This window comes from Mytilus trossulus, chromosome 14, assembly GCF_036588685.1.
Source record: "Mytilus trossulus isolate FHL-02 chromosome 14, PNRI_Mtr1.1.1.hap1, whole genome shotgun sequence".
NCBI lineage: Eukaryota > Metazoa > Mollusca > Bivalvia > Mytilida > Mytilidae > Mytilus > Mytilus trossulus.
The window spans coordinates 34,948,531-35,020,619 of NC_086386.1; the positions used below are offsets into that span (position 1 = coordinate 34,948,531).

Genomic DNA, 72,089 nt, shown 5'->3' on the forward strand with positions numbered 1-72,089 from the left:
AACAAGTGGACTAAATACTCATAAGAAATTTTGTTTATTTCATCGATGTCTGATCAGGTATGCTTCTTTCATATTATTACATTTAAATACATATGTACATTAACACTTTCGTTTTAAACTTTACTAAGGTTTCTTATTATTTGAGGACACTTTTTATCTGCACTTAGTATTGTGCATTTCTGAACACAAACGGGCAACATATCATTGGTTTTTATTTGGGATTAGTTTATTTTCCAGAAGAAATATCAATTATGATATCAACAACAACAAAGAATTGGAGAACATGATAATAAAACCTAATTAAAACGAAAATACCTCAAAGCTTTCTTCATTATATTAAATATAAATAATCATTGTTATCATGCAGCTGTTTTTTTCTTAAAACATTTTTATTTTCTAAGATAAATCTGTATAAATAACAAAATGTGTGTTAATACTGTTAAGTCATTTAATAGAGATTATTGCATTACAAACACCACTTGTTTCTTCCGGAAGCTACATAAGTGTGATATAATAGGTAAACGAAAGGAACAAATATATTGCAAAGAAAACCAGAATGGCGCAGGTATAGTTTTATCGTCAGGTCAAAACCGTTATTATGTAACTTTTAGGATGAAAACATAACATAACATTTCCCCCCTTTGAAGATTTTTTTTTATGTAAATATAACCAGGCGCTATTGACTATACTCAATATATATACATAAATATATAATTATAAATAATAATCAATTAGATATTCTGGATTTTTTTCTTATACAGTATGCGATTCCATATATATCGTTTCAAATTCAAAGTCTTACAGATGTTTCAGATATTTAAATTAAAATCATATTTTTTATTGCGTAGAGCAAAATTTAAATGGCTGCCGGGTGAATATTGTTCTTATGATTGTGTTGAATCATATAAATAGTTTCTTTTGTGTAATATTTACAAAAGGTACAGATTTGTTTCCTATTTAATGCATGTAATATGAGGCTTTAGGATTCACAAGTGTTTTTTTGTTATGTAATGTGAAGGACACACTGTTTGTCTAAATAGAAAAAAAACTGCGTTTTACGGGAAAAAAATAGTAACATGTATATCTTTAAGTGTATTATTGAAAAATACCATTTTGCATTTTTCTGCATACCAAAACATTGCAAATATATTATTGTCTGTCTTCTACGGTATGATCTGGAAATTAACACTACGTTTAAACGTATGCATTAGAAAATTTCCCTTCTTATATTAACTGTAAATAAAATTACGACATGCTTGATCAGTAATTAGTTTTACAAGTCTTACAAATTGTTGCGTTATGAAATATGACATAGAACTGAAATATAATCATATATTACGGATTACAAATGTGTAGAGGTTTGTGACTGGATAACAACACAGAGATGTCAGTATTTATTCAGGAAACTGCCGGGGTGTATACGACGTTTTTATTCCCAGTTGGAACCTCAAAAATGTCATCACTACACCGGTTACTATGTGAAGTAGTCAGAAGCTATACAGAACACTATGGAATGTCAGAAGCTCATAGAGGGAAAATAAAGACGTGCTTCAGTCAATAATACAATTTTGATACAAAATCACGCAACTAACACTCTTAACACTTAAATTTAATCTTCAAAGTGTTATTATGAATTATCAATTATTACATACACGATAAAATAAAAAAAAATCCTTCACGTATGCCGAACATATTAGGTTGGGTTTTTCAATATATGTGTTGTAAAAAACAAAGCCACACACACAACAAATGATATCTAAAAACTTAATTGAAACGGAAAAAAATTGTCAAGATAAAAAAGTTGCATTTAACAATGTTTAAATGGATTACTCAAAATATTTAAGAGACAATAAACATGCATGTAATGAATATACAAACTGCGTTGTGAATGTTCTACAAATACCTGCACTGGAAAATAACATTTTAGTTAGGGGTAATCCGTAATATATGTGTAATTCAGGTCCAAGACAGGGTATATACTGTGACATTCCCGGCTTAGGGCTTATATCCCCTTCGCCTTCGGCTCAGGGGATATAAACTCTAACACGGGAATGTCACAGTATATACCCTGTTAGGCGAGTGACTTTAACCATAAAATTAAATTTTTAATGCACCTAACTAACACACGGCTAAATTATATAAGTGCATATTTTTGAAGATTTCAGCCTGATTGCATTATATGACTTTTATATACTTAATTCACATATGCAAACAATTTAAACTTTTAGCAGAGCGATTAACAGTCATTATTCAAATGCATTTTTTTAAAATTTAAAGCGTGTTTTTGACAGAGAGCACATGTTTCCTGAAATTCGAGTAAAAGTTAACAAAATATGTGAAAACCCAAATTTTTCTTTCTGGTGAAACTGCTAATCACTTTAAACTAAGTAATACCATGTAATGACTATCAAAGAAGTTTTTGACATCATAACATTTCCTAAAAGTATGCTTACTTCTAATCAAACAGCAATTCATAACAACTCATACAGTTGCCCAAAATACCGCCATCTGCGAAAACACTGCTTTTAAGAATTTCTTCCTATTTAAACATTGTATGTGGTCAATATAAGATGTAATAAACAAATTCTTAAGAATCTAAAAAAAATGTTACGACCGGGCAAAACAGAAAGTACATGATAAAGATTTGGTTCTATATATATATCACGGTGAGCAAATTAAGTTACTGATATTTGTCGTATTGAGTTTATCTTCTTCACTTTACTTTTAGGTGATTTTTGGCCGATTTTCATTACTGCAACTTAATGTCTTTAAAGTAAAAAAAAATACCAAAGGGACAATCAACATCTTAAACCATGAATCAAATAAAGTTAATTAAAACCATGAACAAAATAAAATTAAAGTGATAGAGACGAACAACAGTCCACAAAACACAGCATACCATGAAAACGATCACTCCTAAAACAGAGAATGGTCTTATAAGGTCAGGAAGGGTATTTAACTTTGTCATTTTGTTATTATACATTGCTTATAGTGTTTTACATTCACAATGACATGCTTTTGTATATTAAAAGCTTATGTAGAAATTTCTCAAAGCATCTTTTATTCAAATAATTAAAGCGATTAAACTTCTAAACACATTTAATATGATTTAAAATAACACGATTTTAAACTAAATAAGAAACAGCCGCATTTTATTTAGTTCGTTTACATCCTGCTCTAGACAACCAAGTGTTTCTAACAAAGGTTACTTATTTCAATGTTGCCTACGATTTAGTAACAAAGTCATGTTTGCATTTAAACATTATTACAAAAAGTAAAAAAGTATGACTTAGTAGAAAACAGTTTAACCTCAATTACCTCGCATATTTATGTTCTAACTTTAAATGTCCCTTCTTTTATTATGAAATCTCATTCTCCTCCCTGATATTCACAATAAGCGATGTGCTATTCTAACATAAATTAACAAAATGATCGCTATTTGGAGATGGTAGATTTTTGGGCAACTGCAAACACTTCAATAGAAGGCTGTTCCATGAACAAAAATAAATAATAACATCTTAAAATTACAAAACAAATATTGCTTGACCTACAACATATACATTTATCTATTTTTAGCATACAAATATCGATTCCCTAAGCTATATTTTGCTTTTAAAAAAAAACAACATTTTTTTAGGATTTGTGATAAATTTCATTTTTTGGGATTTTTTGCGCTTCAAATTTCTTATTTTTTGTTTGATTTGGAAATTATGTATCATGTTCCATGAAGTTCATATGATCTTTTGAAAAAATTTATGGTACAAGAATTGGAAAATAGCGTTTTATTTAATAATCGCAAAAATTGGATTTTTTTTCATGACCTTTGACCTTGATTTAACAAAAAATGCACCGTACGATTTTTTTACGACCGGGCAAAACAGAAAGTACAGATTATCAGCTTTCGAATGATATATAATACAGCCGTGTGTTAGGTGGGTGCATTAAAGTCGTTAACTAAGCGTCTTTTTGAAATAAGTCACTCGCCTATGTCTGAGACCTGAATAACATATAATTTACAGATATCGTTCAGAGTCCAAAAAGGAGAAATATGATTTAACACTATACATCAAAATCATTTTATATAGATTATAAAGAAATAGATAAACATTTATACGGTTATATTTCATTCAAATATCTATTCAATTACATCCAGGTGCCTTTGCAAAAAGGTCTGACACACATCAATTACATTGTTATTATGTCACCCGATCGACAATGTCGGGTGACATATTGCTTTTCCTCTGTTTCTTTTTCTGTATTATTATTATTATTATACTTCCACCTATTTTGTCCGGCATGTTTTTTGGAGTAAAATGGAATCAATCTTAATGATAGTTAACTATAAGGTGGAACACAAAATTTCGGGTTGCTGTAGGGTCTAAGACCATAAAAAATGGCTGCCGTTTCCATGGAAACAGAACAATTGTGAAAAATTCCAATTTTTGGTTTTGGTGAATATTTTGGAGATGCTTGAACTCGGATTCATAATATTTTAATACAATGTAGGTGCCGGCCATATACTGGTTTTGGATGATTTTGGCAATCATTGGAACAACTATGTTGCCATGGAAACCACACCAAAAATTGCAAAAATATCAAAATGCTCCAATTTTTTGGAAACTGTAGCATAACCATGAGCAACTTTGGTTAAAGTGGAATTTGGCGTTGGAATTTCCAAAATGTTTTCCGTTTCCATGGAAACAATGCAAATAGGTCAAAATGCTTCAAAAACATCCGGGTTTGGTGAATAACTTTGGTATGCTTGAACTTAAAATCATCAAATTTCTATACAATATAGTTGTCCCCTATATACAGGTTTTGAATGATTTTGACAATCATTGGAACTACTATGTTACCATGGATACAGGATCAAATATTTCAAAAATTTCAAAATGCTCCAAAATTGATGAAACTTAATATGATTGTTAACTGGCAAGTGTGGATGAGACTTTTGACCTTGGAATTTCCAAAATGGCCACCGTTGCCATGGAAACTGCAAAAAAGTAAAAATTCTCAAAATGCTTTGAACTTAATGAAACTTGGTATTATTGTTCACTGGCTAGTAAATATGAGACGTTTGACTTTGAAATTTCCAAAATGGCTGCCGTTACCATGGAAACAGGAGAAATGTGAATTTTTTTAAATGCTCTGTATGTACTGAACATTTACAGAAAGATGTATTGCCATGTGCATATGTGCATTTACTGTTAAACAATTTTGAAATGGCTGCCGCTTATTGGCAATTTGGGGAAGGGTGACATCCGCTATTGCTTGCAATGGCAATTCTAGTTATAATTGCATTCTTTTTTGAAGGCATTACTCAGGATGTTGCTTTATTCTTATCGTTTACCTTTTTACTGTTAGTGGCAAACGTTGTTAGAAAAATAATGAAAATATTCAGGTCAAAATTGGTCAAACTATATAACCTTATTCCTATTTTGTTATTGAATAGTATGGAAGTATTAAAATTATTAAAAAAAAACAAATGAATTATAATATAAAACATCTTCATCAAAGAACACTAATGCATCGTTTTTATTTTTGCTTCAGGAAACGCACAATAGTCATCATGGAAATATGAGCAATAATGGTAGCAGAAGTGATGAGTAACTATCTTAGCATATCACGGTTTACTCATTATTAATATATTGCCTATTGTATCCTATTCTGAATCGGATGTTTGCAATCACATTCAAATGTCGAACATGGCATCCTGATCTGTGAATTGTGTATTCATTTATTCGTTTGAAATCAGTTTACATCTAAGTTCCCTTCCTCTCTTCAAATTAGATTGTATCTCCTTATTCAGGATGGTCCTTTAAATGAAAATATTAAAATGAGCAAAGAGATATTCAAATACTTATTTAGTTTATGTTAAAACATTAAAAAAGTGTAAACATGAGACGATACCATGTATCAACAGAGAGAGACATAATATACAACAGGAATATATTGAGCATCCGTGGCCAATTGGACAAAATTATCGAACTACTATATCACTAAACTGTCAGCACTTTAGTTGAGTTCAAATCCCGCATGAATCAGGGGTACTCAACTGCTATCTTAATTGAGCAAAATTGTCGTTTATTCTACCGAAGGCCGCTGCTTTCCTCTTGACATTCTTGCTGCCTCCCCCTAATATCACAATAGTGCTGAGAGAGATAGTAACTATCAATAAACACATCAAAAGCATATTCAATCTCATAAATCAATGATAAGCTGACAATCAAAAAATATAAAACATTATTTAAAGAACAACAACAATCTCTGAGTTCAGTATTTTTGTGATTTTACTTTCTACAAAACACAACATAAAAAATAAGCACTTTACTACACAAAGTCAAAACAACAAAATCCTAGGATAATCACAGGTGCTCTCTAAGGGTACTCAGATAATGATATACATGTAACATCTGTAGTGTTGCTCACCGTATAAACTCTAAGATGTCTTATTTGGTGATTTCAAATTCATAATTCCACATTTAGGGATTTCCCCAAGTTAAAATGGTGAATCACTATTTAAATTGGTTATGACAAGTCAATTATTGGGATTTTTTAAATGGAAATTAAAGGTGATATCTTTTCCTTACTTGATTGGTGGCAAACTATTACATAATATACATAAAGCTACAACAAATAGAAAACAATAGTTGACAGTTGCATTCAAAATATACATGACATTAGGATAGTATACGATTTCACTACTAAATCGATGTTAATTTAAAACAGTCATTTCATTTCAAACAGCTTTTAAAAATTTGAACACTAAATTATCAGTAATTTTATGTTTTCATTCAATTTATATACTTATTAACTGCAGTTCGAATGAACTGTTTGAAGTCAATTATTACCAATGTTATTTCAACTGATCGGGCGGAGCTAGGTTTTAATTTACATAAGGACAGTCTATTTGAAGATGTGCCTGATAAGGATGATTGCCGTTATAATATTACTGATTTCTAATCATCTATCAGTGTCATGAAAGGAATTTACAAAAGGATTACTGTACACTTCATTGATCAGTTTATCCTAATACACCTATCTATAGATGGACTGGTTTATTGTGAGCGAACCGGTTACATTTTGTAAACTCCGCCCAGTCAAGTGAAATAAATTGAGTAATACGATCAGTTCACTCTATAATCTGACTGATAAGTAGTACTAAAATTGTTCACACCAACATCATACTGAATTGTTTTGAAAGCTATCAAACAGTAAATTTAACAATAAAATGCAATCTAATTGTGTGTACAATACTGGTCTTATCGCAATAAAAAAGCTGGAAGTTCACCACAAGACTTAAATTGACTGAACAAATTATTGGTCAGATTTGTAAGATGTTGTTAAGATGACAATGACCGCTAAAAACCACCCAACATTATTTCTTATTTTTCATGATTACAATGAGCTTTCTCTTGTCTTAAAAATATTCATTATCACATTCGAATATTTTTTTTAAAAAATTCACCGGTATTTATATCACTTGCGCAGTTCTAGTAGTGCTTAAAACACCAGTCGTCATATGCATCTTTCTATTATCATTAAAAAATTATAACTTTAGATGGGACAACTTGAAGCAATTTGAGAATGCATTTCAACGAGTACGAAGTGACCTCAGCAAACATTCAAATGAAATCAAAAGACTCGAGGAAGACAAAAGCCGTTTATCAATATTGTAAGTATCGTTAAATAAACAGAACTTATAGTTACTAGATGTATATTATCGTGAACATAGGTATATTATTGACAATGTTAATAATGTCAATACAGAACCGGTCAATTATTCAACAACTGCAAAGGTGTTAGTTTGTTGTGAGAAACAATATATTTCACAATGCATCCAACCTAGTTTCGAAACTCTACTGCCCACATGAAAGATTTTGAGGTAAGAATTCCATCTGTGAAGTTGAATTTATCAATCAAAACAATTTACGTAAAAATTGAATTCATTAGAAATCAGAATTTAGATTGATCGACTAGTACGGTATAAACCCTATCTTTAAAAAGATTACTATAATATTGAACAATATAAACAAAAATTAAAATCGGTGTTCTACATATTTAATTTTAATTATTTCAATACCAGTCAAATGGATCACCTTGCAGTCCTTCAAGATATTTTAAGATCAAGCTAATATCCGTTAAACAAATAAGCCACGCCCCCGTTAAACTAAATCAAACTGAAGTTAAGTTAAACTTTATTGTGCCAACCTTCTTTTAAGGCAAAATACCCAAGCAAAATAGTAACCTCGAAAAATATGTAATCAATCTTCAATCAATTTCATACGTTATCGATTTTTTTACGATACCTTCAACAGATGTTTAAAACTAAAATCATGAAGTCATAAACAATACATCAAAAAGTATCTTAAAATTTTTAATTTATTCACGCTAATTTTAGAATAGATTAAAAAAATGAAAGATTGATAATAGAATTTAAAATAAATGATATAGTTTAAATAAGCCCACATGCAGTACCTTTATATCTGTAAGAGACTTCATAACTGAAATGGAGAGTTATCTCAGTAGTAATGATCTCAAAAAAATAGTTACCAAAATATAAATAAAGGCAACAGTAGTATATCGCTGTTCAAAATTCATAAATCGATAGAGAAAAAATAAATCCGGATTACAAACAACTAAAACTGAGGGAAACGTATCAAATATAAAAGAACTGCGACACAACAGTGACACAACACCGAAATGTAATACACACAGACACGAACTATAATGTAACAATGGCCATTTTCCTGACTCGGTACAGGCGGATTATAAAAAAATGGTGGTTTTGTGGCATGCCAAACCTCCCGCTTTAATAGCAGTGAAAATAATATTAAAATAACATTAAAATGGGAACATGTCAAGACAGGGTTACAATAATTAAACAGATAAACGGGAACAAATGTAGGACAGAGAAACAAACGAATAATAGTCATCAAAAGGTAACAGGTTAAAAAAATATTTGTATACGCCAGATACGCGCTACGTCCACACAAAACTATGCTCAGATGTAAAAAGTTTGAAAGCCATAACAACTACAAAGTTTGCCGAGGACCAAAAGTTCCAAAAAAGGTGTTACGCAAGGATTATCCGCCAGGAACAAAAACATCATTATTATCAAGAATAATACATAGTTTTGCAAACAGTACATTTTATACAATGACTGTATAATAGATATACATGATTAAACTGATTAAACTGAAGTGGTGACTAGCTATAAAAAAAAAAAGGAATACATTAAAATAGAACAGCCCTGTCAGCCATAGTCAATGCAACGCCCAAACGAGAAACCAACTGAAAGGACAAAAATGAACTCATTGATGCCAGCCAAAGGCTTGTGAAAGATAATAAAACTTTGTTATTTTTTTTAAAACTTAGGTATATAAAACTGTTTCCCTTTGTCTGTATTCTTATCGTGTATTCCTTATTTAAATAGCAGAAAGACGGGCACATGTAAAAGGAACAGGATATATTAATTTTTTCTGAAATTTTTTTTAAAGAATGTTCATTGGAAATTAGTTTTGAAAAATAAAACCCTTGATCGTGAATATGTTGAAATTGTTGATTTGAACCGTAAACATTATAGTCTTGGTGAAGTTTAAGAAATAGGATAACAAATTAATCATCTTAATGTTATAATATCTTTCCCTACGGTAAAGGGTAAAGAAATAATAACGAACCTTAAAAAAGTTACTAGTAAAAGCGGTAATACTATCTTCTTTGGTACATTTTGTGCAATTTAGTCATCATCAAACCCTCAAACAGCGTACTGTGCGGTAATCCGCCAATTCCTTCATTTCCTTTTGACGACATTTTAACGTTACAGATTTAACCTATTTCTGTATTTTAATACAGGCAAAACTTCTTTTCTCAGTTCATTAATTTGTAAATATGTCTGAAACACCACTCAATATATATTTTATGTTATAAATACCAAATTAATAGTTACGCAATACTTTTTAAGGATATTAAAATTAGATATATAATTATGTAACATCGTTCTATAAGTCAACACAAATGTGAGTCATGATACCTAGTTCATATATTTCCCCTTTATTAATAATGCAGATATGAAAATGAAAAAGAAAACAGCAAAAGGACAATAAATGCATTAGAGGCAAAAGTAAAACAACTACTCAATGAACGAAATATTCAGGTTGAAGAATTGAAAAGAACAGCGCTAAAATTAGTTGAGGCTCAAAAAGAAAGAAACAAATATCATGAAAGGTTTGTACATAATAAGTAGGATAATAAAATAATTATAATACGGAGTGCCTATTTGTCCGGCTTGTGCTAGGGTTATTTGTGCGGCCATTATAATTCGCATGTCATTTTATGTGCGTACGGAAGTGAGTTTTAACGTTTTTGGAATATGACAAGGGAATACGATAGTATGAACTCAAAAGATGATCTTATTCTATAGAAGGAACTAAAAATAATTGAAATCATAAGCAAAAGGAGAAATAAAAGTTACTTGATCGAAAAATTATAACTCTACCAAATTATTCAACTCGCTTTAGCTGTATTAATGGTTAAAAAGATTATCAAAGCAAGAGTAATTGGGAAAGTCCTTAAACAAAAGCAAAGGCATTTCTTATTTTATAATATTGAATTATACTCCGAAAATGAATCTCGAAGTAGCCTGTGTATACAGTGGAGGGAATGACATAGCTTTTTGACAAAAAATAGGATGTGGGATATAGGATTATTAAAAATGGAGATATGAGATAGTGGACAATAAATGTAGGATCTAGTTAAAAAAAAAGATTTCCTTATTATTAATGATGTTTATAGTGTTGTTTACTTTTTGGAATGAAACATCATAGAAAAGTCTCCCACCCTTAACTCAAAATATGGATAACCTAAGGGGGTATATAACTCTAGTTGAAAGCTTCAGACATAATGATTTTGTACATTTTTCAACTAGACTCCTTAGTTGACTTCTTCTAACATGCATAAGTCTATCACGAGCCAAGTTTGTCTTAAAAGTAATTTCTTCTTTTGTCTTGCATTAATTGTAAACCAACAGATAAAGAAATAATATGGATTGTATATGATTTTTTTACCTTATAATACGTTCTCCATTTTTGTCTATATATGAAGAAAACAAAAAATTCAATCACCAGTAGCAATATTGGGGACTAACAACTTAAGATTGCAAAATATTTTTAGTAGTCCATATATATATAATTTGCTACTCCTTGTGCTGATGAATATAATATATCACTCATACAGACATGCACATTTTATTGGCCGAACAGATAATCATGGTATTATTCCTCCAGCTAATTGGACAGATTGCAACTGCCATAATAATACGATTGATGATAGATTTTTTGTTTGTACTACTAGTACCTATATGTTCAAGAAAATCATAATTAATAAATTATATCTAGATTAATAAACGATTACTATATGTTAAAACCTGGTAGTTTTTTTCCAATACATATAAGTTGGCATTGCTAGGCTCTTAATATGCTCTGGTGTTAACATATTGACGATGATTATATGTACAGTGGACAAATTACGAACATTTTAAGCTATTCCAACCAATTTCCTTACATAACCGCTTAACAATTATAGTCTGTAATCCTTCAGAATAGCTACAAACTCTGATTTTTTGAAGAGTCTTAAAAAAAACTGTCTTAGCTGATATTTTCTGTTTAAGAAAAAACCCAAAATGACGCAAGTCTTGTGATATTGAACTACTGTACTGATTAGTATTAATAGGTTATCGTAGAAACTTGAGTACAAGAACTGGTGTAAAATCTAAGCGGAGAGCGGTACCGGTGTAAAGACGAGATACAGTGGCATGAGGAAAATTCAAAGCCCGATAAATGTGGTCAGATGTGAGTTTTCGAAGGGAAACCATGTTGCTAAATGATTTTTTTGGGTTGAAATTAAATTACTTCTTTAATATGATCAGTTAAATTTTGTTATCTTAGCAATGAAAAACTGCGCAACTATAACAGTGAACTAGAAACACGTAACACATCACTTGAATCAAAGCATAAGGAACTTGACGAACAGCTGCGGAAGAGTGAAAGTGAGCTCAGACAGCTAGAAAAGGATCGAAAAGAGTTACAGCAAAAAGTCAACGAAACTGAAAAGAAAAAAAGAGATTTAACTTTGAAATTTCAAGAATATTTGGACTCAAACCAGGCGTATAAGGATCAAAACTCAAAACTTCTTATAGACATTGGGACTGCAAGGAAGGAAATAAAAGCACAAAACGAGAAAAGTAAGGTTGCCAAGGAAACTTATGAGAGAGAGAAAACTTGCAATGACGATGTGTAAGTACAAGATATTTGATAATTTCTTAAGCAGATAGTTCTGGTGTATATGACCATGTTTTACTTGGTTTGTTAACCTTACTATGGTAAATGCTTATATCCCTTGGTATATAAGCCCAAACAATGCTCTATCACTATCTTGAAAAGTAATTAATGGCTTCTTATAACTCGGTTCGTGGTCGTATGTTTGTTTGAGTGATTGTTAATCTTGCTAAAATAGTTTTATACGCCATACGCGCGTTTCTTTTACAGTGACTCATCAGTGACGCTCAGATCAAAACAGTTTAAAAGCCAAACAATAACAAAGTTGAAGAGCATTGAGGACCCAAAATTCCAAAAACGTTGGGCCAAATACGGCTAAGGTAATCTACCCCTGGGAAAGAACATTCTTAGTTTTCGAAAAATTCTAAGTTTTGTAAACAGGAAATTTATAAAAATGACCATATAATTGCTTAGTTATATAACAATGGATTGGGCAAATTGGAACTTCTTCTACTTAAATGTAACGCTTTTGCTACCAAACAAGTCAAGCCATGTATAAGCTTAAAATCATTATTTTTTTTAAAGAGTTTTGCTGTGCATATCGTTGTGTATGCGATTTTTTTAACATTTATTACAGGTTTAGGGAGAGTGTTGATATCTAACAAAACATGCTTAACCCTGTCGCATATTTTCGCCTGTCCAAAGTCAGGAGCATCTGGTATTTTTGTATTTTGTTTTTTGTTTCTTTTTCTGATTTCCTAGCTTTTCTGAAGACCAATCCGTGGCATATATCTTTGTTCTGCTCTTTGGTCGGTTTGTTGATTCATAACATATTCCCGATTTCCATTTTATTTATGCTTCGACAAAATTCGCCAACATGATGGGGTCAACACGGAATTAAACTTTCTCTCATTTCATGTCCTATTTTGTCTATTTAGATCTTCAACTGTGTCTGCATTTATACATCTTCGGCTTTGAAATTCATTTCTGATAAAGTTATATAAAAAAGCGCCTCGAAGCATAATATCAAAAAAGTGTTGTTTTTTTAAGAGTGTGTTTAGGTGTTCTCCAAATACTGCCATATAATCTCTTACCATTGCTAGAAGATATACACTGCATCTAGATATGGACCGTTTTAAATTCTACACACTTTGGAACTATCTCATAGCATGTTTATTTGCTGTAACTTATTTAAGCTTTATTCTGTAACGGGAAAGGACAGTATGGTAGATACATGTATTGGAAATGTGAAGATATGATAGAAGCTTTAAGTTTTCTCCTGGGAAACAGAACTTAAGGTTTCTGTGATAAATGGTATCAACAGGTAGTGAATATCCCTTGTCCCTTCAATATTAGACTTGTTTCTGCATTACTACGAATCACAGTTTGTGGCCAAACGCTGTATAGTTATCAAAGGTACCAAAATTATAATTTAGTACGCCAGATGCGCATTTCCTCTATATAAGACTCATCAGTGACGCTCATATCAAAATAGTTATAAAGCCTCATAAAGTACAAAGTTGAAGAGTATTGAGAAATCAAAATTCCCCATAGTTGTGCCAAATACGGCTAAGGTAATATCTGTCTGGGATAAGAAAATCCTTAGTTCTTTTGAAATTTTATTAGTTTGTAAACAGGAAATTTATAAAAAAAAAAATGACACACAATTGATATTCATGTCAACACCGAAGTGCTGACTACTTGGACGGTGATACTCTCGGGGACGAAACGTCCACCAGCTTTGGCATCGACCCAGTGGTGTAAATAGATACGTCATTGTTACATTTGGTTGACACATTCAACAATACCTACTGTTTTGTTGATGATGTTTTCTCCTTAAAATCAAGAGTTCTATAAATATACTACCAACATCTACCAAATGGAACATATTGCAAATAAATACAGGTTGAACAATAATAGTTGTCCACTTCTAGATTAAGACATTTCAATTTTTAAAGGGAAACTCCATACTAAAATATACGACAAAAGAGACATTTTTTATTACCTATTGTTTATTCACCTTTATTAGACGGCGATGTTTCTTTGGGTCGATACGGTGTGTATAACTCGTTCGTTTTGCCTGTGTATCATAAGTTTGTAGTAATGTCATATATTTTAATGAACAGATTATCATGACAGTAATTTTTCACCTTATTTCACTTCAAACTTATACAAATTTATAACATAGCTACACAGTTTTGATCAGTAAATTTGGCTTGATTACATTGGTACTAATATCGATTTTGTCATCAAAATATTAAAACATAACTAAAATAAAGTTGGTATTTTTTTCGAATTCTTTTGTGATGTATAAATACACATCCACGTTTATTTTCTATTTCTAAATTATTTCTTCTGTATATTTCATGATACAGATCTATTTGTAAGGGTAAATCATGACTATCCTACTGTCAATAGGTTAATTCATCAGATCTTCTTTGAATTTCCACTGCGTTTAAAATCTCAATCTGTGGGATGTGTCTAAATTGATTTTAATATCCGATGCTTGAATTTTTTTTATTAGTATTTGTTTTCATATTAAAACCAGATTTAGTAACTGCGTGTTGATTTGACCTGTTGACACAATTTGTATTGCATTTTTGTTATTCAATGTTTACTTATTTTGTGGTATTATTCATCTCACTATTATTAATGTACCACATTCACAAGTAATTAGTATGACAATAAATTTACACATTGGTACTTTTACTGTGAACACCAAATTTATTTATTTTCGAAAACATATATTCTTACTTTAATCAACAAAATTATCATTTTTCAGTTTACATGTGTACGTTATTTTAGTTAACTCATTTGTTCTAGGTTGAAGTTGTCTTTTTGATATTGTTTTACACTATTTTGTTAATAATTATTCATATTGTGTCATTGATCAGATCAGATTCATTAGTTCAGTGTTTGTTAACTTGTCTTATTTTTGTTTATAAGTCTTTTTGGTTGCGTTAAGCCATTACAATTGATGTGTTATTGTGCATCTTTTCATGTAAAATAAACTACTGATTAAGTTATGGGCCAGGGTTGGCGCCTGTATCAAATATCCAAACCCGCTGCATGTGAATGCACCTGTCCTAGGTCAGAAGCCTGTTGTTCCCTGGTTGTCGCTTGTTGATGTGGGTCATACGTGTTTCACTATTTCAATGGCGTTTTTATTTGATGTACATATTCAGTTTATTGTGGAAGCTCATGTCATTATGACTATTACATTATATTTTGAAATGAAGGTTACTTTCAGTATGACGCAAGATTGCATTTTGCCAATCAAATAACGTACCATAATGAAATATACATGTAATGAAATTATTGATGCATACATAAGACTTTTTTGATTATTTTTCAAAGATTATATTAACTTTACATGTTTGGAAGTCTACATGTATACGTAGGAAGCTTAACGACTAAAATCCTATGATTTAAAAGTGTATCACACATTTTAGCAATTGATGGATCGCGGAGGAACATTTGCTTAACGTTTATGTTAAGGTATGAAAGATGGTAAAATTGAAATAGACATAGTTTGTCTAATTCTTATATAAAAAAATAACTGGTCATAGAAAATGAACTGTTATGCTTAATGTGAATGAACAGCTTCTATCATGTATATTCTGTATATAAAATACATCACTTGTTAAACAAAATGTTGTATATTCTTTGACAGAATACACAAAAAGGAAGATATAATCTGTATCTTGAAAAGCGATATGCAAAGCCTGAAAGATATTAATCATGCACAGGAGAAGAAAATAGCAAAAATGAAGGAAATGTAAGTTTTTGTGTGTTTCAACTGTAAACAAACTACTTATTTTAAACAAGAAAGAGAGTTATTATTTATTCCTTGTATGTAGTGCAAAACATCAAACCAGCAAAACATTCATTAAGACAATGATGCACATTACTGGAGATAAAAATACTTCAAACATTTGGTGTGTCCAAAGCACTTGTATGAACTTATCTTCCTTAGACTCACTAAAAGATTTAGATTCGATTATGCAAGGGTAATATGCATAAAAGAGAATAACAAAATAGAAAGACCTTAATATCATTATATTGAAATTCAACAACTGGAGTGAATATTATACAATTATGGCCCGTTGAAAAGGTGAATATCCAAAATTGTCAACACGAGAAGGTTATTTCAATGAAGGCATAGCCCGAAGTGAAATACCTTTTTAATAAGGGTTGACAATTTTGAATATTCATCGATTCTACGGGGCCACAATTGTTTAACTAAAAGGTGAAGGGCCTTTTGAACACTTATCATATTTTTTACATGACTAACACAAGCTGACGTTTGAAAATAGCTCAAGAAAATACATTTGTCATGTTTGTGTTCAAGAATCTCCCGGATGTACAACAAAGCTAGAATATTTTTGTAAAATGTTTATGGCCCTACAAAGGACCTTTTGATAAGAGAAATCATCGTCGGACTCTGCAGGCACTCTATTCATTTCCAAAGCCTGATTTCCTCATCTCTCGATGGGCTGTCAGTGTAACGTGAACGCTGTCATCTTGTTTATTTACGTCTGTGACGTCATTTTCATGGGAGGTAATTCGAATGCAAATCTAGACACTAAAAAGGTTATTCACCGGTGAATAATAGGGTTATTCACCGCTGGTGTAAATTGTAAGGGTTATTCGTCCTCCCTTGCAATTAAATGAAAATTTACCGAATTATCCCATGTCACGTGAAAAGTTGTTATCCAAAAGAATTGGTTGTATTATATGTAAGGTATAATAACAAGCGATATCCCATTTTTACTCGCTATTAAACCTATAAAAAGTATTCCTCTGGGTTTGTTTTTTTGGAAGAATTGTTTTTCAGAAGTGAACTTACTGTAGTATTTACTTTTTAATTTTTCCTGATTCTAGCAAACAACATTTATAGATACAAGTGTTTCAACAATATACAACTCAGTATAATATAATTTAATCTGACACCCTCGATTGTACCTTTCAGTGAGATTGCGAAACATATTCAAATGGAGTCACAGATGGAAGATTTAGAAAAAAAGTAAGCCATTTTTGAGTTGTTTTTTTTTATTGTAAATGTATATATTTTTAATTTTGCATATTAATGCCATTTTAGAATCAACGCTCACCAAAGTTTAATAGTTATCAAAGAAACCGGGATTATAATTTAAAACGCAAGACGCGCGTTTCGTCTACAAAAGACTCATCAGTGACGCTCAGATCAAAATAGTTATAAAGCCAACGAAGTACAAAGTTGGAGACCATTAAGGGCTCATAATTCCAACAAGTTGGGCAAAATACGGCTAAGGTTATCTGTCTATGCCTGGGATAAAAAAAATCCTTAGTTTTTCGAAATATTCAATGTTTTGAAAGAGGTTATTAATTAAAATGACCATAACATTGATATTCGCCGCACTCTGTGTTGATCCGTCGTTTTTGTTTGTTTTAAACTTAACTTTTATATTATTATTATTATTGATTAGTTTCACCATTGGCTCAATTAATCGAAAGAACGAATATAACAGGGTAGCAGTTGAAATTAATAGCCCGCATTTCAACTAGTTTATTTTTCGATGTTTTGAGAAATATTATTTTCAATCAAACACGGATGTACGACCGGTACCCTTATATTTTGTATAAGAAACAAAAATTACCCTACCACTTTTGGGAAAATTATACAAAAAAGATCTGTTTTTTCTTCAAATATCAACACAAAAGCATTTTAAGTACAAACTTTAAAGTCGTCAAATATAAATTGAACCCGATAAAATTTAGAGAAATAATACTAATTATTATTTGATATCGAAAGTCGTAGACAGGTCTCATTCGTGTATGTTCATAAAAACCAAAACAGAAGAACGTTAAATATGTATACTGAAAGAAAACTCAAAACTTTTTTGATTTCCTTTCTTTTCAAATTATCTAATAGATTTGTTTACATTTCGATGCTTGAAAAAAAAATATTTAATGCATTGTTGTCTGACTTTGTTACTGTATTGATTGCCTATAAATAATATTATGATTTTAAAACTTACTTTTTTATTGATATAGACGTAAGTCATTAGTAGGCTTACAAAAAGAGAAGAAACGCCTATATAAAGCAAGAATGGAAGGTGTAGAATTAGATTTTGCGTTATTTAAGGAAAGGTATATTAACATTGAAGATGTTAAATGCAATTATAGACTTTTAAATTAAGCAATGCATTTAACAAATTAACAATTAATTAATCTCTTGTTTTATTCGTGACATTTCTCTAACCTTGAATTGGTTTTCATCAAACTAAGCAGATTTATCAATGTTGTGAAAAGAAGTGATCAAAACCAAAAGGACAAAAAAGAGATGATATGTGTTGAAGAGAAATCGACGAAAAAAATTGAGAAAAGAAATAGACAATGAAAAACAACACAATGTCAACAAAACACACAATTTAAGATCGAAACTAACGAATGAGCAACACGGATCCCCCTCCCCCCCAAAAAAAAAGGAATTAGTTTTTCTTCTTTGAGTGTCATGTTCGGGAGAGGTAAATTAATTCTCCAATAGTTGTAAATTATTTATATGTTACTGACCTTTTCTGTAAAATAAATGCCTGGAAGATAAAATTATGTTATGAAAAAAATTGTTCACAAAAGCTAAGCCATTTAACATATTAAACATAGTAGTATTCATCTAAGGTCAAAACTGTAAATAAAATTCATTGCTGAATTTTGTCATATTTTATGTCCAATTTATATTAACATAGAGTCAGTGGATCTAGAGAACATTTCAAAAGGGAGGAGGCAAAAAATTCAAGTTCTAAAATTAAACAACCAGCGTCTTCTGAACGATTGTCCCTGAGAAGCATGAATAAGACCTTGCGAAATAAACTAAAGAGAATGGAAGCTGAAAAACAAACCATTGAAGGAAGGTAATACAATTGTTCTTTTAACAAGTATTAAAGAAAACGCTAAAATGAGTTTGTGTATTACTTAGTGTCATTAGTTACTTTTATTGAAAGTAGCTATCAACAGTAGTATAACAGTGTTCAGATTTCCTTAATCGATTGCAAGAAAACAAATCTGGGCTACAGATTAAAACCGAGGGAAAGACATCAATTATAATAGACTACAAAGGACCATTAAAAGAATACGAAAATATCACAAACAATATTGTTCAAGTACACAAGCATATTAACCACAACACCAAAAACAGACCAACTATCAAAAGTAATATTAATAAAGACAAATAAACACGTATCACAATGATAACCAATGTCCGTACGCCAATCTATACTTTAAGAAAATCGTGTATTATTTGTGAAGTTGATTCGCAATATTAATGTACATGGTCTTGGGTCCTTCCGATGATTTATTTTAGAACCTTATTCGACAATTCTGCAGCTGCTTTTAATCAGATGGTGTTTTTTTTTCTTTTTTTTCATAAGATTACATGAGGCGCAAGAATCATTGCACGAATCGGAAAATGTAGTACAGAAATTAAAAATGGAGGAGGAGGCGTTTAAAAATTTGTGAGTAGATTTAAAATTAATTATTCGAACTGTGTTTGCAGTTATCTTTTAGCTTATGATTTCACACTTCTAAACAGTTATACAAAACCACATCAAAAGTGTTTCAATCTTTTCTTTACGTTTATCTTTTTTTTATTGAATACTCTTTAAATGACATATTAAGTTAAACCCACAAAACCTTTGGATCATTTACTGATTATATGATAATGTCCTGAAAATTTCATTTTTGTTTCAATAATGATAAGCACGACTCCATATACTAATTACATTAGATGTACGTTTCATTATAATACGTTATGTTGATTGGCTACACTGCAATCTCGCGTTATTCCTTAAGCAACTGCATTACACAATAAATGTAATCATTCATAATGACAAGAGGTTCATCATTTTGGCTAAAAAATGTAATTATAAGTATTGAATGCTTCTTTTTGTAACCTCATAGGGTTGTAAAAGCGTTTACCGTGCCGTGCTTACATTTGTAGAATGACACGCTTCCGCGCTTCATACAAAATGTACCTCGGTCAACGCTTTCACACACCAATGAAGTTCTCTTTTTAACTAACATTTGATTTGATCAAAACTTCGACTTTCGAAAATGAGGGAATTTGTCAACAAAGATTAAAGCAAACCAATACATTGCAAAAATAAGTTGGAAAACATAGTGTATGGCGATTCATTGATCATAAACCACAGATTATATATCTGAATATTGTCTTAAACTTACTAGATTTAAATCACAACTCACACCTTCTATGTTACGGAGTGTTTTATAGGTCAAGCATACAATACAGACAAAATAAACTGTCTAAGTGATCAAATTCATGAGAGTAAATGTGTATGTTTGTATAAACACACATGCACCTAATTGTTCCTGTTCTATACATTGAAATTATACACATAATTATACGGTCTGATAAAAAATCAGATATTTTGCTTTGTTCCTTTAAAATGTTGTTTTCTAGACGTGAAAAAGAGGCGGAAGATACCAAAAGTCGAAAAAAATATCAAATTAAAGACACATGTATACAAAATCTGTACACATGACTCGGGTTCTGACTTTAAAAGACTTATCTGTGGCGCTCGAATGAATAAAACCAAGGTCAAATGAAGAATGAACTGAAAAGCTTTTAGAACCCCCAAAATACTGAAGGTTTTGCTAAATATAGCTGACGATATGTATTCCTGGCTTATAGAAAGAGAAGATGTGGTATGATTGCCTATGAAACAACTCTACACAATAGACCAAAATAACAACTATAGGTCACCGTACCGCGTTCAACAATGACCAAGCCCATACCGCTAAGTCAGCTATATATAAAAGGCCCCGAAATTACAATGTAAAACAATTCAAACGAGAAAAACTAACGGCTTCATTCATGTTAAAAAACATGAACGAAAAACAAATATGTAACGCATAAACAAGCGACAATCACTGATTTACAGGCCCCTGACTTTGGAAAGGCACATACATACAGAATGTGGCGGGATTAAACATGTTAACGGGATCCAAACCCTCCCCTTACTTGGGACATTTGTATAACAGTACGACATCAGAACGAACTATAAAAATAAGTGAACCTTTGGATTTGCAGTTTGCAATTGTTTAGGGACTTTCCGTTTTTAATTTTCTCGGAGTTCAGTATTGTTGTGATTTTATGATTTTAAATTTTTCAAAAAATGTTTGATATTAATCTGGTGCTTACTTGGTTGGTTGTCTATTTGTAATTAACATTTTTATTTCAGCATTTCAGAGGAGAGACACAAGGAATCTAGACTTAAAGCACAATATGACGATGTAACAAGAGAACTTGAAAAAAATCGTTCTGAAAAGGAAGAAGCAAATTGCAGGTTAGTGAATGATTATATGTTGAGTGTAACGACAAAAGCAATGAATGATAGAGAAGAGGAAGTGTATGCAATATTTGTTTTTAAGGAAGTTGAGAAAATGGAAGTAAAGAGTAAACACTGCGAAAAGAGAGGCCCAAAGTTTAACATACGTTTTGTGATTGTTGCCTTGTCTGCATTTTGAACAAAACCTATAGCCCTCGACCGTTAATGCTGCTGTCTAGCTGATACAGTACTGACCTCGAAAAAGACGCTAGGTTAACGAGTTTCATGTTTCGGAATATAACACGGCTGAAAATTGTTTTAAATGAGAGAATGAAAACATATTTAAATATCCGTCTGATCGTAAAAAGTTTTATATAGTCAATTTTTTGTATTTTAGTCTTTTAATGAGGTACCCCTCGATTTACGGTTTTGGGTATTCACTTCAAAATCCAAAAACTAAATGTTTTTTGTTTAGTTTCTCGCTAGTTTCGTAAATATTTTCGATGCACATATCATCAAGGAACCTCGGAATGATGAAGACATAAATTAAATACCATTCCAGAGTACAACTTTAAAACTTAAAGATGGTTGTTTTTTTAGAAAGAAATTTAAAGCGTTTTTCTTTGAAAACGAGAAAACATATGATTGAAAAATAGTACAGTAATTTAAATTTGAGAGGAGAAAATATAATATTGCGATACTGCATGCACATTTTTTTTAGCAAATTCCGAACAATTGTGTCAAAAACTAAAATATAAATACATCATTTGTAATTTTTTTAATTACGGAAATTTCATATCCGTCAATCAGCTCCACCATTTATTTTTTCCTCAACAATGAATTTGATAGTTTCGATGTGATTATGTAAATTTTCTAGGATAATTTAATTTATTTTTGAGAGTTTTAAATATATAAAGTATTTTTTCGTGTATTTTCTGTAGGTAAGTTATATTTTAGTAAATGAAATTTTTACTTTTTATAAAAGTTAAGTATAAAATTTAATGAAAAAAATGACTTGTTGATATTGTGTGCAAAAAACCTTTATATGTCAATGTTAAATCTCAAGAACGTATTGAGGTTAACACCTGTGCAATCAGGTAAACAGTTACTGAAAAATTTGAATTTGAACTTGCTGTCAATTCATTGATAAAGATTGTTAGTGTTTCAGTTCATTGATACATATTGTAAGTGATAATCTGTTCTTTCATAAAAAGACCTTTTTCATGAAGCGCATCCTCGACATATACCGATACCCAAGATTGTCTCTGACTGCCAAACTCCAGAACAAGCTAACGAGATATAATGACACCTTACAATTCAGACACAGTGGGGCTGACTGATATCAAATATATAGTTTAGCTCTTATCTCAATAAAGGGGATGCCATATCTGTTGCAGGGAAATTGAAGTCTTTGTTAATACTTTCAAAATTTCGACAAAGTGTGTCTGAAGATAACAAGAATACATAGGAAAAAGAACAATAACTTCACTATACCGCCAGCGCTATGGAAACATTCCCGCATTGCTTCTGAAGTTGATTTGTTAGTTAATTTGTGGGGGAAAAAACACACACAAAGGCGCTTCTGAACTGTATATGTCCTAAATATAACACAAATGCGTTAATGTATGGCTATTCCAAATGAATCATTTCTGTAGCAACATTCGCCCTATTAAATATGGGCATAGCCGTGCAGTTATATCATGCATATGGGAATATGGGTCACGATCGCGAATATTGAAAGAAACTTTACACTCACATGGCCTTTGTGTTTTCTATGCAGAGGTAAGTCTATACCTGAAAGGCATTGCCATGCAGGTGTTTGAACGAAACAAGACGGTATGTATGCTCCAGATGGCATTGTTTCAAAACAACAAAGGGAGATGTTTGATTCCAATAGGTGCCGACGATATAGTCACCAACACGGAAACAATTGTTAAAAAGAAACTTAAATTCCATGGCACGAGTAGGTTTCGGGTTTCTCGCTACATTGACGACCTATCGGTAAACTTCGGTGCACTGTCGTCTGCTCCATGGTCGGGTTGTTGTCTCTTTGACACCTTCCCCATTTTCATACTCAATTTTATTATCAATCCACAATTGATCCCAGAATGCGTCAGATTAAAGTGAAGACTGGTCAAGATAATATTATTCAATTGACTGACAGCACATCATCAATGGCTGTTTCATTTTCCAAAAGCAAGAGAGGTCCTGTTCATGTTCCGAATTCTTTTAAAAAAAAATCGACCGGGAAGACAAAAATGGAAAAACCCAAACATTTTTCATTGGAAAAATGCCAACAGATGACTCCCAAGACTAACTTTGTACCTGCAGAGGTAAATATTTGTGTTTAAAAGCTGTGTTTGCTTGAAACAAACTCTGTCCTACGCCGATCTTTTTCGTGTAAAAAAAGGGGAGTGTGTTGTAATGCTAATGCGCGTACTGTATGCGCATATGATGACGAAGAGATTGATTCATATCGCTATTTAATGAAGACTAGAACTAGTGTATGTCGCTAATATTCATGTTAAATTAGGGTCATTACTGATTTCAAATTAGAACATAAGAAAAATGGCATATCGATGTACTATTTTCCATCACTTCCTTTAAATAATTGATGAGTCTACACTTTTTAAACATGATAATCCGTTTATGACAGTGTTCATGCACTCCGACTCTGTTTTACACTCAATCAAACGCTAAATCAAGGCCGGCAAGTCACACTATGATTTTTTTTTAACCTCGCATTCACCTCGGTTGAATATGTTATTTTTTTGTATTATAACTGATCTGTCCAACCTTTGCAAATACACATTCAATATGTATTTATCTATAACTAGATACTAGTTTTCACAAAATACACTACCTTTTAGATGCAAAATTAAAAACAGTTTTAATGCTTGAATTTTGTTTTTTTTTATGATAGAAAAAATATTGAAATAATTGATAAACTGGTGTTTTAGAGTTTAGAAAATTGTTCTGTTATATACCGTAGTGAGAAATATAAGCCATATGGAAGTTTATGGATATGAAAAGATCAAAGCCACCTCTACTTTTGCTATGTCATAAATTGAAAAAAATATAGAAAGTTCAAAATCAACGCTATTTTGTAATGGCAGCTCTTTATATAAGTAGTCCAATATGTCGTTTTATCATCGATTATAGCATATGTCGTTTTTGTAGCATTCTATTTGATAAATATCAGACAAGTTCTCCTTTTCTGTCATTGTGGTTGAAATATTGATATTTTCAGGTCTGACCTTTGACCTCCATTTTACAAAAATGTGACCACTCTGGATTTTTACGTCCAAACATTTCTTATTGTATATAAAAAGAAGATGGAGTATGATTGACAATGAGACAAATGTCCACAAGAGACCAAAATGACACAGATATTAACAACTATAGGTCATCGTACGGCCTTCAACGAGGAGCAAAGCTCATACCGCATAGTCAGCTATAAAAGGCCCCGATAAGTCAATGTAAAACAATTCAAACGAGAAAACTAACAATCTTATTTAAATAAAAGAAAAATGAACATTAAACAAATATGTAACACATAAACAAACGATAACCACTAAATTACAGGCTCCTGACTTGAGACAGGCACATACATAAATAATGTTGCGGGGTTAAACATGTTAGCGGGATCCTAACCCTCCCCTAAACCGGGACAGTGGTATAACAGTACAACATAAGCACGAACTATAGAAATAAGTTCAGTTTTTGGTTTCGCCGTTTGTTTAGGGACTTTATACAATTTAGGTATGAGTTCTTCCGGAACAGTAACGTTTTAAAAATTGAACGCTGGTTGCAGTACTAATAGATCTCCAGAAGGTAATCAGCTTTAATTTATTACAAAAGCGTCCAGTACTGATATGTTTTACAGCATACCTTTCTAACTTAGCCGTTGAACACTTTTAGAAATTACAAATAGCTTTAGATTCAAACTGCTTATCGAAGGGCTTTAGGTTTTAATGTCATATTTGTTTATATACATAAATCTTCATGTGTTCGTGAAAAGCACGATTGACGCTTGGTATACAAAAAGAGTGATTTTCATCAGCAACCATTAAGTATTAGTTCCCGGTATCAGCAACTCAAAAGTTGTCGAAATTGGTTTTTTTTTAAATGACATTATACATTGGTAGCTAGTTTGTTACTAAACAGTAATTGTCTAATTTCGTGAAGTAGAATTCACCTTTGATGTAGGTGTCTATGTTCTTTTAATGGTCATAAAGCCTTCCACGTATTTAAATATATATGAAATCGTTTGCTTTAAGTTTGAGCGTTCCAAATAAAATTAGTCCAGAAAACCGCTTAATTTATGAATGATAACTTAAAAAATAAGAAAAAAATAATATTATCCTTGATACTTACATGTGACTAATTGTTTCCTAATGAGTCAAGTTATTGTATACCACTAAACCGTAAAACAATATGCATTTACTCCATGACTATATTACCTCAGCTGTATTTGGCAAAACGATTAGGAATGTTGGTCTCAATCTCTTTAACTTCGTACTTTTGTTGGCCTTTTATCTATTTGAATTTGAGCGACACTGAGGAGACTTTTGTAGACGAAACGCGCGACTGGCGTAAATACAAAACTTCATCCTAGTGTGTATGACGAGTTTATAATCAATACCATATATACAACTATGTACTTCATAAAATTGAGAACGGAAATGGGGAATGTGTCAAAGAGACAACAACCCGACCATAGAAAAAAAAACAACAGCAGAAGGTCACCAACTGGTCTTCAATGTAGCGAGAAATTCCCGCACCCGGAGGCGTCCTTCAGCTGACCCCTAAACAAATATATACTAGTTCAGTGATAATGAACGTCATACTAATTTCCAAATTGTACACAAGAAACTAAAATTAAAATAATACAAGACTAACAAAGGCCAGAGGCTCCTAAATTGGTACAGGATCAAAATGCGGCGGGGTTAAACATGATTTTGGGATCTCAACCCTCCCCCTATACCTCTAGCCAATGTAGAAAAGTAAACGCATAACAATAAGCACATTAAAATTCAGTTCAAGAGAAGTCCGAGTCTGATGTTCATGACATGAATGTAATCAGCCACCGAGGGATGTTGTTTTTAAATGAACTTTTTTAGCCTTTAAATTGGTATAGCATATTTGTGGAACATTGAATCGCATATCTATGAAATGCATTTTCTATTAAGACTTGTAGAAAAAATTGAAGAAGACAGGAACTCTTCTCAAGTAAGCGAATGTATGCGAAGAGACTGGATAGACCAACAACTTTTTATGGAACATTTGAAAGAACAGTTGAACAAGTATTGTAACATTTCATATATAACTTTTCATGTCTTTGGATTATTTTATTAATCAAAATATAATTGAAAAATAGGAGAACATTCGTGTCTTGGCTAATACAAATGTAACAGTGTTCATACGGTACACTTATATTGAAAATAAAGTCTTTAAAAACACTGTTTTTTAACTTCTGTCTTTCAAGCCAAGATACGTTTTCTGCAATCATTAAACTTAGACTGTTCACAGTTCAGCACACATGAACTTCAAAATTCAGATAGGCGCTATTGCCAATACTTGGCTCCCGTCGTTCTACACCAAACGTTACCCTGATTTTCTTAAAGGATCTGGTTTAAAAGTTGTATCCGATCATCCGTCTCGGAACATTGCAGCATTTGTTATATAAGGGGTAAAAGAGGAACAACATACTAGAGGAACAGTCAAATTCATAAATCGAAAATAAACTGACAACGCCATGGCTAAAACTAGGGTTGAAATAAGTTCATGTAGAAACTCTTTAAGACCAACATTTATGGATTAAAATCCTCAGCATATTCATGTCCATGGAATTTTCCGAAAATGGAGACCATAGAAAATGAATATGCCATTATTTTTTTCAATAATGGCAAAATAAGATAGAGAAAATGCATAAAAGGATATTAACCTTGAATGAATATTTGTGTAACTTGCCCTCAATTTTGAATATTTTCTTGAACTATAATAGATGAATAGAAATAATGAGCAGTAAACTTTCAATGGCTGGGCAAAACAGTAATACTGTTGTATTTCTCATGACACGGTGTGCCAAAGAATTTATTAAATTTCCTTATGGAATTTACTATCGTTTAATGTGTGGTATTCGGTCACTAGTGTCCATTTTTAAAATATATCAATAAGGATCCGATGATCGGCATTTCTAAAATTGGCAACCAGCAAACACTATGAATTAATTCCTATTGTCTATTTAATAATGCTAATGTAAGACCAATTGTATAAAAACAAACTGGTTTTATTAAGTTTCGTTATTTGGAGTCATTAATCAGATATCTGGTGACAAGTAGACTAATACAATGGTCGAATTACTGTATTCAAATTCTGGAACTAACTATTTTCTACACCGAATTGACTTTATTATTACAAAGTTTTGAAATTACAACTATAACACATGTTGAAACAACACTTGCCTAATTCTGTTTTGTAAAGTTTACAGCCGCCATCACTAGTTGGTTGACCGTTATAGAATATCCGCATACAATATATAAGGTGAAAGCGGGTATTATTCAAACGTCGTGATAACAATCTTAACATGTGTTATTTTAGACCAATGGCACGTCAAAGTGATTAAATATACGTAGTTCTATTTGTCTATACAAAAATAAATGCCAACAATAACAACTAGTTAGCTTGAAATGTGTTTTATAACTATATTTCAATCGTTTTATCTGTTTAAACCTTTAAATTTTTCTCAGCTCCGTGTTGTTAATATAAACACTAATTCTTAACACCAATTATTGCTTTGAGTAGAAATAAACCCCGCCTCCTAACCTTAAATGAAATATACAAATAATTTACAAGAAATGTATAGGATGATAATGTAAAATATAGTATTGGTCTTTCAATTATTTTTAACTAAATTGTACCCTTATGCATTCACCATTTGAACATTTAACTCTAGTTAAAAAAATGTATTTATTGCATGTGTTATTTTCATGTCCTTAGTTGTCGTTATATCTTATTTAAAGTGGTTTTATAACTATGAATTTAGTATTTAAAAAAAAATGAGTATGCATAATGCAGTACATATTTGAATATTACAATTGTTTTTTGGCATTAGGGCTGCTATGGTTTTTACCCATAAAACAGGACCAGAACTCCAACAGTACATAGGGATATTGAAGACCGAACTTCAATCAGCACAACACATGCAAAAAGAAAACAACGGCAACGTTAATTTTGGCGAAAGAGAAGGAAGGATTAGAGATTTAATACAAAAGTAAGTTATCGAAGAAAGCAAAAGGGAGACGTGATAGAACGTTCATGTAAATATACATACAAATATGTATGTGTAATGTTCATAATACATTACATAAGCACGTCTGTGCTGCTCAATGTGACTAGAATTTCAGAATCAGATGAACAAAGTTACGACTTGTTTCTTTATTATTATGAGGCTGACTTCATACAGGAACTTCTTAGGAAGGAAGATAAGAAGTAAGCAATATCCTTCAACTCTACTTTCCGCTATATAGATGATATTTTGTTCACTTAATAATTCAAAATTGGGTGATTATGTTGAATGCATCTATCCCATCGAACTAGAGTTAAAGGAACTACCAATACAGTTAAGTATGCACCATATCTTGACTTACATCTAGAAATTGACAATGAGAGTCGGTTGTAAACAAAACTTTACGACAAAAGAGATGATTTCAGCTTTCCAATTGTGAACTTTCCATTTCTAAGAAGCAACATTCCAGCAGAACCTGCATATATCTATATCTCCCAGTTACGATATTCCCGTGCTTGCATTTCCTATCATGACTCTCTTGATAGAGGGTTGCTGCTCACAAGGAAGTTATTAAGCCAAGAGCTGTTCTAAATGCTGAAGTTGAAATCATATCTTCGTACGTTTTTCGGACGCCATCACGAGTTGGTCGACAGTTAGGGAACAAACGTTTCACAAATTATATCGGATATGTTCCTAACGTCGGAACTACAATCCCCCTACCTTTCATGAATGTGACCTCCCGAATTAGACTGTTCATCGGATTTGTGATCACATAAGCAACCCGACGGGTGCCGCATGAGGAGCAGGATCTGCTTACCCTTTCGGAGCACCTGAGATCACCCCTAGTTCGTGTTGCTTATTCTTTAGTTTACTATGTTGTGTTATGTGTACTATGATTTGACTGGTTGTCAGCTGGTCTTTTTCGTTTTTAGCCATGGCGTTGTCAGTTAATTTCGATTTATTAGTTTGACTGTCCCTCTGGTATTTTAGTCCATCTTTTACGTATAAGAGAGTCATTATTCATATTTTTTTAACATATCGTATTTGTTAGGCCTTTGTAAAGACGACGGAGCGCGATTCAAATTGATTTATCTGTGTTTACTTAAACTCTGTGCTCGTAGATAGTAGATGTTTTTGTGTTCTATTACATTGTACCTTTAAAAAATGTTATACGATAATGACTGATGTAACCATATTTTGACTAATTTATTTATTGTGTTTGTTTATTTAACGCATCAATGTAAATAAAACGGCATTTGATGAGACTGTCATTAAAGTGAGAGGTTTAGCGCTATAGAACCAGATTTGATCCACCATTTTCTACATTTGAAAATGCCTGTACCAAGTCAGGAATATGACAGTTCTTGTCCATTCGTTTTTGATGCGTTTTTTTATTTGATTTTGCCATGTGATTATGAACTTTCCGAATTGATTTTCCTCTGAGTTCAGTATTTTCGTGATTTTTCTTTTTTCAGAACTGACAATAAACTGTAAATTAATTCAAATGATTCCTTGCATATTGCAAGGGTACTATAAAAGCCAGTAAGGGTATTACAGGGTGTCTGAAAGGCTTAACACGTTAGTAAGATATATTGAGGCCCAATTAAAAAATGTCTGTATCAAGTCTGGAATATGACTGTTAATTCCTATCTTTTGATGTGTTTGAACTTTTGATATTTCCAATTCATAAGCAACTTTCCGTTTTTTACATGTATCGTATTACATGTGTTTTCTGATTTATGTTTGCAGTCTGAAAAATAAATGCACTTTTATTTACAATCATTAGGTAATGAAAATGTACACCTACTGCCAAAATTCACGTCTATACCAGTAAAACTATGAACTAATGTCATACTGTTGGTTTGCATGTCCGTGAATAAAGAGGTTTTACGATTACTTTGGTTGTATTTTAGAATAGAATATTCACTTTTGATATGTGATTAACTGTCGGCCTTATTTAAAGTATGTAAAAACAATTTCGAAAAGAGCTCTTTGATCTAGCAAAAGGAAATAAAAACTACATCATTGTAAAACGCATTGCCGATCGGAACGGTACTCCATGAATTACAAAACGTGTTAATGTTATATTGTTACGTATTTGATATGCAACAATTATGAGTAATCCCGAATGATTATAGGTCTATTGTCAACGACAAAACCCTTTCGTTCTCTTTGTTCACTGTTATTTTATATATATTTTATAGTGTTTCGAGAGAAAACTAAGCAACGATCATGTGTACAATGCCAAATGTTTAAGCCTGACATATTTTCCTTTAACTTTTGTTCATTTTTGTACTAGATTCGATAGTTTGAATAGAAGTGGTGGTAATACTGATCTCGTAGCACATCATCAGTAAGTATCTGTTTTTAAATTGTTTATTTTCCAAGATAGTAAAAAACATGAAATTTATATTTTGTTGAAACATGTGTATCAGAAACGGATCAAAGACATAGACTAAGTTTAGTTTAGTAATGTCTACATATTTTCGAAATGCAATTATCTGCATTAAATGGTACCTGACATACGTATTATTAAAATTGTAGAAACACGATACGTTGCCTCCTTTGTACACTATATATATATATATAACTACTTTCCTCTTTTTGCAATTTTATTTTTTCCCGTTCAATTGTTATTTATGTTTATGATTTAATTCACAATTAAATTTTAATAACAATTTCAGGGCAATGGTTGTTAGTTCAAATGCAGTGAAAGTCAAGAAGAACGAAAAGTAAGAACAGTTTATCTGCAATGCAAATTCGCTATTCTCATTAAAATTATGACATTTTGCAGTCGGTAAAGTGAATGAATAGGTAGATAGATGGGTTCTTTGTTGTAACATGGTTTTCATTCAACCAATTAAGTAAAATGAAACAACTGGTACTTTAAAGATCCGATAATACACAACGTTTCGACTTAAAGATTTTACAAATGACAAGGAAGGAATCTCTATACAAAATGTTTAATTATCGGTTTATTTCTTATTTCACATGTTCCCTATGATATGATCTTTATAATTTCAATGCAAAATTAAAGTATTGACCCCAATTTTACGGTCCACTGATCATGTAAAATGATAGTGCGAGTGGGGCATCCGTGTACTATGAATACTTTCTTGTTCTGTCTTTTTTTTTTTACTTAGCCTTTTCAAGTCAGGTCCTCAAATTGATTTTAATATGGGACAGATTATAATTAAAACCTGATAACATTTTAAACAATGTCATGCCTCCGTTGCATCCAGAACAGTACCAACTTATTTTTGAAGTAAACTCTTGTGTTGTTATGTTACATACTGTCTTACATATAGGAAATAGCTACACGACTCAAACACGTTTAAATCCCTTCAAATTGTCTGTGTTTCTGTTGAAAGTCAGAATATTGTTATTCAGTCGATGTCATAGATGTATAAAGAGTACGCGCTACCACTTTTATTTTTCTTTATAGTTTTTAGCATTAATAAGGTAATTCATTTGAATTGTTACACATTTTGCCAAAAAACACTTGGACTTATCACCAGTTTTTGACTTACATTTAAATTAGCAACAAGACCGGGGCCTTAGATCATCCCCGTGTTCTGTTAGGGTTGGTGTTGCTCAGTCTTTAGTTCTTTAAGTTGCATGACGTAAACTGTTGTCTGTTTGGCTTTTCCGGGGTTTTTTTGGCAATTGCGTTGTCATCTTGTTTCGATTGTCCTGAGGTATCTTTCGTCCTTTCCAAAGTCATTTTGTTTGGTTGCAGATTAAACATTGAGGTTTCTGGTTATGTTTTGGAGGCTTGGATCATGTTTGATATTTATTTATTGTAGACATCATACTATTGCTCAACTGTAATAATAATAAAAAATGTGAGATAATGGTTGCTTACAATACCCCACTTAAGTCCTCTGCAAAACGGGGACGAACATTTCATACAATGTCATTATGTTAAGCATAATACAAGCATTGTCAAAATAAAATTAATGTACTGTTTACAGTGTTAAAAACTAAACCAAGGTAACTTGAAATTAAAAGTATTAAATTACTAATACAACTGGTTTATATTTCAGTACTCATCACATTACTGCACATAATGTTAATATTTACCAAGGTCATGTACAGCATGTATTGACTGATGACAATGGAAATGAATGCTAGATGAAAGTACGTATTTCAAAATTCCTGTATCTGTTAAGCTGACAAGTCACAAAAGTTTCAACCATCATTTGACGTCCTTTAGTAATTTTTTACAAATTCACACATTCTGAAACCCTAGACAAAATTTTAAATAATTATGCGAGAATGATGAATAGTAGTTCCTCTACTGAATGTTCTACATTTCTAAAATGAAGAGTATTCATAGTTCACCAATCCTGTTGCAAATGCACAAAAATTTGAAACTTTACCATCTCTATTCTTAGAAATCCAAAAGTATTTATTAAACAATACAGACTTCAATAAAAACTTAAAGTGATTGTAAGCATGTATGTACGAATGATAATTATATATAGCATGCAGTATATCAGGTCGTGTGCCTGTAAACATACACAAAGAAGAGGAAATACTAAGGCGGGAGGGGGCAATCAAAATGAGCATTTAATAAACCGATAACAATATGATAAAAAAAATGGAACACCAAATGCGTTATCAGTGTCTTTAAATTAACGAATTTGAATGTCCCTTTATATCTTACTACAGAACACTACATAAAAAAATAAAAAACTTCATATGAACATTATGTAATCATACGTTTTTTGATTGAGTTAAGTCTGCCAATTGATATTTTATCGTATGTTTTTCTATGTTGTGATGTTATGCTATTGTTTCAGAAAAAGGGAGAAGGTTTGGGCCCATTTAAACGTTTAAACCCGCTGCAAATGTTTGCACCTGTCCTAAGTCAGGAATCTGATGTACAGTAGTTGTCGTTTGTTTATGTAATATATACGTGTTTCTCGTTTCTCGTTTTGTTTATATAGATTAGACCGTTGGTTTTCCCGTTTGAATGGTTTTACACTAGTAATTTTGGGGCCCTTTATAGCTTGTTGTTCGGTGTGAGCCAAGGCTCCGTGTTGAAGGCCGTACTTTAACCTATAATGGTTTGATTTTTAAATTGTTATTTGGATGGAGAGTTGTCTCATTGGCACTCACACCACATCTTCCTATATCTAATTACGAGAAATCGTATTTCAATCATGACATTGCCTAAAACCTGGTACAACAACATCCCCCTCCGCTCCCCCCAAAAAAAGAGAAAAATAATTTATCAGAAGCATTTTGGGTTGTATATTTTGTTGTTTTTTTTCGTGTCAAAACAACATAATTGTCACGAATATAAAGTGAATACAGTTTTTCGAAAAACAAGTCAAATCATATCGTAGATTAACGAAGAATGTTAATGAGTTCCAATGAGCACTCAATCAGTGACAATTTGTAAACAAGTAAACCATTAAATATTAGACTGTTAGGGAACTCAACCAATACACCATGGTTATCAAAGTTACCAGGACTATAATTTAGTACGCCAGACTCGCGTTTCGTCTACATAAGACTTATCAATGACACTCATATCAAAATAGTTATAAAGCCAAACAAATACAAAGTTGAAGAGCATTGAGTATCCAAAATACGAAAATGTTGTGCCAAATACGGCTAAGGTAATTTATGCCTGGAATAAGAAAATCCTTAGTTTTTCGAAAAATTCAAAGTTTTGTAAAAAGGAAATTTATAAAAATGACCACATAATTGATATTCATGCATGTTAACATCGAAGTGCTGACTACTGGTACATGTCTTTAATTGTTCATTATCATTTAATTAACACCAGACATCTAAAATGTATTTGCTTCTTAGATAGTTTTTGCTTTTATATATTATATTTTTCAGTCAATAAGTGTCATGTAGCCAGATGCCAAGTTGAAAAATCACGCAGCATTGAAATTCAAGAAAGACTAACTTATCATTAAGTATTGCAAATAGACATGTACTTTGTATTAAGGAAGCTGGCTTGTCATGTTTTTGATATTTTTGTCTTTTTGTAAACCTTTCATATTTAATGATAAGCCATCTGTAAAAGTCTTATAAAATTTTAATTATTTTTTAATAATCTTTTAGAAATTAAACTTGTAAATGATAAAGCTATGAAAAGTCAATAGAGAATAGTTTCCCGCCAAAATTTCAATGGCTTATATTTCGAAAACAAGCATATTTGTTTTTGCTCTTTGGATTCCTTTATTTATCCCCTAGCAATATAAACTAGTGTTTCGAAAAGTTAATTATTTTGAAAATGAGAAGCGAACTCCCTAATCAAACAAATATCTGTTAGAATACATTATAAATTTGGTAGGGCTACATGTAGACAGTCATATGGTATAACAAATAATACTATTCGTTAGGGTAACCTTTCAATAAATATTCTTGTTTTTTTTGGCTATTGATGATACGGTTTAAAATGACAAATGTACATGTACCACATCACTGTGTTTAACAAGAGTTTCGCGTTAAGATGTAGAACCTATCAAAAACCTATATATCTTTGGATTAAGAAATGTATATTTGCTGAATTTGAAATTAATGTCATAACCGTTTAATTTTAAAGAATTATACTTTCTATACTATATATGTAAACTAATAAGAATATCTTGTATAATCCAAATATTTCAGTGTCAGTGTCCACACATCAATTGTTTATAGATACACGTTCATTTTCATTCGTTACATTTGTTAGTGTAGAGTAAATCATCATTTCATTTTAAAAAAAAACGTATAACTACTTGTTTATTAGTCTTATTGGTTGATAGAGCAGAGTTAAACATTGTCTTGTAACATCAAAATAATAAATTATTAGAACAAAAGACGTTATGCAACCAACAATCGATTGATCAATAATTAAAAAAAAGGACAAGAAGTTTGATCTGATAGTTTTAAAAACGCAAAATTACTTATTCGATATATTTTGCCAATCATTATGATTTTTTTCTCTGCTTAAATATTAAAATGAGCTTACGCAAATCTTTTAAAATGTGAGGCGATGTCCTTCTGGTTTTGTTATCGGCCCCTTGTTTCATCAAACTCATTATTTTGGTGAAATATCTTCTTCGATAGTTTACTACACGGTGGGTTTTTTTCGTGTGCCAACTATTCTTTTATTATTATTTTTTATTATTATTATTTTGTTGCAGTTCAACGTTTCGGTTGTTCCGTTGCTTTCCTTCTATGGCTGATGTGTTTTGCTTGGTTTAATATAAATAAAAAAGAAGATGTGGTATGGTTGTCTAATGAGACAACTATCCACGACAACTGTCCACAAGAGACCTAAATGACACACACATTAACAACTATAGGTCACCGTACGGCCTTCAACAATGAGCAAAGCCAACACATTATAGTCAGCTACAAAGGAGGGACAAAAGATACTAAAGGGACATTATAAAAGGCCCCGATATGACAATGTAAGACAATTCAATCGAGAAAACTAACGGCCTCATTTATATAAAATATGAACGAAAAACAAATATGTTACACAAAAACAAAAGACAACCACTGAATTACAGGCTTCTGACTTTGGACAGGCACACACGTGAATAATGTGGCGGGGTAAAACATGTTAGCGGGATCCCAACCTTCCCCATAATATTAGACAGTGGTATAACAGTACAACATATGAACGAACTATAAAAATCAGTTGAAAAAGTCTTAACTCATCAGATGGACAAACATACAATTAGACGTGACCGGGTACTTGTACATCCCCACAACAAGAAGACACTGGGAACAGATCTGAAAGTACTCGTAGATATCTGACAGCTAGATCAAAGCCACTAACAACTAATAAAAAATCATGCATCTACGACTAAACTTATGTTTGATTTATGACTTTTTAACAGTGGTATAGAACATTCTCCGGCGCAGAGATCATATCTGTTACCTTCAATACTTTGTAACACTACAATCATATTAAGACATCAGCCAACACATGACTCTTTTTGCATTTGGGCGATGTCATGTTATGTGTTTGCGGTAGATGTACTTTTTTTAACAACATTAAAACAACGCTACAGCAGCAACTACGTTTTGGAGCATAAGAAAATGATGGTTGACAAAAATTGAAAGCTACAAAGTGAAACGCTATTTCATAAAAACTTGCAGAATTATATTATTATATAATAAAGTTCACAAGTGTAGGAGCTCTCTTTACACCCTACCTTTCGATTGCAGATACTCCAAAATCGAAAATACTAGAACACACCCGTGATATCATGGATCCGTGAAAGTAAATAACTATGCGCAAGCCTTATTTTAGTATTAGTGTTGTCATCTGATAAAGTCATGCCGATTATAAGATACACAGTTTTTCTCTGCTTTAAAGTCTTTCTGTTTGAACCCGTCGAACTGGAACTTATCAATTATTGGTATTATTAATGATTTGGGAAACAAAAGGTCCTGGAATGGAGTATTTTTTAATCAACAGCATTGTCCTATATGAGTTATAAAATAAATTGAATTATTTGATTCGCTGTTTTACGTCATGCCCACTAACAAATTGAAAACTCCTTATTTTTAGTCCAGATTTTTAGTATTCGTATTGTTATCTTAGTAAGTCTTACTGATTAAAATACTACAATAGGTAACAATTTGACAATTTAGTAGTGTCAACCCTGTGGTTATGACCCGTGTATATAGCATATTAATCCTGAATACACCGTTTGGTGGTGCGCCTGTCAGATGCGGAACGTACAGATAAGGTAATAGGTAACAGGTGAATATACTATTGGTATCGGTATCGGACTCGACCCGAAACTTCTTAATTATTGGCAATATTAATTACGTGGAAAACAAAAGGGCCTGGAGTGGTGTAATTTTTAATCTACACCTTTGTACTATATTAGTTATATATAAAGTTGATTTCTGTGATTCGTCGTTTTTACGTGATGACGGCTGACAAATTGGACCTCGTAATTTTAGTATTATAGATAAGTATAATTTAACTTTGAAAGTCAACAATTTGGAAAAAATTATCAATGATATGCATTTGTAACACAAGTGTGATGTGTATTTCATTATTATCAGAATTTGAATACGTTTTAGACGACAAAATCACCTTTGTCCTCCTGTCTTATTTATGGCGTTGGTCCATGAACTCTACAATCAAGGCCAGCCACTAATGTTAGAGCGCACAACAACATGATTTCATATCAATTCTGTTCATTACTCTGTCTCTGTGGTCAGTGGGAGGAGGAAATAAGTAAACAGACAAGAAAAGATAGTAAAATCAAGCTTAATCAAAAGAAAGCATGTTTCAATGTGTCCTACTTAGAACTTGTATTTCAGAAACACATCTCTCATGCCCAGAATACACTTGTTATGTTAAAGTTAGCATGTTTGTGCCATATATATAAGACAATTGCAGCATTACAGTGAATCATCTTCAAATATAAGATTGTTTTTGGCAAAACAAAATATCTCAACGTAAAAATGCCTTATTTCATGAAAAAAAACCACAATAAAATATTGTTTTAAACACTTGGAAATAATAATTTGTTTTCCTCAATGAAGAACATGCGGTGTATCCATCATGACTCATGCCATGAAAAAAACAATTCTTATCATTTTGTAGGAATACTTAAACAGGTTGCAAATCATGTATTTTTGATTATCACTTGTATAAAATTAGGAGTTGTGATAATATTGCCGACTATCCACCAGAGACAAAATGAAGTAGACATTAGCAACTATAGATTACAGTATGGCATTCCATTGTTAACAAGACTGTAAATGATTTTTTTTTAAATAACAATTTTAGCAAAAAGGTATCTAAGGTACCATGATTATAGTCTTCTCATCAGTGACACTCAAAATAGTTATAAGACCGACCAAGTACAAAGTTGAAGAGCGTTGTCAGTTTGTTTTATATTTATGAGTTTTACAATCCCTTTTAGTATATTTCGTCTATATATACGTTCGTTTAAAAAAGTGTTCAGAACACATCTGTTGTTGTCTACCATATAAAAAAAAAGAAAATGTGATATAGATAAACTCATCACAGATACCAGGATTAAAATTTTATAATACGCCAGACGCTTGTTTCGTCTACAAAAGACTCATCAGTGACGCTCGAATCAAAATATGATTGCATTGCCAATGACACAACAAACATTTGCAGATCCCGGAGATGAGATGAATGGGGTTGGAAGCACCTCCATTTTTTTATTGTGTGAAATCTGTAGATCCGGGAGATGGAAACTCCCTTTCCAAAACGGCTGAATCTGCCCTTATAACAAATATTATGTAAAGTAGAAGTAGAAATAATCTGCTTTAGGTCAACACACGGCCTTCAACAGTCAACATTATCCTAAGTGTATAATAAGCTATATAAGGCTCCAACAACATATCCTGCCACAAGTCAGGAATATGGCAGTTGTTAACAAATAGTTTGTTTCTATGTATTTTTGGCATTTGATTATGTTGCACTTCTGTGTTTCTATCATTCATTTGTTTTCCTCTGATGATGTGTTTCCCGCGGTATGTAACCCGTATTTATTTTTATCAATCGATTTATAACTCGTGAACAGTGGTATTCTACTGATGCCTTTTTTTTCAGGCTCTTGGATTTGGACTTTTGATTATTTTAGTACACAAAACTCAATATAGAAAAACCCAATATTAGGTACCACAAACCCAACAAAACATTTAAGGTGATCTTAGGTGCTATGGAAGGGTAGGCAGATCCTGTTCAACAATATCATCCGTCGTGTTGCTCATGTTCATGTCCAGATGATATGTGAACAAAAGCTATTTTTGAAGTATCGAAGATAGTGTACGTTCTTTTAAGTGTTAGCATTAACTTTTTAGATCACCATAGCACTCAACACATATGTCTCCTTTAACTTAATAAAACAAAATCAAAATAACCATAAAGAAAATAAAACAATTGAATACAAAACAATATGCAAATCAGTATTTTTTTTAAACATCGAGGACAATATTTTTCATTGACATTTTCTAATTTTAACATGTTATGTTATGTTATGTCTAATAACCTGGCCATGAATCTGGCTAATGACCGATAGACTACGTTCCTACACAATATGAAAAAATTTCAAATCGTTCCAGCTGTATAAAAAGGTACATGTAATAACTATTATAAAAATCTGTAAAAAAACTCAATTACATTCATGGTAAAAATCCCACTAGTTAACGAAAGTATACAACAGTTCCTAACTTTCAATACCCATATTTGGCGAATTAAACTGTTTTTATGTGAAGGTTGGTCCTGATACAAGGATGTTGTACGCAAAAAGCGTTTACCAGACACCAAAAACACATATTGCTGCCTTCGAGATATCTTTTTAATAAGGTGTCGAGTAAATAATGCAAAATATGGAAATAAGGACAGGCAACACCACCGGTACAGTGTAACAGTTTGCAGGTTTTAGGACTTACTGTTATGATGATTATTTTTAAATATTTTTGAATAATTAAAAACGATATCTAGAAGATCCAGAAACGTGAAGGTTAAAATGATTATAGAATCTTGTTTAATTACATGTGAGAGTTCAGTATAAAACAATAAGATATGAAGACCTGTTTTTATTACATGTTTATACCAAAGGATAAAATCACAGATTATTCAATTACCATGTAAGTCAAGTTTTCCTTTTTATCAGTATGGAGTATTGTTTTGAGAATGACTCAGATCACCACGACTATCTATATTGCAGGTATCGGTATCAATGATTACAGAAAAAACAATCCATTATATAAATGGATTCTCAACTCTACCATTGTTTATGACAACATATTAACGTAAATTATGCTAGTCTATTCAAAAATTGTTGATATCGCATTATAATTTATTGTATTTTACAGAATAGATATGCATATGAAAGTTGGGTGTATGGGGTGTATGACAAATTAATAATTAACAATGAGTTCTGCATTTACTACGAAAGACATCAAATTAATTTCCTTGTCCCGAATTTGTCGTTTTTATGTAGCTAGCCTACATTAAAACAGCATATACAAGAACTTTCAGATGTAATGCAATACTACCTCGCATAACATTATTTCTATGAAGCTATGGAATCAAACGTCATGAAAAATAAAGTTTAAGTTTCTAATCCATGATAATCGGCATATAAGACAATAGAATTTACCATTTGTACGTAGGTAAAGTTGAAATCATCTATTCGTAAATTTTACGGACGCCATCACAAGTTGGTTGACCGTTATGGAATAACCGTTTCACAAATGATATCGGATATGTTCCTTATTTTGTAACTACAATCCCCTAAATGTGACCTACCGAATTAGACTATTTATCGGATTTGTTATCTCATGAGCAACACGATGGGTGCCAAATGTGGAGCAGGATCTGCTTACCCTTCCGGAACACCTGAGATCAACCATAGTTTTAGGTGGGGTTCGTGTTGTTTATTCTTTAGTTTTCGATGTTGTGTCATGTGTACTATTGTTTTTCTGTTTGTCCTTTTAATTTTTAGCCATTGCGTTATCATTTTATTTTCGATTTATGAGTTTGACTGTCCCTCTGGTATCTTTCTACGTCCCTTGTTTACGCAATCAATTCCTGTTAACAAATTTATGAGTTTCGAAAACTTATATTTCAACTTGATTTTTTGTTTGCATTCATCTTCCCGACCGATGTCCCTATTTTTTAAGAAACTATTCGCTCTCCTGGAACACTCTATTTAACTAACGGTATGCGCTGTTATTCGTGCTTAATTTTTGAGTTTTTTGTGTAGTTTCTGTCGAATGTAACGAATTCTCCATACCTCTTCTTTAATTCATTGCTAAATAAAATTGAAAAAAGAAATGGTAAATGTGTCAGAGTGACAACAACTCTACCATAGAGCAGACAACAGCCGAAGGCCACCAATGGGTATTCAATGTAGCGAGAAACTCCCGCACCCGGAGTTTGTATTCATATTTTTGTTCCTTTTGTGGGGATAGATTAGGCGGAGGAAAAAGTGTGATATTACATCCAAAATTTATCATAGTGTTTTTAAGAATTTCATGTTCTAATCTAATGTGAATTACAATGAAACAGATTGTCAATCACAATTGGTCAATGTTACTTGACAGATAAATCAAAGTATTATGGTTAGTGCTACATTCATTTACTCTTAGTAATTTACAAGATTTTATTCTTATTGAAAACCAAAATATATTTATACTAAAAATCAAATCTGCATCCAATATAATAAATATATATATAAAAGGTTTTTTAAATGCACTCTTAATTCTCCAGTGTTTAATTCAAAAGCTATCAATTCAGCTGTTCCAAAAAAGCTGTAAAGTTTAGCATACACGGCATAGTATCGACCGTACACAGCGGGTTGGCTTTACATTGGGGTTGACTTAAAGCCGACAAACAATTACTCCATTCAACATCTAGTTCATTCATATGGGTACTGCAGTTTTGATTGATTTCTCTACAGAAGACCTGCTGTCGCTGCTCATCGTTACACTTTCCTATGTTAGTTAAAGAAACTACCAATAATAGAACAGGATACAACCAAAGTGATGTCCACATCTACAATGAATATAAATACATACATGTACGTACTAAATAGGTGTAATCCTGTTAAGGTATGTGTTCCGCCAGGGTTATAATATTTCACAAAACGGTAACCAAGTTATGTATCGAATGTAAAAAGTAACATCACAAAAAAACCTTAGCTCAGAAGAAAATTTAAGAAGTGAAGTCCCTAATCATATGTCCAATTCAAATGCTCAAACACGTAAAACGAATAAATAACAGCTGTCATATTTCTTACTTGGAATTGGGATTTTTGTATGTAGAAAATGGTGGATTGAACCTGGTTTTAAAGCTAGCTAACCTCAACTTTTATGACAGTCTCATCAAATTCCATTGGAAACGATGTGTGGACAAAATTAACATATAAGTTAATGCACTACTTATTTTTGACGGATTTTTCAGGATAACTTTTTAGGGACTTCAGCTACGAGCAATTGACACCTTTTTTTAACTAGTAATCGCAATTGTCACTTTTCTATTGAGCTCTAGATGAAATGTTTGGAAATTTTCAATGTCAGTTTAGATTGTGAATTGCATTAGATATCTCAAACCCTATTGCGAAGTTTATACAGTTAATAATGCAGCCTTTCATTAGATCGTCTGTCAATTAAACTATATTTATTTGTTTTCTAATTGTTGACGTGGTGCGCGTCTGGCTAATTAAATTTTTAACCAGGTACCTGTTGTTGGCTATAAATTGTTTGTTTCTCTGTCCTATATTTTCTCCCATTTATTTGTATTGTAGTTCTGTCATAAAATGTTGTCATTTTAATGTTATAAGTAACATTGTCGTTAAAGCGGGATGTTTGGCATGCCACAAAACCAGGTTCAACCCACTGTTTTTATCTTAAAATGCCTTGTACCAAGTCAGAAAAAGGTCATTGTTATATTAAAGTTCCTCTGTGTGTGTGTTACATTATAATATTGTGTTTCTGTTGTGTCGTAGTTCTCTTATATTTGATAACTCGATTTGTGAATTTCGAACAGTGGTATACTACAGTTGCCTTTATTTTTCTAGTTTATATCTGACAAATACATATATTCAAAAACATTGCAAAATAGGGAGCTTGTGTATTTGCTAAAAGGCCAAGTAATCATAAAACGGCCTCAATATTTTGAAAACATCATACCTTTAAAATTGGTGAGAATTTATAACTTCCGAAAAGTAAACTTCCTGTATCAAAAATATCCTTAGCTCAGCTGTAATGTAGATCTTTTTGATCAATATTCATATTAAAGGATGCAACATACTTTTTGTGAGTCATGTCACTTTTTACTATTTTTATCAATATTATGAATATTCATTACATTTATATGTTTTACTCAACATATGCCAATACAGAAGTTCATTAGGTATATTGGAATTACGTGTACGGTTCAATGTTCTTATATTTCCGTTAGGTAACTTTATAGAATCTAGATTGGTTGAAAAACTTTAGATAAAAACTCAACGAGAAATACATTACAAAGCAAATGGTCTGCTGTTTATAAACTGCAACGCAAGCAAATAAATTTCGTATAGTATTAACAGTTTTAAACAGACTACATATATTTCAGAACAACTTAGAAGTTTGTTGAAATCCCTGACAACCGACTTTAACAACACCTTTTCCCATTTGTGTAGTACTTAATCAACTCTTAACCCTTGGAGCCTCCGTTTTAATAACGTAATATGTTATTAAATTTGTATTATTTATAATTTATCAATTCGTTTTCACAAATCAATCCCTCTTGATTATTATGTATATCATAAAAAAAACAGAAGAAAAAACACCAATATAAAAAAATAATCAAAAAAACAGATAAATGTACACATCGTACTTTACACTTGATGACATTCAATGTAGTCAACTAAAAAATGTTCATATAACATTCAATGGGAATCTGTTACTTCGACACAGGTTTGTGATCATTCGTACATGCTTATGTCAATCAAAGAGAATAAACAAATACTGAACAAAACTCAAATCTTCAGATTCTTAAAAGGAACTGTTTCTATCTTGCTGAATACGATAACAGGCATATTTTGTCGTAGAGCAGTGGTAACTATTTAACTAAATCTACATATTCTTAAAAGGAACAGTCTCTATCTAGTTGAATACGGTAAAAGACATATTCTGATGTAGAACACTGACAGTGGTAATCATTTTATCTGATCTTTAAATTCTAATTTGGAACAGTTTTCTAACACGGTAACAGACATATTCTGACGTAGAAAGTGGTAATTGTTTGGTTTCATCTCTTTATTTATTGAATAGAAAATATTTAATTTGCTTTAAGGATGTATTCTTCTGACTTTTCAGTCTCGTTCAGTCTCGTTGAAATCTCGTTCTTAAATTATTTCCAAAACATATGATAGAAGTGGAAAATATCAATGAACTTTAAAAATATTATAATCAAACATAACTCTGTGAAAAAATTGTGTATTTACCATGAACGGTTTTTGAATAATCCAGTTTTCAAATTTTACGACCATTCAAGTCAGTATTTTTAGTCAAAATTTTGAGAAAATGGGTGAGGGATACAAAAAATGATTTTTCAAGAATAATATACATCCCATCTCATTTTGGTCTTTTCTAATTTCTTAGATATGTATTTTTTCAATCATTTATAACAAAAAAGTTGAATTAATATGCATTTTGTTCTTTAAAATGAGAAAAATCATAAAAATACAAAATTGGCAGTATGGTAAATTTTACATAAAAAAGCATCAAAATATGATAAAACTTTCTTATATTAACACCTAACTATAGTTTTTGTAGTTAAATTTATTCAGATTGGTCCACTTCATCTTTATGGAAAGTATGAAAAAAAGTTTAATTGTGGAACTGTGATTTTTTTCACGATAATAGCCCAAAAAAAGGTAAAAATCGATGAAAAGTGAGAAAATCATCAAAATTGGGCATTTTCAAAGGGCCGTAGCAAAAAAAGAAGCACACCACCATATGATTTTTTCTTCACCAATTGTTTTGTTACAGTCTTATAAACCTAAAAATCAGGTTAAGAAAAAAAGTTTAATTCTAGAAATTTTTGGCTCCTCAGAGGTGTACATCCTTAAAACGAAACTAGTTTGAAGTGGTTTCAAACATGAACGTTAAGTGAGGTGATAGAACAACATAATTATTTACTTTACAGTCGATCGTAGATTGGATAAACTATTATTTAAATGTCTTGTTTGGTCAAATTTCACTTTAAGTGTGTCGGTTCCTTTTCATACTTCACTTACAAGTTTGATCGTAGATTGGATAAACTATTATTTAAATGTCTTGTTTTGTCAAATTTCACTTTAAGTGTGTCGGTTCCTTTACATACTTCACTTACAAATTTGATCTTTCCCTGTAAAGATCAGTCAAGAAAAGCGATTCTGATGCGTATAATTTATATATATATAGTGTTATTTTCATTCTCCCCATTTTTATCCTTTATGACACTTGTTAATTCAAAACATTATTTAAAAACAGTTAGGAAAGTGAGGATTGCAAATGTTGGATTTATTTGAATAATTGTATTTATTTTAGTTAGTTTTGTTTTCTGTATTCCTATTTTTCAGGAAAAAAACAAAAAAATGGATTTCAAACTGCTGTTAATCTTTACATTTTTTGGTAAGCACGAATCATATATTATGTTTGTAACATTTTTCCTTCAGCATTAATCACCGACCATTGATCTTTTACAATAAAGGTTCTCGGTACACACATGTATTTAAAAATTTCAAAAGTACCAGTACCAGCGTTTCGTCTACATAAGACTCATCAGTGACGCGCAGATCAAAAAAGTTAAAAAGCCAAACAAATACAAAGTTGAAGAGAATTGAGGACCCAAAATTCCAAAAAGTTGTGCCAAATACGGCTAAGGTAAAAAAAACTCCTGGGGTAAGAAAATCCTTAGTTTTTCGAATAATTCAAAGTTTTGTAAACAGAAAATTTATAAAAATTACCATATAATTGATATTCATGTCAACACCGTAGTGCTGACTACTGGGCTGGTGATACCCTCGGGGACGAAACGTCCACCAGCAGTGGCATCGACCCAGTGGTGTAAATAGTTATCAAAAGTACCAGGATTATAATTTTATACGCCAGACGCGCGTTTCGTCTACATAAGACTCATCAGTGACGCGCAGATCAAAAAAGTTAAAAAGCCAAACAAATACAAAGTTGAAGAGCATTGAGGACCCAAAATTCCAAAAAGTTGTGCCAAATACGGCTAAGGTAATCTACTCCTGGGGTAAGAAAATCCTTAGTTTTTCGAATAATTCAAAGTTTTGTAAACAGAAAATTTATAAAAATTACCATATAATTGATATTCATGTCAACACCGTAGTGCTGACTACTGGGCTGGTGATACCCTCGGGAACGAAACGTCCACCAGCAGTGGCATCGATCCAGTGGTGTAAATAGTTATCAAAAGTACCAGGATTATAATTTTATACGCCAGACGCGCGTTTCGTCTACATAAGACTCATCAGTGACGCGCAGATCAAAAAAGTTAAAAAGCCAAACAAATACAATGTTGAAGAGCATTGAGGACCCAAAATTCCAAAAAGTTGTGCCAAATACGGCTAAGGTAATCTACTCCTGGGGTAAGAAAATCCTTAGTTTTTCGAATAATTCAAAGTTTTGTAAACAGAAAATTTATAAAAATGACCATATAATTGCAAAAACATTGCAAAATAGGGAGCTTGTGTATTTGCTAAAAAGGCCAAGTAATCATCAAACGGCTACAATATTTTGAAAACATCATACCTTTAAAATTGGTTAGAAATTATAACTTCCGAAAAGTAAACTTCCTGTATCAAAAATATCCTTAGTAGCTCAGCTGTAATGTAGATCTTTTTGATCAATATTCATATTAAAGGATGCAACATACTTTTTGTGAGTCATGTCACTTTTTACTATTTTTATCTGAATATTATGAATATTCATTACATTTATATGTTTTACTCAACATATGCCAATACGGAAGTTCATTAGGTATATTGGAATTACGTGTACGGTTCAATGTTCTTATATTTCCGTTAGGTAACTTTATATAATCTAGATTGGTTGAAAAACTTTAGATAAAAACTCAACGAGAAATACATTACAAAGCAAATGGTCTGCTGTTTATAAACTGCAACGCAAGCAAATAAATTTCGTAAAGTATTAACAGTTTTAAAAAGACTACATATATTTCAGAACAACTTAGAAATTTGTTGACATTCTTGACAACCGACTTTAACAATACCTTTTCCCATTTGTGTAGTACTTAATTAACTCTTAACCCTTGGAGCCTTCGTTTTAATAATGTAATATGTTATTAAATTTGTATTATTTATAATTTATCAATTCGTTTTCACAAATTAAATTCCCTCTTGATTATTATGAATATTGTAAAAAAAAAATAGAAGAAAAACACGGATATTACAACAAAAAAAATTTTAAACAAATAATCAATAACAGATAAATGTACACATCGTACTTTACACTTGATGGCATGCAATGTAGTCAAATAAAAAATGTTCATATAACATTCAATGGGAATCTGTTACTTCGACACAGGTTTGTGATCATTCGTACATGCTTATGTCAATCAAAGAGAATAAACAAATATTGAACAAAACTCAAATCTTCAGATTCTTAAAAGGAACTGTCTCTATCTTGCTGAATAAGATAACAGGCATATTTGGACGTAGAGCAGTGGTAATTATTTAACTAAATCTACATATTCTTAAAAGGATCAGTCTCTATCTAGTTGAATACGGTAAAAGACATATTCTGATGTAGAACTCTGACAGTGGTAATCATTTTATCTAATCTTTAAATTCTAATTGGGAACAGTTTTCTAACACGGTAACAGACATATTCTTACGTAGAAAGTGGTAATTATTTGGTTTCATCTCTTTATTTATTGAATAGAAAATATTTAATTTGCTTTCAAAACGAAACTAGTTTGAAGTGGTTTCAATCATGTACGTTCAGTGAGGTTCTAGAACAACATAAGTATTTACTTTTACACAGTCGATCATCGTAGATTGGTTAAACTATTATGTCAATGTCTTTTTTGGTCAAATTTTACTTTAAGTGTGTCGGTTCCTTTACATCCTTCACTTACAAATTTGTTCTTTCCCTGTAAAGATAAATCAAGAAAAGCGATTCGGATGCGAATAACTTATATATAAAGTGTTATTTTAATTCTCCCCATTTTTTACCTTTATGACACTTGTTAATTCAAAACATTATTTAAAAACAGTTAGGAAAGTGAGGATTGAAAATGTTGGATTTATTTGAATAATTGTATTTATTTTAGTTATTTTTATTTTCTGTATTCCTATTTTTCAGGAGAAAAACAAAAACATGGATTTCAAACTGCTGTTAATCTTGACATTTTTTGGTAAGCACGAAACATATATTATGTTTATAACATTTTTCCTTCAGCATTAATCACCGACCATTGATCTTTTACAATAAAGGTTCTCGATACAAACATGTATTTCGACTTAAATCAAAAAATGGTTTAAAATACATGAGGGGACAACCTTTTGTTAGTTTTGCCATCTAGTTGTGAATAGGAACACAACACCAATTTGTATTTTTTATTTTGAATCTTGAACAAATTATTTGTTAATCAGAAATTTGCAAATTTATAAATTCGGTATTTTCTCGCTATATTGAATAATTATTGTTGGACTTCGGCTGTCTACTGTTTTTGAATGGGTTGTTGCCTCTTTTACGTATTCCCGATTTCCTTTTTCGGTTGGATTTGCTTTTGTTTACTTTAAACACAATTATTGAACTGTTCGTTGTATGTATGAGTATTTGAATACAGCTTAAATACTATTCGCATATCGTGTCCGTAGTTGTACTTTGTTTCGTGTATATTGACAATAGTCTATTTCGTACAATCAATCCGTGAACATGTTGGTTTATATAATATTTGATGTTGCATCTTTCATATTACTCTATATATATAGTTTTAATTAATATGAACATTACATAGATATAAGAAGATGTGGTATGAGTGCCAATGAGAAAACTCTCTATACTGGTTACAATTTGTAAAAAAAACAACGTTATAGGTCAAAGTACGGTTTTTCAACGCGGAACCATGGATCACTACGACGAGCAAGCTATAAAGGGCTCCAACAATAACTAGTGTAAAACCAGTCAAGTTAGGGGGGGACGAGCTTACCTATATAAAACGATATGCGAGACACACTTATCAACCAAATAAATAACCGACAACAACTGAACATATGTATGCATTTATGAGGTATAATTTTTTCCTAACTATGAAAATAGCCAAGAAATTATGGGGAGACTACATTTTAATTACAAAGAAGCAATACATAGTTATTTAATAGTTTCTCTTCTTATAAAAAAAAATGAACATTTTAATGAGATATTTCTTTAATTTAAATGAATGTTTAATGAAATCTCAAGTGCTTCCATAACTAATACTTATGACTGCTTTTGTATATCAACTTATGAATCTCTGTTACTTTTTGCCTGTTCCGGTTTAATAGCCAAAGCCGTAACTGTTGGTGACCTTCTGCTGTTGTTTTTCTATGGTCGGGTTGTTGTCTCTTTGACACATTCCCCGTTTCCATTCTCAATTTAATCAAGTTTCTAAAATATCTCCATTCTCAATTATTAAAATCTATCATTAACTATCAACGACTCATAAACCATGTCTATCATTTGCATCTATGATTTATACGACACAAAAATCTGTAAACAAAATACCTCGTGAACATGTTGGTTTATATGATATTTATCAGTAAAAGGTGAACATGTTGTTTATCTTGTGAATAGTTTTAATTGCAATTATTAAGGCAGTTTACTTTTTATTACAGCATTGGTTCACCTAACAGAAACCTATAATTATAGACCACCAAAGTGTCCTCATCGTCATATCTGTTTATCTGACGGAGATTGTAACCCACTTTTGGAAACTAGAAATCAGCAATGGACGGATTGTTCTGTTATAACAGATACAGCACTTTGCAATACTAACACCAGTCCGAAATGTATCTTTGAGTCTTTTGTCTGTAAACTAGACATAACAGATCCAGATAATGATCTATTGGCCAACATGGTAATTTGAAGAGTTATAGGTTATAAAACACTTAAAAATAGATGAAAATAAACGGTAATACAAACTCATCTTTTTGTTTTAATTGACTCTGGAAATTAAACACATCTAAACCCTAGCACCCTATGACAAAATACCACTCAACCAATGACAAAATACCACACATCCAATGATAAAATATGAGAGAGAATAGGGTTCATTCGATGGGAGGCTCTAGATGACGTTAATGTATATAATCTAGGTCTATGCGCATCAAGGACTATGCGCATTTGTTTTAAAATGACCACTCTCCATCATTGAAGACAAAATTTGAAGCACGAACTGGATATAAAATAGTAAATTAAGGGAAATAACTTTATAAGAAGACTTAGTGTACTTTCAGTTTAAGTTTTGATTTCCTATTTGAAAAGCTTGTCCAGCTGGTATCCAGGCATTTCGTTCCATAGTCATAATTCGTATTCAATACTACCATATCGAATCATTAACATCAATCATTGTGTACCATATGGAAAAATGCTTTACTGTTTTGTATGGGGGTTGGAGGAAATGCATCGTTGTCAATACAATGGAATTTGATGCGACTGTCATACAATTGAGAGGTATAGCGCTTTAAAACTAGGTTTAATCCAACATTTTCTAAATTTGAAAATACCTGTACCAAGTAAGGAGTATGACATTTGTTGTCCATCCGTTTGATATGCTTCACATTTGATTTTGCCATTTGATTAGGGACTTTCCGTTTTGAATTTTCGTCGGTGTTCAGTATTTTTGTGATTTTGTTTTTTTCGTTCAATATGTAAATTCAACAAATATTAAATATTAAGATAAATAAAAGCAACAGTAGTATACCTCTGTTCGAAATTCATAAATCGATAGAGAAAAAACAAGTCCGGGTTACAAACTAAAACGAAGGGAAAAGTATCAAATATAAGAGAACTAAGACACAACAGAAACACAACATTAAAATGTAACACACACAGAAACGAACCATTATATAACCATGACCATTTTCCTGACCTGGTACAGGGCATTTTAAGGGGGGGAAATGGTGAGTTTTATCTGTTTTATTCTTTTTAATTGATATTCATGAAATAAATGAATAAAGGACAATGTGAAGTGTACACCACTTAGAAATTAATTACAGCCAATCAATCTTATCACAAAGATTATGGTATATATTTTGTATTATTGAATTATTGAACTCCAATCAAAATATTTGCTGCACGCACATTCTATCAAAAGGGATACAGTTAAACATAGGAAGAATGGCCTTCAGTACTGAATTAAGCATACATATAAATTGGCATGAAATAGTACGAAATAGTAAATTTATAATCTTCCACATCGTACGAAATGGTATAGATTAATAATCTTATATCAGAATGTGTTTGTTATGATAAAAAATGGCATCGTTTGGTGGACTTTTTGGTCAACCATGCTCTTCAATTTTGTACTTGTTTGGCTTAATAACTATTTTGATCTGAGCGTCACTGATGAGTCTTATGTAGACGAAATGCGCGTCTGGCGTATTATATTATAATCCTGGTACCTTTGATAACTAATTAACGTATGAAATGACTATCACATGTCAAAGCTAATCAGTTCTGTTATTAACAGCTATTAGTAATCGTCTAGTTTTGGCAAAAGATATAAAAAGGGGAAACAAATGTCATTTAATAACAAAGACTGAATTATATAAGGATCAAATCTATAATTTCCACAGAACACAATCACCTGTGTATCTTCTATTGTTCTTCATATTTGTGAGTATACAATGTGTCAAATATCAAGAAATTCGTGTATTTCCTAAGTACAATGCAGATTCTAAATCAATCAGTGAAAATACAATGACCAATTGGATGTGTTTATTTTATATTTAATGGATAATAATGCATTTCATTGGTTTACAAATGTAATCTATGCATCCAACTGGGCTATAAATGCTGTAAAGTTAAGTATACACGGCATTATACCCTGACATAGCGGGGCATCGATACACTCCTGGACGGTAGCAATATTTAAACAATTTCCCCATTCGACATCCATTTGGTTTAAACTAACAGTGCAGTTTTTTGTTGCTTTCGACACAGAACACGTCCTCTCGCTGATCGTGGTGACATGCCCCATGTCCAGTGTTAATGAAGAGAACAACTAGATATATAACAAGGTAACACATGCTACATGATGACATCTAAAGTGAAAAATAAAAAAATTGATAAGTATTTATAAAGTGTCACAGAACAAATTATTTTCAAATGTCACAAATAATGAAAAAAAAAATCATTCAATTAAATATACACTTCACTAGAAACCAAAAGTTGAGTGAGCAAACAAAAAAAACACCGACATGTATAAAACACGTGTTTGTAGAATTAACATCCCAAGGTACTTTCGAGACTAAACCTATGGAATATCAAAACTGAAGAGTATTTACAACCTAAGACCATGATTATGGCAAAATGTATATGGAAGTGGGTGTTGCTAAACGGCGGAAACGGAAAACGGAACGGAATACGCAACGGAAACGGAAAACGGAAACAGAAAGAATTAACATCTTTTCTTTTTGGTTATCTATACTATTAAACGAGAAGACCTTATTTTGTGTGTCGCTTCTTCTCCTTCCACAATAGAAGAATCATCATGCCTCTGTGTTCTTAAGGTAACATGCATAGTCGCATTTTTCATCCATTCTTATGATAATTCAGATTGAGTTATTTTGGGAGAAAAACGACAAAATAGATGTCTGGATATTGTTTCCATTATCAGACTGACTTTTAGTCATAGATAAGACTTCCGGTTTTAAACATGCACAAGAACAACCAATCGTATGATAGATTACAAAAATGAAAAACAAATAAGCCAATCAGAGCGTTCTCCATATCATGGTTTTTAGATCGCAAGAACCACAACTATTATACCTCCTTAGAGACAATTATGTTTTCGCATTTATCCTCCTGTAAACTACGATTAGACTCTCTGTATTCTGTCTACTTTTTTCTGAAATATTTACTATCTAAGGGGTCATACCAGTTGCATATATATTGAAATAAGTAAAAGTTTTTAACATGTGGAAACAAGAATGTGTCCATAGTATACGGATGCCACATTTACATTTACTATGCTTAGTGGACTGTGAAATGGGGTAAAATCTCTAATTTGGCATTAAAATTAGAACTATTATATCATAGGGAACATATTTACTAAGTTTCGAGTTGGTTGGACTTCAACTATATCAAAAACTACCTTGACAAAAACTTTAACCTGAAGCGGGACAGACGGACGGACGAACGAACGGACGAACAGATTAGAAAACATAATTCCCATAAATGGGGCATACAAATTTATTGTTGAAAGTGAAAACTTTAACCTGGAGCCGGAAAGTGAAAGTAGTGATTTGGCCAAAATGACAGTAGGGCAGAGATTAGAGGGAGGCAGGACTTATTCGGGACGTCCGGAAAGGGTGTTTTTAAGCTCGGGATTTCGGGATTGATCTTTACGGGATGCGGGAATATTTTTTTTTTTAATTTCGGGATGTCGGGATATGAATTTTGTTAAAATACGCACGTCGGGATTTCATGTTTTTAAGCCCGGGATTTCGGGATCAGGGCCACTCAGTCTACCCCTCAAATGAGCTTTAGTCATTTATACGAGATTCAAACCCTACCATTGGCATATTAATAGGGCTCTCAAAAGGAAATGCACTGATGGATTGTCCTAGAAGCACATTTTATTAGAGTCATAATTGTCTATAAGCAGTTTCATTTATTTCATGTTTGAAGCGGTGCAAATTTTAATTTAATTTGACTTTTACCAAAAAATGTATTGTCCCAAAGAGGAAGAATAATTGTGATATAAGGCCAGAAACACGAAAAATATTTGAACTTAACAGAAAGGAAACACAGAACGGACTTTGAAAAAAGGGAGAGGGCTTTTGATACCTTATATGAAATTCTCCAGTAATATCATCTTTTACAAAAATTCATCCTACAACAGTTTACAAGCTGTATGTGCCCGCGATGTCGCGGGTGTGTTCTAGTTTTATCTATATAGGCATGTTTTATATGATATTACACATGTTCACAAGAAAAACATCACCCGAGGAATGAATTTAAAATAAAAGATTTTAAAGTATAAAGTATTGAAACAGTTACCAGGAGATGACGAGACTATGTTTTTGAAATATATGATAAGGTCATGCGTATGTCGTTCATGCGATTCAGGATAGTCAGTTCGACTTTTCTAAAAAAAAAAAAGTTTGATCAGTTTCAATAAGATAGTAACCCAACAACACAAAACAAATCTCTATAGGCCTAAAAAAAAAAGACATCGGCCTCGATTCTATCAGAGACATATAATACAATATTGTTTTATATGTTTCTGATTCTAAACTTTTAGGGAAATCCTTTGCATCATTTGTTTTTCTTTGTTTCTTTTTTAATTGCCTTGAATCAAGATAGGTGATGTGGTGTATTGTGTTGCGTTGTTCTGCATTGGTGCTTTTTGTTGTATCTTATCTTGTATAATGGAAAGAAAACACAAAAGAAACCTAATAGGACAATGGTGTATTGACAAAATCCGATATGAAAATCAGGGAACTAGAATAGAAACCTGTATATTACACTTTATTTTAAAGAAAAATAGTTATGAAAGGTACCAGGATTATAATTAAGTACGCCAGACGCCCGTCTACATAAGACTCATCAGTGACGCTCATATCAAAATATTTATAAAGCCAAACAAGTACAAAGTTGAAGAGCATTGATGATCCAAAATTCAAAAAAAGTTTTGCCAAATACGGCTTAGGTAATGAATAAATTGACAAAATCTCTCACTAAATATATATATAAAGCCTTTCTCACCTTTTCACAATACTCGAAAACAAACCGTCAACGCTATGACTAAAAAAGAAAAACAAAAAACAAAAAAAAACACATTCTATTAACTTAAGGCTGAGCAACACGAACCCCACCAAAAACTTGGGGTGATCTCAGCTGCTCTGGAAGGGTAAATAGATCCAGCTTCACTCGTGAAACCCGTTAACATAGACATGTATTTATATTCATTCACCCAAAAGTACAAAAGGAATATTGAAATTTGATAGTTACTTTTATTTATATTGGTAGTCTTTAATGATTTTGGTGCTATGTCAAGACAACTGAAAACTCATTCTGCTCTGTTATTACTTATGAGGGAAATGATACTTTATTTTACACTACGCATCTGATCGTTTGGATGTTTCTACTGGCCAAACACCCTATTTTCCAAGATTTTATGGACACCATCACGAATTGATGGATCCATACGATGTGTCTTTAACCAAACTAGCTAAGGACATTTTTACCACATGGTAGATTGTGGTTTGTCATTAGGTCGTCTAATCTTTTAATTACCAAACGTGACTTATTCCCGATTGTGACTGTTTTGCTGAATGTGAATTTGCATTACTATAAGACGTGTTACGGTATTTGTCTATCCCAAATTCATGTATTTAGTTTAAATGTTTAATGTTATATTTGTAATTCTCATCGGATTTTGTCAAATGTGTTGACGTCCTTTTTTATTATATTTAGTAGTTACTGAAAGAAAAATTAATCACTGCCTTTATTAATTATATTTAATTTTGTACGATAATTTACGATTCAAGTTGGATTCATAACAAACTGGACATATATATACTATAGTTAATTGCTATTAATAAGTATTGCAATATGCATTGTTTAAATGTAATATCAGTATTAAGTTCTAATTTAATCTTAAATCAATCCTATTCTACTTTTAAATTATAGTTTTTCATATGTGACGTCACGCTGTTTCTAAATTTCATAAATTCAAATGTGGCGTAATGTTTGTGCCTTTTCGCCATCGTATGTGACGTCATTTTAAAACTTATGATTTGCTGCGTTTTAGGCCTGAAGTGAGTCGGGTGTGTCTATTCTGTTTGGTCTTGGCATTATGTATTCGGGTTTAGTTTTCAGTAATTAGTTAATACTTCAGTTTCATTATGTATATCTCTTTCATATTCATTTGATAAAATTTGCTGTTTGCGATAGCATTAATTGTTGAAAATGATAAGGATGTTCTTATCCCAAGCATAAAAACTACGCCGTATTTGGCACAACCTTTTTCAACTTTTGATCTTCAGTGCTGTACAACTTTGTACTTTTTTTCACTTTCGATCTTTTATATCTGGGCGTCACTGGTGAGTCTTGTGTTGACGAGGCGCGTTTTTGACGTATTGAATTGTAAACCTGATTCTTTTTGTTATCTATTAATCATGTGTTTCTTTGTCTAATATGTTCTCCTATTTATTTGTATTGTAGTCCTGTAATATTATGTTGTCATTTCAATGTTATATTTACCTTACCTTGGCCATTAAAGTGCGAGGTTTGGCATGCCACAAAACCAGGTTCAACCCACCATTTTTATTCCCCTTTAAAAATGTCCTGTACCAAGTCAGGAAGATGGCCATTGTTATATTATTGTTCGTTTCGGTGTTTGTTGCATTTTAATGTTGTGTCGTTTGTTTTCTCTTATTTCTGAGATATTAAGATAAGACGTGGCACGGTACTTGTTTATCCCAAATTCATGAAATTCATGTATTTGGTTTAGATGTTATATGTGTTATTCTCGTGGGATTTTGTCTGATGCTTGGTCCGTTTCTGTGTGTGTTGCGTTTCGGTGTTGTGTCATTGTTCTCCTCTTATATTTAATGCGTTTCCCTCGGTTTTAGTTTGTTACCCCGATTTTGTTTTTTGTCCATGGATTTATGAGTTTTGAACAGCGGTATACTACTGTTGCCTTTTTATATCATTTACTAAATAACACCTGATTGAGATACCCCAGAATCAACGGCCTGTTGGACCTGTTTGCTGTTGTTCAATTTATCACAACTCTTTGCTTGCGGATGCATAGGAACGAGTAATTCCAACATTGTGTTTTAGCTGGTTTCCTGTGACTGTTTAATTTTGATTAAATAGTTTATATGGGGCTTTTTCGAAATATGAAATAAATATATCTGTAAGGGGCCCTTAACGATTTTTTTGGCGCAATCCTTCATGACAGCACATAGTTGCAACTTTGACATTTACGTAAATATATAAAAAAGATGTGGTATGATTGCCAATGAGACAACTCTCCACAAGAGTCCAACAATGAGCAAAGCCCATACCGCATAGTCAGCTATGAAAGGTCCCGAAATGACAATGTAAAAAATTTCAAACGAGAAAACTAACGGCCTAATTTATGTTCCAAAAAATGAACGAAAAACAAATATGTAACACATAAACAAACGACAACCACTGAATTACAGGTTCCTGACTTGGGACAAGCACATACATGCAGAACGTGGCGGGGTTTAACATATTAGCGAGGTCCCAACCTTCAACATAACCTGGGACAGTGGTATAACATTACAACATAAGAACAAACTATAAAAATCAGTTGAAAAGGCTTAACTCATCAGATGGACACAAATACAAGTGGACGTGGCCGGGTACTTGTACATCCCAGCAACAAAAAGACACTTGGTACAGATCTTAGAGAACTCCGACTCGCAGTTCACTGACAGCTAGTTCAAAGCCACTAACAACTAATGAAAAAATCATGCATTTAAGACGTAAATTCAAAGCATTGATGATATTATAATAATCTAGACGGTAACGCAAATATGTTGGAGCATACTATATGTTGCAGCATCTTGCAGAGAATGCATGTTTGAGATACTTAATTAAGCGGAAATGCAGAAATGTCTCCTTTTGTCCATTCATCAGGTATCAAGCTGGTATTAATGACTGTTAAAAAATTGGTGAATAATAATATGAAAGCTGCAAATTCATTTTATATTTTTAGGTCAATTTATTTTACATTCTATGGCCTTTTTTTTGGCCCCCGTACTTTTTATGTATCGAATCCATATTCTAATTTTGTTCTCGTCCATACTGAAGTTATTCAGTCTTTCCATTTTGGATGTAACGGTTTATTTAGTGGTACATATTTAGTTGATGTCACAGGTACTTATCTCAGAATTTTTTCCTCGTATATACCTTCATGTTATATTAAGGTTTACAGGAAAATATTTTCTGAGACAAGTGCCTGTGATTTATGTTTTCTTAGTTGATACAATTATAGTGAAATATTCATTCAATGTTTTTGCTCTGTCATGGTCGTTTTCTGCTGGTACTAAGACCTGCTTTAGTCTTTAGTGGTATACTTTGAGAGTTCTTTTTATCTGAACTGGCCCTGCTAAGTGAGTTATTCTCGTCACTTGGCGTTCGTCGTCCGATTTCGTCTTTGTTAACTTTTACAATATTTCTCAGTCTGTGAAACAACTGGACAAAATGTTATTGAACATATGTGTCCTTTAGGGAATCGCCTGATAGTTTTGGTTAACTTTGCAAGAATTATCATTAACGTATCTAGTTTAAAAACTGTGTTGGATAACCCTGCCTATCAGCCAATTTAGCCGACATGGTTAAAATTAAAACATAAGGATTAAGCGCAGGTACTGTCTATTAAAAACGCTATGAATAACGAAAACCTGATGTGAAAACATTACTAATCTGACATCAGACTCGGACTTCTTTTAAAATCAGGTTTACTGTGTGTATTGCTTCATATGTGTGGCTAGAGGTATAGGGTTGGGATCTCACAAAACTTGTTTAACCCGCCGCATTTTTGCGCCTGTCCCATGTCAGGAACAACTGGCCTTTGTTAGTCTTGTATATATTGATAATATATAAATAGATAGAAACTTCTAATAGTAAAAATTACCAGCAAGAAAAAGATCTATTGATTTTCATAGTTCACTATTTCCCCCCTTAAATTCCGTTTATATTAAAAATTCTTTCCGTTTCCGTTCCGTTTTCCGTTTACTCCGTTTAGCAACACCCATATGGAAGTGTAACATTTTATCAATTTACATTATCATTAACGAACATGTAAGTAATAAGGCAGCAATGAAATGACAAAAGTAAACAAAAACTTTCGAAAATACATCACATTGTCTTTATTTATAGACTGATGTCTTTAAAATATGTTAAGATCCAAATTTTTCTGAAGTTTATAAAGCGAAAATTCCCATAAAAACCGACGATATACCTCAATTCTCCAAATAACGAAAAAACACATAACTTTGTATTCAGATGGATAATCTTTCGATAATGTAATCTTTTTAGGTAAAAGTTTGTATGTCTTATAAAAATCCTCAATGGATCTGGCACAAAATGTTGCATCTATATTATAAGATCAGGTCAAGTCTATGGTAGGCATGAGTCTACTTTGTGGAAACAAATGGACACTTTGCTCCTTTACCAAATAAAGCCTAGTCTACGGTAATAGCGATCTACTTTGTGCTCATGTAACAACAATTAATGCAAGTCTTAAATAGTAAGCTTAAGTTTGAATTGTTTAACATTAGTAAATTTTGTGCCCTATATAAATTGCTGTTCGGTGTGAGCCAAGCCTCGATCCATGTTGAATACCGTATTTTGACATATATTTGTTTTATTTTTTACTCATTGAGACTTGGATGGAGAGTTGTCTCATTGGTAATATCATCTAGTATATTCTAAAGAAATCTGTTTATAAATTAATGAATATTATAACTTACATGTACCTTGAAATTTGGTTTAATTGTAAAAGAATGTTTTTCGGTTTAAATATTTTCAGCAAATAAATATAACACTCATATCACCTCTTCTTATATTCAGTATATTTGTAAAAACACAATGGAAATGTGTATTAGATACATTAAGTTGTTATTATTCTGCTTATCGCATTCATACACCTTATCGCTATCTGTCCGTCATTACTGGACATCACACGAAAGTTACCGTAAAATTTTGACGTCATAATAGGTTTATTTTACGACGCAATGGAAAATTGATTGCTGAATGTCACCAAAGTTCAAGCGAAACAGTTTTCTCGGGGCAACCAGAACATGTTTCCAAATAGCGATAAGGTGTATTAGTTTCTTAAACATACATAACCATATTTTGAAGACCGATTTAAACATCCTAAAATATGTGCATACAAATTGCTGATTTCATTTTTATTACTGGTCAATCTTGTGGTATTATATGTTATTCAGATCTCAGACAGGGTATATACTGTGACATTCCCGGCGTAGAGTTTATATCCCCTGAGCCGAAAGTATTGAATATTATAACTTACCTTGAAATTTGGTTTAATTGTAAAAGAATGTTTTTCGGTTTAAATATCTTCAGCAAATAAATATTACAGACGTAAGTCTAGATTATCTACTTGTGAATATTGCAACAGATGTTGAAAACATTAGGTTTCGCACAAATGAATGTACATTTGGAACAGAACGCAACACCTTACTTTACTGAGGTTAGATCTATATAGGTATAGTTCATAATACATAATTCGCTGATTTTCTTGATTAAACATTCATTAGTAATGCTCTTGAAATCTCAAACGTTTCAAAGCCAAGGATTTAGAGGACCATAATACTTGGCAAGCAATATGAACAATAGGGTATAAAAAAGAGGAACGTTCTTCTTAAGTCAACATTGCTGGAGGGAATTGGAACATGTATACACGGAGAGTTTAAGACTGATTTGTTATAAATCTGAAAATTCAGTTGGAGATACCCTAGAGAACCAAAAATCAAACAACAGGTGATAATGTTTTATGCTTAAATTTGATCTAAATAAGTACTTGCTATAAAAGACTTCTGTACGAAAGCAGAGAATAGAGAGATGAAGTATTCTATGCAGTAAACAAGAAACAGAGAGAGGTCGTCTGCTGTGCTGAAGGAGAGGAGCATAGAGAGGATATATTAAGTGTTGGAAACGAGGAATGAAGTCGGAAAGTATTATCTTCTTAAAGCAAGGAACAGAGAGAGGAAGTCCTCTGTGATTAAGACAAGAAGCTGACAACCCTGTGGTAGGGGCGGTCTTAACCTTGCAGTGAGGAGAGATTTTTTTTCAAGTTTGTGTTGAAGGCCTCGTTGTGATTTTGAGACGAGAAAAACTCTGTTCCTTTGCTTTTTGTGTTTTTGGTTGTTGTTTTAGTTTAAATTAAACGTTTTTTTTCCTTAATTACAGCAAAATGGATTAGACAAAAGTAAATCATATGAAGTCTTCTCCATACAATATACAATTACAATAAAAGTATAAGATAATGGACATGCATGTAAAGCGAACAGTTTGTAGAATTTAATACAAGCTATCATAGGTAAAACAAAAGGAGAGAGAGAGAGAGAGAGAGAGGAAGTTAAGAGAGAAAAAATGGAAGAAGAAAGATTGAAAAGACAGAGTTCCTGTGCATGTAGTGACTTAATGTCCCTGTTGGATATCCCATATCCTTTGGGGTTTTTTTATAAAAAAAATAGTTTTGTCCTGAAAAAGAAGAACAAACTGAAAAAGTAAACAAAACAAACAGACATTATAGATAAAAATGTCAAAAAAGGGGTACAGCAGTCAACGTCTTGTTATAATCTTAATCACTATAAAAACAAACAAATATGTCAACAAATAAAACAAAATGGCATAAATGTATTGAGATTGTCTGATTTATCTAATCGTAAAATATGAACAATAGTGAAATGTATAATATCAAATATAAAATGATACACTTTAAAGATGTTTGCAATAATTTTACATTTATACATAACTTCAAGATATAAGCCTACTTCTGAAGACAACTTTCATTCAAAATTGTACATGTTTTAGTAAACTTTTACATCGTATGACATCTGTTACCGAAATGAATGAATATGTAATCTGAAAAATACTACATATCTTTAATGTAATAACTAATAGTATGTTGGTTTTGTTGAGAGATGTCTTTATTTATATTTTATAAATACTCAAACTTTTGTTTAGAAAACAACCTGACCAAAGAGCACAAAACAGCTCAAGGCCACATATGCACCATCAACACAGCGAGAAAACCCCGCACCCGGAGGCGGGCTTCAGCTGGCCCTTAAACAAAAATGTGTACTAGTTTAAATGGACGTCACACTAAACTCCGAAACGTATAAATGAACTAATATTAAAAAATTAAACAAGACTAACAAAGGCCAGAATCTCCTGACTTGGGGAAGGCGCAAAAAAAAAGCTTTCGACAAATTTGAGTACCGAAAGACAATTGTTTGATAGTAGTACATTTCTGAAGATTTTGATAAGATAAAGGATTTTCTTTTTAAAATAAAGTTCATGTACACGTGTTTGATATTACAACTTAGCCATTCAAGCATAAAAAAGCCATATTCAACTTGTTGTTTTTTTTATTTTAATTATCATACTTGTATTTTAATAACAAGTTTTTTGTTTTAACATTCATTTGGTATCATCTGCCTTTTTGTTACATTCACAACAATATAGTTTTAGATTTGTCATACGTTTCTGTTCTATTTAAAAACATTTTTTTTTGTGGTTTCAAAGTTTAACATTACTCATGTTGTGACTTAATATTATATTAAAGCGTAATGAAAGTGGAAGATCAAGGAAATGAACAGATTGCTTATACAAGTAAGTTTTAAGTTTTAATGTTAACCTGGGTGCATTTATCTAAACCATATTGACAACATATTAGTTGAATTTGGAGGTAGACTTTTAGCTATAAAACCAGGTTTAATCCACCATTATCTACATAAGAAAATGTCTGTACCAAGTCAAAAATATGACAGTTGTTACCCATTCGTTTTATGTGTTTGAGCTTTTGATTGTGCCATTTGCTTAGGGACTTTACGTTTAGAATTTTCCTCGTGGTTCGGATTTTTTTTTATTTTACTTGTTTTCCTTTACTACACAAAACATTAGCATGAATTACTATGATTGTTTACCTTAATATATATCTATTTGTTATCAAAAAGTAAGTTAAAATAATTCCTGATTTACTGGGTAAGGTTTATCTAAAACGTTTAACACATTATGAAACTTTAATCACTGGTTAAAACAATGGATATATGTTATTTTCTAATGAAATTCTTCATATTTTCAGATCGATTTGAACACCGGTTTACTTCTGTTGCCTTTATTTCCTATATTGAAACTCCTTTGAGAACCAAATGAAAGATGAAATCAATTTACATTCTAAGTAATCCAAACTGAATTTGGAGGTTATGCTTATGAGTTTTTCATACCATTTTTATTTTATTTTTATATCACCAATTCTTGAAATTGCTGTTACTTCATATGACTGATCATAGATAATTGTCCGAAGCCACGACACTTGACCTTTGTAAATACTCAGTACAAAGATACTATGATAGTTTTAGTTTAATATAATCAATAACTATTCTATTTTTTCTGCATATGTCTTTAGTACTATTATCCATGTAATGCTCTCAAACGCGTTCATCCTCCCAGACGTGACCAATATCCCTAACGTGTCCAGTACATTTTTTTTGTAATTACACATCCTCCCAAAACGTGTCCGATTATTTACTTCGCTCCAACCTGTCCGATTTTTTTCTATCCAAAACGTGCTCGAAAATTATTATCGCCGAAACTTTAAGACATCAAAACGTCTCAAATCTTTAGCGCTTATATGTCCTCTATGACGACAGTAACATTTACCTAAATACAATATAGACGTCGGGAATACAAGAGTAACTGAGAAGAAAATCAAAAATAGGGACCTCGTAAAATTGCCGAGACAGTCATTTTGGGCGGTTAATTTTTAATATAGACATGATTTGGCGTCCTTAAAAAGGACAAGTTTCGGGGTGCTGTGGCATCTTAACATTTTTGGAAGTTTAGTGACGTAATATGGACACGTTTTGGAGGGATGGACACTTTTCTGGGTGTTACATACATGTATGTATTCAATATCATTTGGTGTTGAAAAGGATAAGTCATAGAATATTACAAATGTTCTAGTTACATAATGTACCCATTTGATATAAAAGAACGTTCCGTGTTCTAACGTTGAAATTTAAACTTCTGATCTACGAGCAGTGTGTGTATGTTCCGGACCATATGAGTATCTGGACCATACGCGTATGGTCATGACCATATGGGTATATACTCATATGGTCCGACCATACGCGTATGGTCGGACCGTACGCGTATGGTCGGGGTAATCAACACGTATACTTTTAAACTCTTCCTTAGGTGTGACCCTTCTGGTTATTACGTCACTAAAATGTCATTTTATTAAATATATTAAAAAAACTTATTTAAAAAAAACAGTTTCACACAGTTAATATTAAATTTACTTACTATTTGTAAATACAATTATAAAAATATGCCAAACTTAAATGAACATATTGTACAAGGAATTTTATTGTTTAAAGTAGGTGACATCACCGGCAAGGATCATGATATTTTTTAAAGATCGTGATATTTTTTATAACATTTTTGAAAAGTAAAATATTAAAAGTGTATGTTTCTTTATTTTTTTCTATTTTTTTTTTCTATACTTCTATTTAATCTTAATTATAAGACGGTAAACAAGCATTTAAGAGATATGAAATAGCCACTGCCTTGATTTAAATTGATCTGTGATATTCATTTTACGATATTGGAGATCTAGAGTTTCTCAAAAACACCGTAGACACCTCACGAAATGTCCGAGTCGATACCACTGCACGCAGCCAAAACAAGCAGTTACAGAAAAGCTACATGTATGGTACCGTGTGCATGTCATTCTAAGTATGCAAAAGCATACATGAATACAATTAGCGATGAAAACCAAGATCAACTAACTGTGGCATCAATATTTAATGTTTATGTAGCTTTTGACATGTAAAATTAATACATTTTTTTTGTAAACACATTTGTTTTTAAGATAAAGTTTATTGTATTATTTCTATTGTATATTTGAAAAAATACATATATGGTCCAAATACTCATATGGTCCGGCCCGTTAATAACCAAACGAGTATAATACTCATATGGTCCGACCATACGCGTACGGTCGGACCATACGCGTATGGTCGGACCATATGAGTATACGCATATGGTCATGACCGTACGCGTATGGTCCAAATACTCATATGGTCCGGAACATGTATATATATTGATCTTCATTCTGTCCTCAGTAAATTATTCCTTATGTGGTTTATTAGTTTGAAACCTTGACATCGTCCTCTGACATTAAATTGTCATTTGGCTATCCAGGGAGGAAGAAGATTGATCGCTGCTGTGACATTGTTGGGCTGAATTCAAGACAGTTTTTATATAAAGTTCTCAGTAATAGAGAATTCTATTCAAATCATCACAGTACAACTTCATTAAACAATAAATGTAGTTGCACAAGGCTGAACTTGTAGATATGTTTTCCTTGGAAATTTTTAAAATCTACAAAATTATCTGCACCTCAACATAGGCAAAATGATTGACCATGACAATTAAGGAATGTTTAATGTTTTTCTCGTTTATTGATTCTTTATATGGTCCCCACTCTTTGGATAAAATTGCTAGTTCAATCAACCACCTCTTTATTTTTGGACTTTTAAAGAATCAGAAGCCGTGGACACATACTACAGAATTTACAGAATGAAAATTATAGGAGGGCCACCATACTCATTCATTAGTTAATGTTATAAACTTCTGGTTTATGATTTTAGATAACAGTAAACATTGTATAATATATATATGTATTATTGGTGTAACTATTTGTATTTTCTAACCATGTCGGTTTTTTCTTCTAAATGAAAACTGAGTGAAAACAAATAAATCCTGTGCATATAGTTGAAGATTTAAAACTTTGAATTAAACATTTTCAAAGCTTAAATCTTTATAATCGAAATTTGACGGGTCAAACTTGCATTTTATTGGCCTTCTTACTTTGTTATGATAATATTGCTATGTTTAGAAGTATAGATTATCTTAAAATTATGAAATATAAAATAAAAAAAGTGTGTTGCTAGATGGTATATTTAGTTACATTGGACACTTGTTATATATATATTAAGAGAGATAACAAGTTTTTAATTTTCGATAAATATAAGAGAAAAAAAATCGTCTGCAAGGATACATTAATGGACATGTTTGTTTTAAAAATGTACACATGCATCAGTGATGCTGATCAGTATTCTGATACTGAGTTACATGTACATTTATGCAACAGATTTTGTTGATACCGTAGCTAATTTTTTATATCATAACTGAATATTTATTTTGTATTGAACGTGTAACAGATACTTAGCTAAAAAGTTTATTATTAATTAAAATATAATTTTGTCAATTGAACGGTTAATTTAAAAGTTCATCAGATCCTGGAAAGTGCTTTTCTTAATAAATGGAAACAAATTCTCACGTCAAGTACAATTCTGTATGAACATATCACTTTTTAGACCTATATTTGAATACCCTCAATCTTATCATTAAAAGAATTAGTATTTTCAAAAACAACTCAAGTTAAAAATGAACGATAGTGATGGTGTGTATACGTCAATGAGAAAGCAGCCCAACGACGCATTTAGTCATCTCGAAGACAACAGACGGTCTTCTTCATTTTCTACAATAGAAAAACGTCATTACAATGAAATCTCTTGCAGTACAAAACATTGGGAAGCATTTAAGCAAAGATTCCACAAGACCTGACATCAAATCTAAATTATAAAAACGACAAGGCATTATGATATGATAAAATACAGCCAGTAGCGAGTTTCCTGACTTGGGACCTGCGCATAAAGATGCGCGTGTTTTAATAGGTTAATTGAGTTCAAAACATTTGGTGAGACCTTATATGGTTCATTTTGGTAACATAGCTGCCAGTTGATTGTGAAGGCGTACTTTTCAAAACCTTTCCAATTTTTCCTTCTTAAAGATTTTTAAACATCGGTTCCTTAAACTATAAAGGTGGTCAACAAGAGTATTTTCATCTCAACTTCTACCTCATCAAATTTGGTTTCTATTCAACTGCCAATAGTTAATGAAACTATTACAGTAACTCAACTGTTACTGTACATACCATCCTGACAAAACTATATCAGAATATAGATGAAACACTGATACAATGCTTCATATGTATAATAAATTTCAATTTAAAATTTACTCTATTTTGTTTTAAAAAAACATTCTTCATTATAGTGTTGAAGTTCAGCTTTAGTTTGAAAAAATGTTTTTAATTTATCATCTTCGTAATTTCCCATCTAACATCTAACAAGAAATGTTACTAATTTAAGAACGTTATCAATAAATTACTTTAGTGACATAGATGTTTTTTATATTTCTTATCCAATCAAAAATAATAGCAACTTCCTCATTAAACAAGGACTTTTGTATGTTGTCAGCTTGTTCAGCAAAAAAAACATTTCAAAATGTGTAATGAATTTCATATAACCAGATCAATGAAAAATATTTTTTTCTGAAATTACCGAAGAATATAACATTTTAGCTAATCAGTTGACTGATCTTCATAAGTTATGCTATGAAGATATCAATTTATTACTGAGCAGCAATTTGAATATGAATCAAATAGGATTGGTGTTGTTTATGCGTCTTATAAAAGGTAGTCAGCTCTCGGTCAAAATCAGCCCTCGAGCCTTCATCTCTTGGCCTGGGCTGATATTGAACATTGGGCTGATTATACTTCTGATATGAAATATGGCATGTTATAATCTGATAATACCTTTACATACAGTTCAATGGTTCATAGAGGTTTAAGCTGTAATACGCAATATTTGCAAAATATCATTCAATTTTTCTTACGTGCATACATGTTTGTGGAATTATGAAAAACTTCAACTATTAATCTCAATGTTTTTGAGTTAAATAATTCTCCATTTACAACCAAAGATATATCAATTAAATTTACTAACCTTTTAAGTGTTGGCCATATAATGTAACCTTCATTAACAACACTTCAATAGTGTCAATTCACGCGACCAATATGTAAAAATTTTACTAAGGTCAGTTATCTGCTGTATCATCATATCGATTATTATTACTATTATTATTATTATTATTATTATTATTATTATTATTATTAGGTCTTTCCACCTTTCCGTTTGGAAAGACCTATTGATTTTGTTCTGATTAATTTTTTTTCTTCCGCCTAATTTTTTTCTTGCGGTGTAAAAATGTTTCAAAAGATGTCGATTACTTTTTTTGTATATGCTATCATACAGTCTATACGCTTTTGAAAATGACCCTGTTTAACCGAACACTTTTCTTTGTAAGAGTTATCTCCCCTAACACTGTTTTTTTGTTATCAGATCTCCTCTGCAACCGTACAAGAAAGCGACAAATTTGTTTTTCCAAATTACTCGTTATATCCTCAGGATGTTAGGTTTTATTTTAACCGAAGCTTTACGAAGACTCCATATGACAGTTATTTCCCCTTTTATATTGAAATAAATGAAATAAATTTGTAACGGGAAAACCATAAGTGATAGAGGTCTAGGGTCTTTTGATTTGAGGTCCTCGGTCAAAAAAAATTAAAATGAGGTCAAGGTCAAAGGTCAAGGTCATGTTCAAATTTTTGATTCTGGCTTGTTATCTGTTATTTTCAGAAATCATACAAGATATCGACAAAATCTTTTCAGACAATTGTTAGTTGCGACCTGTCGTGACACGTAAATTTTACTTTAAAGGGTACGTAACATTTAATGCGAGTTTTCTCCCCTTTTATATCTTATATTAGTTGTATGGTAATGTAACTCATTAACAATATGAAGTAGAGGCCTAGAGTCTTTTGATTTGAGGTCCTTGGTTGATGACCTTGGAATTGCGCTCAAGGTCATAGGTAAATTCAACGTTCTAGATTTTGACCTTTGCTCTCTCCTCTTATGTATACATGATAAAGCCATTGGACTTTTTGCAAAAGGTTGCAAGCAAAGTGACCTTGAAAAAAAGCCAACCGGAAGTGACCTTTTGTTTACCAAAAGCAGCCATTTTTTGTACTAATTTAATGTAAAAGTATACAGAACCATCTATTTTTGGAATCAGAGTCAAGTAAACTATCAAAAGAAGCCGGAAGTAACATCTTTTAAAACGGAAGTAAAAATGATCTCCCTTATTCATATCTGTTTGTATAGAAACCATATATTTTTGGAATCAGCGTTCAATAAGCTGTCATTTGACGCTAAAATTGACATTTAAAACCGAATTTTAATATTTTCATATAAAAAAGATTCTTATTGGTGGAAAGACCATCAATGGTTCTCTGAACAATTGATTTTTTAATAATTATTATTATTATTATTATTATTATTATTATTATCATTCGTGTATTCGATCTTAGGTTTGTTATTGATTTTACTTTTATGTATTTTATGTTAGCACCATAAAACACATATTAAGATTGATGTAGAATGCAAAAATATTAAGATACAAACATAAAGTGAATCTAAGTCAAACAATTGAAATAACATAAACTCTCAAATGAAGAAAGATCTCTTCCCAAAATGAACTTTTAAAAAAGCTATCAATTTGTGGAATCAGCAGAACCTTAAAAATTGAATTGATAAACAAATAGTCAAGCTTAGATGCTCTGATAAAAAAATGTAAACCATAAATGTTATAACAATACCAATTTGGTGTTTTGATTCATTACAAATAAATTATATTTTTTATATTTTAACGATAAAGAGTTATCTATCCTTGTACAGTGAGTGAAAAGTAAAATAACAAAAATACCGAACCCCAAGGAAAATTCAAAACGGAGAGTCCCTTATCAAAAGGCAAAATCCTAAGCTCAAACACATCAAACTAATGAAAACAACTGTCATATTCCTGACTTGGATTTTGACAGCTATATTTGTAAGAAAGGGTCTCTCTCTCTCTCTCTCTCTCTTTCTCTTTCTCTCTCTCTCTCTCTCACAATTGTTTTTTTTATCTAATATCTTTTAAGTATGTAGTAGTATGGTGTCCGAAAGTATGGTATTAACGGCATGTATGTCTATATAGTACAAGTAGTACTTGTCACGTTTTTCAAACAAAACCGAAATTAGCTGATTCGCCGCTGAGGAGATAAAATATAGGAAAGTGCAAGTATAGGGACCATTCAAGTTAATTTCGGCTTAACATGTCGTAGAAAATAAATTAAATACTGTTACCACAATAAATAAAAAAACGGTATCGGTGTTCTTACGAATTAACAAATCAACTTGATATAAAAAAAAAACACGTTGCTAATGCTAGTAAGTCGTTTGATCATTAAATTGTCCACATAAAATCGCGTAAAGCATGTTTGAAGAAAAGCTAAAAGCTAATATGTAGATCAAGAAGTTTTGTTTGTCAAACAAAAGGCTTATGGCATTCTTCCGAACACTGATTAGCTCATCTGCAAATGAAGTGCATCTGTTTGCATCTTTGACACACCTTTAAATATTTTTGTAAATTCTGATAGCACTGATCAAACTTGTTTGAATCCTTCGTTTCGTTCTTTTTTTATTTCGTTTCTTCGCATAAAACTTTTATCTACAAAATCTTATTCTCCTGCCTGCGAATCTATGTTTTATTTGAAGTAATGTTTATTTGGATTATAGCTCTTCATCTTTTATATAAGCTTTGGATTTTTCAAATATTTTGGCCACGTGCATCACTGAAAAGACATGTATTGTCGAAATGCGCATCTGGTGCAAGACAATTGGTACCGTTAATGTTATTGTACATTAAAACGTCACAATATTCAAATGACATGCTAAACCATCGCACTTCAGCCAAAGAACCATCGAACCTCGGCTCGGACCATAGAACTTGAGCGTGATCATAGTACTGTAACTCACTGTATGCAAGACCCTCATACTTAGTAAAGGTCGTTATATGAGCAAATTCTAATTCTTTAACTTATTTCTCGGACTTCAATTCAATTGTTCTTACTGTATTTTATTTTTTAAGAATCCACTAAACATTGAACTAAACTAAAATAACTTGCATTATAACTTTTAACTAACGATCTATTATTCTCCCACAAACAAATTTCATATGGAGGTTCGAACTCATGCGTATGTTCATCGTCAATCATTACAATCTTCGTGTTTTAGTTGCTATACGTGTTACATTGAATATGGGTATATACTTGTTTTCTATTTTAACTTATTGTCACAAGAAATTGTCAGTGAAACAATACTCTACACACTTTCACAAGTTAATTTATGTTATTTATGTATACATCATTCAAATTATGTATTGATTAACATGTGGATACCAAACTTTGGGAGAAGTTGTAAATTCAGTTTAAAGGTTATATGAAATGGACATAACAAATGCAAAATAAATCTTTAACGATAGCTTATTCTGAACATTTGATATTTATATATTTATATATATATAGTTCCTTTTTTATTACTAGTGTTGTTGTGTACAATGTTAAGGCGTTTACATAATTTATTTATTGTGTACATATATCATTATTTGTTACGACCCAGCGCCCTTGTAGGGGAAAATCGTTGACTATTATTCAGACGTTTTATATATATATATCAAATATATTTACTCGTTTTGTTAAAATATACCTTTTCACTGTTTTGGTCTTTTGGGAAATGTGGTTTAGGCTGTATTTAAACCCCTATAATGAGTTCCCAAAATCACTATAAGTGTAAAACCATTCAAACGGGAACACCAACGGTTTAATATATATAAAAAACGAGAAACTAAAAAGACTATGAACCACATCCAACAAACGACAACTACTGAACATTAGGACAGGTGCAAATAGTACGTTGCAGC

The 72,089-nt window shown here is 31.7% G+C and overlaps 1 protein-coding gene across 1 annotated transcript; it reads left to right on the top strand.

The window, feature by feature from the left end:
* Window positions 1–494: 494 nt before the first annotated feature.
* LOC134697695 (early endosome antigen 1-like) lies at window positions 495–21,800 on the top strand. Its single transcript, XM_063559979.1, has 11 exons — window positions 495–565; window positions 5,551–5,606; window positions 7,562–7,675; window positions 10,069–10,227; window positions 11,946–12,293; window positions 15,949–16,053; window positions 17,248–17,301; window positions 18,312–18,407; window positions 19,004–19,168; window positions 19,685–19,768; window positions 21,515–21,800. The coding sequence occupies exons 1-11, from the start codon at window positions 557–559 to the stop codon at window positions 21,798–21,800; spliced, it is 1,476 nt and encodes a 491-aa protein (XP_063416049.1). The 5' UTR covers window positions 495–556.
* The last annotated feature ends 50,289 nt before the right edge of the window (window positions 21,801–72,089 follow it).

Bases quoted from the DNA above. Each gene is read 5' to 3' on its own strand.
- LOC134697695 (XM_063559979.1), top strand. The intron at 12,294-15,948 runs GTAAGTACAAGA...ATTCTTTGACAG, and splicing joins AAAACTTGCAATGACGATGT to AATACACAAAAAGGAAGATA. The intron at 19,769-21,514 runs GTGAGTAGATTT...TTTTTATTTCAG, and splicing joins GAGGAGGCGTTTAAAAATTT to CATTTCAGAGGAGAGACACA.